The sequence below is a fragment of the Phyllostomus hastatus genome, unplaced genomic scaffold, assembly GCF_019186645.2.
Source record: "Phyllostomus hastatus isolate PE091 unplaced genomic scaffold, TTU_PhHast_1.1 phas_contig_196, whole genome shotgun sequence".
Lineage (NCBI taxonomy): Eukaryota > Metazoa > Chordata > Mammalia > Chiroptera > Phyllostomidae > Phyllostomus > Phyllostomus hastatus.
The window spans coordinates 34266083-34338171 of record NW_025333709.1 but is presented as its reverse complement, the minus strand read 5'-3'; positions in this window follow the sequence as shown (position 1 = coordinate 34338171).

The following is a 72089-nucleotide window of genomic DNA, read 5'->3' as shown; positions in this document are numbered from 1 at the left end:
CCTCTGGAAGATTATAGGCTTATTCCTAAATGTGCTAAGTACTGGGATGGGAACAACCTTAAAAAGTATGTACAAAGAACACTGGCATATTCAGCACAATATTTGAACCACATCAAAACCATATTCAGCCAGTCAAGTTGGCAGTGGAGGTAAACACGGCTCACTTTCTCACACAACCACATCAAAATTACAACTAACCTGTAGAACAACAATCACTCGGAACTATCAGAAATAGAGCTGAATGGAATTCCTACAACTACAGAATTAAAGAAGAAACTATGTTGTGAATGGCAGGAGGGGTGGAGACATAGAACAGCTGGTCCCACACACATGTGGTTAATAAAAATCAGGAGGGATACCTCAGGAGCAAACAGTCCCAGCCCCACACCAGGTTCCCCAAACCAGGGTCCCAGTGCCAGGAAGAGAAGCTACCATAACTTCTGGCTATAAAAACTAGTGGTGATTGAGGCTGTGAAAGACAGAAACTGCTGGACTCTCTGGCACAGACTACTCAGACTCATTGCCTCTGAGCTCCAACATGGGGGCAGCAGATTGAAAGGCACCAGAGACACATGGATAGGAACTGAATTGTCCAGCACCTGGGCAAGAGCTGGGGGGCAGCTTTCTCCCTAACAGAAATTCTGGCAGAGGCCACTGTTGCTTTTTGGAGCCATCCCCTCACAGAGCCACAGAACCAGCTAGTGTGGGACATATGTGAGACTCCATTAACTGGCTCACACTGTTTGCCCCACCCTGGTAATTCCCTGAGGCCCTGCCCCACCCAAATTTCAGGCCCAGGATGGGCCTGAAAGATGTTTCCAGGAGCTTTTTTATACAAATGGCTTTCTTAGCCCATGCCTTAGATTTTTTAAAACTCCCTCAAACAAGCAGCATCTGGCTTTGGCAAGCCCTGTACCTCTTGCTAAGTTGCCCCAGGCCCAGTACTAACAGGAGCTGGCCTTGGTTCACAACTTGGCCTCTCCTGGGCACTTCCAAGCCCAGCACAAGTAGCAACCATCTGCAGGTCCCTTTTTGGCTTATGCTGTGTGACCCTTGGATGTGCCAACAGCAATCAAGGCTCAACTACAACAGGAGGTTTGCACCTTGAGTACCCAGCTTGGGTAATAGGGAAAGCTGTGCCACTAGACCCTATAGGACACCTACTACATTAGGCCACTCTACCAAGCCTGGGAGACATAGAAGCTCTACCTAATACATAGACACAAACATAGGGAGACTAGCAAAATGAGGAGACAAAGAAACATGGCCCAAATAAAAGAACAGAACAAAACTCCAGAAAAAGGACTAAACAAAATGTAGACAAGCCTGCTACTAGATGCAGAGTTCAAAACACTGCTTATAAAGCTGCTCCATAAACTTAGTGAGAAGTTCAACAGCATAGTTCCACAGGTCATGGAAACCATAAATACTTACCTGTCAGAAGTGAAGAACACTAATTAAAGAACAATCATAGGGAATCAATAGTAGATTGTTTAAAGCTAAGAATCAAATCAGCAATTTGGAATATAAGGAAGCAAAAAAAAAATAGCCAGTCAGAAGAGAAAAAAAAATCCAAAAAAATGAAAATAGTGTAAGGACCCTCTGGGACAATTTCAAGTGTTCCAGCATTCACATCATGGAGGTGCCAGAAGGAGAAGAGAGAGAGCAAGAAACTGGAAACCTATGTGAAGAAATAATGACAGAAAATTTCTCTACTCTGGTGAAGGAAATAGACATACAAGTCCAGGAAGCACAGACAGTTCCAAACAAGATGAACCCAAAGAGGCCCACACAAGATACATCATAATTAAAATGCCAAAGGTTAAAGATAAAGAGAGAATCTTAAAAACAGTAAGAGAAAAACAGTTAGTTACCTACAAGGAACCCCCCCCCATAAGATTATCAGCTGATTTCTCAAAAGGAACTTTGCAGGCAAGAAGGGATTGTCAAGAAATATTCAAAGTGATAAAAAGCAAGAACCTATAACCAAGATTACTCTACCCAGCAAAGCTATCCTTTAGAATCAAAGGAAAGATAAAGAGCTTCCCAGACAAGAAAAAAACTAAAGGAATATGTTACCACTAAACTAGCATTATATGAAATGTTCAAGGGTCTTCTTTATGAAGATGAAGATCAAAAATACGAACAATAACCCTGGCTGGTGTAGCTCAGTGGATTGAGCGCGGGCTGCAAACCAAAGTGTTGCAGGTTCAATTCCCAGTCACGGCACATGCCTGGGTTGCAGGCCATGACCCCCAGCAACCGCACATTGATGTTTCTCTCTCTCTTTCTCCCTCCATTCCCTCTCTAAAAATAAATAAATAAAATCTTAAATATATTGTTTTATTGTTCATATTAAAAAATATATGAACAATAAAACAGCAACAAATTCATATCTATAAACAATGGAATCTAAAAAACAAAATAAATAAACAAGAGAATCATAGATATAGAAAACATTTTGATGGTTGCCAGATGGTAGGGGGTCCAGGGAATGGGTAAGAAAGGTAAAGGGACTAAGTACAAATTGGTCATTACAGAATAATGATGGGGATGTAAGTATAGCACAGGAAAGGGAGTAGCAAAAGAGCACAAATGCATGACCCATGGACATGGTCAATGGTGTAGAGATTGCCTGAGGGAGTCAAGGGGGATGGGCTGAGTGGAGAGATGCAAAGAGGGGGAAGTTGGGACAACTATAATAGCATAATCAATAAAACATAATTTTTAAAAATATTTGAATAAAATTATGGTATAAAAAATGGAATCTGATATTCCAAACCAGTCTAATTAGTTTCATCATAACCTCATTCTAACTGTTCCCCACTTAAAATGTCCTTCATAGGACTCTCCCCCTATGAAAATCTTACTCACCTATATCAAAGTCCAACTAAAAATGTTACTTTTTCCTCAAAGTCCTCTTTACCATCTGGTGCCATACCTTACCATTTAATGAATGTATTTATTAAACAAATAAGTATTAAGTTTCTACTGTGTTTTATAATAATCATTTACTCCTATGGCTCTAATTTGTTACTGATTCATTCAACAAGCATTTAATTCATAACTATCATGTGTAGCCACCATGGTAAATATACAAGGTACAAATATAAATTGTATATAATGACCTCAAGGTTTTAAATTTTAACTGGATCTAGTAGATTCTTAATTCTTAATCATACTATAATAGCTGAATTATAACATATGGGTTCATAGATACATGGGTTTGCAGAACATATATCTAACTCATAGGTGGTACACTAATTTGGCCTCAAGGTTGGGGACTAGGGAGTCTTGATTTACAGATTGCCTCACTTTGAGTTTACACAGTAATTTAAGCTGCTAGTTGTTTTCATATGTGGTTTCATATTACCCAAACAGACTGAAAGCTTATTGTAAGCTTAAACATGCCATTAATTCCTATAGGTTCCCTTAAGTATCCTGAATAATGTTTGACACACACATATACAAAGTACCCCCAAATTATTGCTGGTATATTGGTTAGTTTGTATATCTGATAACTAGAAGCAAGTTTCTGGAACTTATAAAGTCAGAAATTACAAGCTCACAGGACTTAAATCAGTCTATAAGAGTGTTTTGCTTGTTTACATATTTGTTGCACTGAGTTTTGAACTTTTAAAGCCATGGTCATTAATTCAAATTTCACATAGTTCACATAAAAATCCAGATTTCTGCACTGTGTTGAAATATCAGACAGCATGGTAGAACTCATACAAATTCTCTTATGGCAACAAAAGATTGGAGTTGACAAAGCTATTGTGTCAGCAGGTATTCATTCACTGTCTAGGTCACCAGTCTCTACCCAGCCACCTTTCTTCATTTGCATTAGCTGTGTGTCCTCCGTGTTGTATGGAGTTTGCAACCTGTTTTAAGCATTAAGCTGTTAGTAAAGGATCTGTCATCTCCTAATTCCCATGTGTCCCTTGTCAGACACATATTAGCATTCTGCCTGGCCTCCACCCTTTACACCAAATTTAAAGATACCACGATGGGCTTTATCATTTATGGGAAAATAAGGGAGAGGAGAGATGGCCTGTAAAGGCAGGCAGTAGGTTCTGAGGGCACTCATGACTTAGCAAGAATTGTTTCTTATTCTCCACCTGAGAACTGGTCCACCTCCGCTATGTTCTCAGGAGAGGAAAAAAATCCCTAATATAATTAGCAGGTGCTATTACATTGAAAGCTTGACCTCATCTTGGGGCTCAAATATTTTATAAACTTTGGTGAGCTTTCTCACAGGAAGAAAACAAAGCATATTAATCTGGCCTTTCATTATTAGCAAAAAGTGGTATTAATAAACAATATTCATCTTTCAATCCTCAAAGAATCCCATCACCTCTTAAACTATAATAACAGGAAGATGTTTCTTTAATAAAGCCACAGATATCTAATTTATCATTGATTATACAAAATTCCCCTTGCTGAATAACTACAAGGATAATAAACTGAAAGCTGGGAAACCTAAGAAGACATTCATTTCTCTGGGTCTCAAGTTCTTCATTTATTGAATAAAAAGGATAGAAGGATCTCTGAGGTTCCTTCCAACTCTAAGACTCAGGATTTTTTCAAAGTGCTTTCTTAGATGCTACAGATTTAAATAAATATACATATTTCCCTACCCTTCAGGAGTTTTGTGGGAAAGAAGAGTTATAGAGAAAAAGAATAAATCACACTACAAGTGGTATATATTCTACTCCCAGTGAGAGATCAGTCAGGAAGTGGAGAATTTCAAAGGCAGAGGCAGTTTCTGGGAATGATGAAGAGAGGGTCCACAAAAGGAGGTGGGATTTGGGCTGGGCACTGAAATATGGTTGTGCACCCACGGGCACAGATGCGGGGAGGCTCGTGGGCAGGCACTCCCATCAGGGGGATCTCTTCCCCACTGTGCCTGCCACTGAGGAAGAGATACAGCTTCTCCTGAAAGTCCTGTTCATTTCCATTCCATCACATCCCTTTCCCACACTGCTGATCCAACTAAATGGTAAAACCCTCTGGTTTTTCTTTTGAGACCCCTCAATGACTTTTACCTACAGGACAGATTGCATACCCCCCAAAATAGCACCTGAGAGCTCCTGGGATCAGAGGCGTGCCCAGCAGTCCTGCCCCAAGTCTTGTACCTCCCTGACTTGCTTTCACGGTCCAGTGACATGCAAACACCAAAGTCCCCAAAGGGATCACATGTATTTTTGCTGAACATATTCAGCATCAATGCACTTGATAAAGCTGCCCTCAACCCTTCGAATGCCTCCTCCACCCTCTTCACCTGGGTAATTTCCACTCATTCATTAAGGCTCAGCTCACTCCCTCCTGCTTTTACTGTACTTACTTGCAATTCCTTGCTCAGTGCCTGTTTTCCCCACTAGATGGTAAAGTCGGAGAGTACGCTGTTTATGCAGAGAAACAGTTTATGCTGTTTGCCTCTGTATCTCCAGCACCTATTTAAATGCTTAGCACTTATCTGTTTCTCAAGAAGTATTTATCCAAAGAATGAATGAATGGGTCAGGAAATAGCAAAAGGACTAATGGGACAGAAGTGCAGAGAGCACAAATGGTACTCAAACTCAGAGGTCAGGATAAATGTGAGCATCTTACGTTGTTGCTACCTAACTTTAAGGAGTTCGTTGGCATAAGGCAACTATACCTAAGCCCTGTGATAGTCTGAAGTACAGAAGTCAGGAAGGATCAGATGCTGCACAGCACCACACAGCATGCTCACTCTTACGATGGCATTAGAGTTGCAGTGCTTGGGCATTTAAATATAAATGCTTTCAAGTTCAGACTTCACTATAAAGCCCAAACATGTTGCTATGGAAAAACAAAATCCACTTTTGCTCTCACAACATAAAACTTGAATCTCTTGTTATGCTATTTTAGCTATAATGGAAAATCAGGCTTAGATGGATAACTCACAGTTACGGCAGGGGCACCGACAATGAGCTAAGAATTCAGTATTTTAAATGCCAGAGCATTTTTTTATCTTATAAATCATTGTCAATTCTGTTTTTAAAGGAAGATGGGGGCATATTCCAGGTGATGGGCACTTACAGAGAGAATGCAGATGGCCTTAAATATTTTAGACTGGTTGGCTTAAAATGTTTTTGACTTTTGTTTGTTCCTTCCCTTGGTAGAATAGGAATATAGGCTCAAAATTCCCTCTAATGCCAAACAGCTGCTATTTTGCTTTGTTTCAATTAAAACTGAATGTAGCTGCCCCAGATGCCCTGCCCATGAGGAGCTGCATAAGATGTCACTGAACATCACCAGAAGGCCCTGGAATAATGATGTTGTGCATGTATATTAATGAGCCCTTGGGTATTGGGGGAGAAGGAGGGAGAAGAGGGGGGATTCTGACATTTACTGTACTGCAGCAGCAATGTGCAGTAGTCCCCCCACCCTCACCTGGGTTTTGCTTTTCCCAGTTTCAGTTACCCGTTGTCAACCATGGTCCAAAAATATTACATGGAAAAGTTCAGAAATAAACAATTCATCAGTATTACATTACATGCCATTCTGAGTAACATGATGAAATTTCTTGTGTCCCTGGCCCTGCCCGACCCAGACACAAATCATGCTTTTGTCCAGTGTGTCCATGCTGTGTATGCCTGTTGGTCGCTTAGACGCCATCTCAGTTATCAGATGCAATGTGTTGATACTGTACTGCTTGGTTTCAAGTAAGCATTAATAATGCCACATCAATATAACTTTTATTACAGTATATTGTTATAACTGTTCTACTCTATTATTAGTTAATATGAATTGCTTACTATGCTTAATTTGTAAATTAAACTTTATCATAGGTACGTATGTATACAAGAAAGCATATATGCAGGGTTTGGTGCCATCCTCAGTTTCGGGCATCTCAGAATGTTTGCCTCTCTCCCCCGATCCACAGATAAAGGGAGGTGGGGTTACTGTAAGGCACATTAAATCCTCACTTTTATGACTTGGAATCAAATGTTTAGAGTTAAAATAACTTGAAAATCATCTGGTCAGATCCTTTCTCATGATTAAAAAACTGGAACCCAGAGAATCTTACTGACTTGCCAAGGTCACGTGTCTGACCTGTGACGAGGCTGTACTCTCCCCCTCGACAGTGCACCCCACACTCGCTATCACGGAAGCAGTTTTTTAATGCCTTGACTTCTCTTCAGTTGTTATTACCTTAGCAGAAGACAACAGTGAACTTTCACCAAATCTCTCTCCCTTTCTCTTCATTACTTTTCCCCTCAGCCAGAAATTCTACTTTGCTATTGGTAACTGTTCTTTATATCCTGAAAAATAGGCAAAAGCTACCACAATGGTAATTTTCACATATAGGAATAATTTTGTCAGTTCTGTACCAGGCACAAAGGGAAACAATCTGAATGAAACTGAAAATAAGTCTTAACATTATGAATAGTGTCAGCTGAGAAAACATGGTCATGAAGTATCTTAAATATCCTTTTATGTCTCTTTCCATCTTTCCTCAATCTTGATTTCTTCATGAAACTCAGTAGGCATCTTCTTATTGGCAGAGGCATAATATTTGGATAGATGAAACTTCAAGTCATTTCCATGGAAGTTCCAGTTCACAGTAATAGAATAGGTGTAATAATTAGGGTAGGCTAGCTGTTATAAAAGAGCCCAAAATTGCGTACTGGCTCTAATATAACAAAAGTTTATTTTTTGTTCTTTTAATAGTATCAGGCAATGTATAAATTAGTGAACTGGCCTTCTTCTAAACCACAGGTGGCAAACACAAGGCCCATGGGCCGAATCCAGCCCTCCACTTTGTTTTATCTGACCCGGCACCTTGTTTCTACCCGGCAGTAGTGCCAAGCTGTCGCTTAACTGTTAAGGAGTAGTTACATTTACACAGCCCTAAAATTGCATTCAGCCCTTTGAAGGCAACCTCAAGGCTGATGTGGCCCCTGGTGGAAATGAGTTTGACACTCCTGTTAAATAGTTCTTCAGAGAGCAGATTGATAGCTTTGACTTAATCTTATTTTTGCACAAATTCTTCCATGGTTATAAGGCTGGAAAATCAGAGAACCACAATGGTCTTTCAAGCCAACTAAGGACTTCTGAAATTAATGAGGTAGCTAATGACACAAGTTAATAAATGAGAAATATAACCCCTAACCAAGTATTTGTGGTGAACATTATACCTCATGGTGGCAAATCATTGCTTCGACTGACATTTTCCTCTAAAGTTGCATATCTATACATATCCAATCAGGCTTTTAATCAAACTTTCCAATTAGTTCAGCTTTAAAATTAAACATACTTGCATAGACCAAGAGCAGAGTGAACTTTTTTAATACTTTTCACAATCTGATATGGAGGCACTGCCAGCCGAGTGCTATGTCAAGTGAGGTGATGACTTATAGGAATGCCTTTAGGGAGGATCTGGAACACCCCAAACCACAAGTCTGGACACTTGAATAAAGACTCAACCTGGACATTGATGAACGTGGGACCTCAACACACTATGGGCTACAGGAACTCAGAAATCTGAACACCCACCGCTGGAACTCGGCTGTATCATGGGTCACGCTGGAGCCCTGCCAGACATCCACTCCACCTGCCACCTGCTGCCACCATAGCCACCTGGCTTAAGACCAATGCCCACCTCTCTACCTGCCGATGCTGCCAATGACCAGGACTTTCCACCAGATGCTTGTTCTGCTCGCCTCTGTCGTGAAAGCCCACCCGCCCACCGCCCACCATCTCTGTGTGTACTCTATTGGTTTATTGGGGGTAGTCTCCCCTAACAAACCTGGCATTATAGAAAAACACAAATGTGTATGAGTGACTCCTTTTGGGGATGCTACCTTGCTCACGATGATATTCAGTTAGTCATTGAAACCACCCTATTTGATTGAATTGATCACTTCCTTAAAATTTTCCATTTACCAAGCATCCATACTTTTAATCAGACATAGACCCTATGAAACATGTACTTCCTTCCTGATTATGTCTCCCATTTTGCAGATGAAAAAACAGAGGCTAAAAGGTTAATAATTTGTTCAAGGTAAGTTACAGGGCTCAGAGCAAACCCAGGTCCCCCTGTCTCCAAAGCTCCAGGATTTCCACTGTGATGAACTGCTTCCCACTCAGTCCTTTCAGATGTTTAAAGGAAATGCATGGAGATTGAGTCGCAGTATTGAAAGATTCCAAAAACGAGCTCAAAAGAGTGTGCCAGACTTAAGTGTAAAGAGCACAGTCACGACCAGATTTCCCTCTTTGCCCACCGACGACTTAGCAACAAGGGGAAGGACTAAGGCACAGGCGGGAATCTGACTTGAGGTGTTACTTCTGACAGTTTACTCTTTCAACCAATTTCATGTCTTTCCAGCCTCAGCTTTGGGGAAATACAGACTGGAAAAGAAGGATCAAGCCTATTCAGAAATACAAGCTGAGGTATTATCCCAGCAACTCCCTAAAGCAATTGTAAGCATTGTTTGCTTAAGTCTTAAGTGCTTCTGCCTGGCAGTGTACAATGCAAAGTTCAAAGGTTTGCTCATTACTATAATGGGATAAAGCCTTTCCCGTTGGCTGTAGAATAATGAAGATGATGATTCTTGGGGGTTGTTCTTTCAAGCTGTATTTATGAAAGTTAAAGAAGTTTGTTGTGTAGCTGTTTTCTTTTTTAATTTCTCTGGAAAACCTCTCCTTTCTATGATCAGTTCTAAGATTAATATTCAACAAGTTCCTTCAGAAAGGGTAAAAGACTATAAGTTGAGTTTTGTCCCCCCCACAAAAAAAAAATCTTATCCCTTAACTTTTCATGGTCAATAAAAATCACATTACTGTAGTATTTCCTTATTTGCCAATAATGAGAGAATTGCTAGCCTGACAAAGGCAGATGTAATTAAAACACACACAACAAATGTGTTCACAATATTGCAAAAAATTGGCAGGAAACAAATGAGAACATGTTGAAAAAAATAGAGCATCTCTCTCTCCTACATGATCACTAACTACAACTGTGATAACAATTACACAAAGCAAAATAATGATTTTCCAATAGCACACTTTTAGTGTTAACTTTTGAGCATATATCAAAGACAGACTCAGAACCTATAAAGCATCTACTATTAGTACCATTCATGCCACATACTCATTCGAGAGACGCACATTCCAAAAGTGGCAATGTTTTCCCTTTGGGAACACTGACCTAAAGAGAGATTAGGGGGTGTCACCACATTCTTCCTTGTGCTTTGGATTATTCGTGGCCACTCATAGTCCCTCCTATGCTAACAGCAAGGGCTTGCTCCAGAAACTGTTCTGGGTAATTTCTCCTAGGAATTCCCAGAGTTGGAGGGTGAGGGGAAAGGAAGAAGACAAGGGAGAGGGCAATTAGATGAAGCCAGCCCTTCAGCCCTGTCCCTCCTGACTTCCTACAAAATGACTGGGAAGCATTCCAGTAGCGTCACCTTCCTGAGCACCTTCCACCTCACCTACTCAGGTTCGCCTGGCTCCATGGAGATGCACAGAATCCATACTTGCTCTCTCTCCAAAGAGCAAGACAATTTGGGAGGATCTTTCCCTCATCCTAGTTTCATCTTTCCTGTGCCCCTAGAAAGAAGGCTTACGGTCTTGGACTTCTAAAAATAGACTATACAGTACAAGAAAGTTCTCCTTCTTTCAAACCCTTTTCTCTCTCAAGTAACCCCTCCCTTCATCAAGCCAGCCTGTGATCTCCTGACTTTCCTCAGGAAACTCCTCTGCCTCTCTGGGAAAAGGGGACTTTTTAGTAGTTTCTTGTCTGGCTTAAACACTATGGTCCTCAGCCCTTCACTAGGTGCCTAATGAGGTGTTCAGCTACAAACTTGGGAAAGGAGAGGGAAGGTGAGATTTAGTGCCACAAGTAAAAGCCAAGATTGTTGCTCCAATTATGTTTCCTTCACTCCATCAGGGAGGTCTGTAACTTCTTTTCTCACGATTTTATCTAAGAAATAAGCAATGTCAAGGGAAGCACTAATGTTTCTCTGAGGATAATCAAATCAATCAGTTATCAAGAAAAGACATTCCTCCTATTAACATGACTTGGGATGCTGCCCTTCTGAAACAAGAATCCTGCTATTTCACAACGAGGCAGTTTGGCTCTTTCCTGAGCCAAGTTACCCTTATAGAAGCCATTGTTGTACTGGGCTGGCCAAAGAGTCCTTTTAGTTTTCTCTATAAAATAAAAGAAACATTTTTCATTTTTACCAATAACTTTATTGATTTGGATATTTGGAGTATGTCAGCTATCTTCCACATGGTATAACATCAATTGTTCTCAATTAATGTCTTGATTTGATCGCTATCAACTTCAACTGGTCTCCCCAGTCATGGAGCATCATCCAGCAAGAAATCTCCAGCACAAAAGTTCAGAAACCACTTTTGACACATTCAGTCAGTCATAGTACCTTCTCCATATACCGCACAAATCCTTTTTAGTGTTTCAATTGCATTTTTACCTTTCTTTTTTTTTAAAGATTTCATTTATTTATTTTTAGTGAGGGAAGGAAGGGAGAAACAGAGAGAGAGAAACATCAATGTGCAGTTGCTGGGGGCCGTGGCCTGCAACCCCGGCATGTGCCCTGACTGGGAATCGAACCTGCAATGCTTTGGTTTGCAGCTTGCGCTCAATCCACTGAGCTATGCCAGCCAGGGCCATTTTTACCTTTCTTTAAATACTGAAGTATAATATGCTAAAAATGATGTGCATTTTCTTCCATCTTCAGTATTAAAATGGCTATACAGAAATTCACCAATTTTGATAATTTTTTAATGCATGCTGATATGACAGCTGTCACAATGCAATCTAACAAAACCATTTCAACTGAAGTTAAAGACAACTTAAGAGCTACTAGAGCCCTCTTACAAACCAAATGAACTTTTTGGCCAACCCAATAATTGTGACAAGCTCTTTGTTTGCAATCCAGGAGGAATGGTATCAATTCCAATAAGACCTTTTATTTATTCCAAATTCTCCTCACCAATACCTAAAACCTGAGAGAGGACTTTCCTCCTGCCACTGATGTAAAATGTCCTGCTTGATGATACAGATGAAAGACAAAAAAGAGGCCTGTTATCCAAGCAATTTATAGTCTAGTAGGACCATGTTGGTAATATTGATAATACATTATAATATATATTTTATAATATAATAAATATAATATAGCCCCAACATGCAGTGGCTTAAAACAACAAATATTTATTGCACTGACATTTTGGAGGTCAGGATCTGGGTACAGCTTAGCTGGGCACCTCTGCCTCAAAGTCTTTTGTAAGGTTGCAGTCAAGCTGTCAGCTGGGGCTACAGTCTCACCTGAAGTCTTGACTGAGGGGAATCCATTCACATGGGACTCACATGGACCTTGATCCATTCCCACATGGACCTCTCTACCTGGCAGCTTGCTTTCTCTGGAGCAAGAGAGTCAAAAGAGAGTAAAAGAGTATTTTAAAAAAAAGTCAAAACCTTTCATTAGCAGTATCAATAGTGACATCCCATCAGTTCTACCATATTCTGTTTATTAGAAGAGAATCAATAAATCCAACCCAAGTTCAAGGAGGGGTGACTATACAAAGGTATGAATAGTAGGAAGTAAAGACACTTGGGGGCCACCTTAGAGGCTGCCTGACACAAAGCCACAAAGACAAGCGCAAAAACAGACAACTTATATCAATTGAGAAGCCCAAGTTTTCAGGAAGGAGAAATCACTCCTGTTAGAAAAACAAGGGGTTTCATCATCACAAAAGAGACAGCAGTTAAACTATCCCTAGCAAATGGGCAGTGCCATAGTAAGTGGAAATGACTGGAAAGGCAAAGGAACATGGAATGTTCAGGGAATGAGAGACCAGTTTGACTATCACGTAGGTCTAAGAGGACCACTAGTGGATGTGGTTTGTTAATTCTGTTGTTACAGGTAGAAGATTAACCCATTGCAACAAAAAAGCAACCTCATGCAGAGGAAAGATGGACTTGGACCCCATGATACCTGAGTTCAAATCCCAGTTCCTCCATTTAACTTCCTATGTGATCTTAAGCACATTATATAAATTCTCTGAAAGTCGTTATCTGAGAAATGATAAGAATGCTGCTTTGCAGAGTGGGTATGAGAATTAAATGCATAGGACTTACCTAGCATAGACCTTGGCACATTAGTAGACATTCAATTGTTTTATTCTCTGCATCCATTCTATTTCTCCCTTACAACAGGGCCTCAGAAAACATTTATTAAAATCAATAAATAATTAATTAATGCAAACATGCATTAGTAAACAGATACAGCGCTCACCAAATGATGAGTTTCAGCAGTACAGTGTTATTCCTTGGACACCCATTCCCTGCTAAAATAACAATGCACATTTCATCTACCTGACAGGAAAAAAAAGAATGGGGATCAATGAGTGATATTCAAATAAGTGATCTGTACATATTAGTGTTATTACTTGCTAAGAGTATCTAATACTGAAAAATGACAAATAGTAAGAAACTGGGTTCTTAGGGCAACTCTATTTTATTTATCTATCAATATCCTTACTTCAGACTTCAGGTATATTACAAAAATAAGAATAACACTTCAAGGCTGCTCAAGAGATAAATAAATCAGGGCTAAGCACAAACAAGTGCCCAGAAAAGTGAGCAGAATGAGTGCACAGAAACACAGGCTGTAGGATTCTGCATTCTTAGGAACATGACATAGCATTGAAATATAGAGAAAATCTTTCTTTTTCCTCCTCTTTCATCATCCTTTGTCTTTTCTCTCCTTCCATTTTCTGAGTTTTCTCCCTCTCAGACTTTTCATCTACACGTTCTTTTCTTTCTCAAAGCCCTTCCCCTTCCAAATAAAAATCCATCGGTTCTATTCCTCTTCTTCTCAACCTCATCATATATTTGCCACCAGTGAGAGGAACAAAAGGTCATTCATTATCTTCTAGGATCAATGAAAGATAGTAAGGACACTGTCTCACCCAGATCAAACATTTCCTGCATGGCCAGTCCGACTCAGGTATGTTCTTACTGGCTCTCAGTAAGAGAACTAGGAATGTCAGAGCCTGTGCATCTGAAATACTCTCCTAAAATATACCCCAATATCCTGACTCCTGGGACCACTTTAGATGAGGAAATATGTGAGACTTTGTCTTGTCCCCAGAAAAATCCACTTTGTTAAAGCAGACAGAAACTCTGTAAAAAATAATCTACGCCACTGAAAGCAGGAGACGCCACTATCTATAATTATCAAGGTTTTAAAAATTGGCTTGAGTCTCAAGAGAGAGTCAGATCATCAGTCATCAGAATTGTGCACCAGCACTACCACTTGAAGAGTATTCCTGCAAATGTGCTTCATTATCAACGGAGGAGATGTGGTGAGGACTCTAGCCGCTCACCAAAATCCTTTGTTTCTGCTACTCAGACACAACTGGACTGTATCCCCCAGCTTCCAATGCAACCTTTACTTTTGAGTAACTGAGCTCATTTGAATGTGGGAGTAGGTAATATGTACCATTTTCGGGTTCCATTCTTAAAAGCATCTTCATGCACTGGCACTCTTCCATTTCTGGCTGTGATGCTGACCTCCAAGATGACACTGAAAGCCGTACATTGAAGGTGGCAGAGACACAGAAGTCCTGGTCCCTCAATGACTGCCACAGACCAGGAACACTGACTTGGATTATTATTTGAGCAAGGGATAATCTTCTATTGCATATGACATCTATTTGAACCAAAGTACATTTCTGAGGTCAATTCATTACAATAACTGGTACTGTGCTAACTAACAGAGGAGGCAGCTGTTTGATGGGGGACCCAGAAACTTGTATAGAGTTCGGATCATAGCAATTGAAAAGCTGTAGCCAGAACAGTGGCTAAATTGTGTAGGGGCCACTAATCCTCTTTAGAAAAATCTGTTGAAAGCTAAAGTCCCTCCTCCCTGAAAAATTAACATGAGCCCAGACATAAACACCCACACAACACACACAGCAACTAAATAAAATCTTGGACGTTTTCCATAAATGACAGTACCTTTGGTTGAAAGTGATTGAAATATCTTTACTAACCACTTACCATAGGTAGCTGACTTGTTACTAGGCACCTGGGTTAAACAATGAACTAGGCCAGCACTCCTTGCACTTCTGGAGCTCACTGTCTACTGGATCTAGACAATGAGTTACTTTCGTCTACACTCAGTCCACATAACTTAATCTGTTTAAGAACTACAAGTAGCTTAACCACAAATTCCCATTAAGCCCTATTGCCCTCCAAAAATCACCAAGGGTATTCCTCTTCTCCCACAGATCTCCTCTTTCCTCTTTCACCCCTGGCACACCCTCCCACTATTGCCAGCACCCTCCCTTACCCCACCCTGATCCCTGGCTTCTCTCCTGCATTACAGCCCCAGAAGTAGAGGAGGCTGAGCACTGTGAGGCTGGATCTCTGTTGCCCCCTGGTGTTGGGAACTGCCCTGACTGGTATCAGCAGCTGAAACCCCCGCCTAGCTAAGGCTAAGGGAACGCCCTTGGAACTGTAAGCCAGCAAGGAGACAAAAGCTTATCTTCCTGGCAGGAATGCTGCTTCTGCTGCTTTATTCATGACTGAACCCCAAAAAGCTTGGTCGGTTAGCCAAAGACAGGTAAGATTCCCCACGGGGGGAACGACCTAAGACAGGCACGATCACTTTTGGGAGGCCCCCCCAAAAGAAGGACTTGGGGGGGCTGCAGCAAAAAGGGGGTGATGGACCCTCGCTCCTCGGCTTTGACATAGCCTGAGTTCTCAGCGTCTGGGAGAAAACCTCCTTGTCTCTCGGTTGCCTTAGTTCCCTTGCTCCACCTAAGCCTGAAACAATGACAGGGTGGTGCAGCTCTGTACTGAGAGGTGCGGATTCCCCGGGGTGATCAGGCCTAAGAAAGAACAGGTAAATTACTGTGAAACCTTCTTTGTTTAGAATGCTCTCAGTTGAATGAGAAGGGTCTTAGGAGGAAGTTATTTTGTTCCTCAGTCTTACAGCTCTTTGACCCCCCAACTCAATAGACTGGCAGAGTTCTTTGTTTTCTATGGTTCCTTACTTCCCCCTAATGAGTACTGTACTTTACCTGAATTATTATGCAGAATGAGCCCAATAAAAGCAGGTATGGACGGTAAATCAGCGCACTGCCCCTAGGGGGGGTGGCCATTCCGTCCCTACTTCCCCACAGAAACTAGTTTGTCTCTGTGCATGTGTGTTTTTTCTCGCGTGTTTATCGTCGAGCCATCCACAGCGTTCCGTGGTCACTGCTGGCCGGTGACCCACGCGCAACACCCTGGTAGGCACACCCAGCACTGGCCTGAAGAGCATGCCATCCTGGAAGCCCTGCAGCCTCCATGTTGCATCACATTCACCCCACAGGGGCCTGCCCTGCCCCAGAAGAAGGTTGGAGCGGGTCGTGATCTACATTGCAGAATATTGGCAGGCGAGGAAACACTCTGACATGATCCTGCTCTTTTCAGGTCTGCATCCTTCTTCCATCCTTTTCCTGCATATTTTCCTCCCTTTGACCCCTTCTTTTGTCTTGAATTGCTTTACTTGTTACATACTCCTACCTGTGTGTTGAGCCTACCTCCTGGATTCTATTTAAAGACACAAATTCAGCTTACAGCTATATCTATAAACTGAGTGAGCCACTGCCGAGAGGGTGTGATTTCAGGGGTTTGAGAAAACAATACACCCAGTTATGCATTCCTCTAGCTCTGAAAATTTCTCCCAAACTACTTCAGATGACTGAAACTGCTTTAACTGATTCAATAAAGACATACTGATTATGAACTACAGGAAAAGCACAGGTCTAGGCACTGGGGATAGAGTAATGAACGAAACATAAAAATATGTAACAAATATTGTTATTCCACAATTAGTACTCCCTTTAAATGCAAACATTGCAGAGCAGTAACACACAGATTTATAAAAACATTGAATTATTCATGCATGTCATCAAATTTCTCTGTCAAAGTCATGCATCAATAGGCAGAGAGGAGGGAACTATTTAAGGAGTAGGGGCCTCTTTCTGTTTCTCCTATGATCAAACCACAAAAGCTTTTATGACAACATAATTTTATAGAAAGAAGACACCCTTTGCAGTTACATAGACACAGATTTCATTATGGCTCCATTATTTGCAAGCTGCGTGTTCATCAGTCCCATTATTAACCTCTCTCAATCTATATTCTTCCATCCACAAAAGTAGAGGAATCTGTCAGTGTACCATGATTGTGGTGCAAGATCACGTGAGTAACACCCAGAGCAAGATCTGGCATAGAATGAACCCCACAAACATTAGCTCCCTTGCCATTCCCAAAGTGGCCCAGTACATAGCCCGAGACCAGTGAGCTGGGGTGACGCTAATGGCATCACAGAGTCTGGCATAGCACATAACGGCTGAAATAGCTTCAATAAAGGATCAAGTCTTTGATTTCACACTTGGGGTTGTTACTGTAATTAGCAAAATTGCTGCCCCTCATTTGAGATCTGACTGTACCTACTCCTTTTAGGCTCACAGGTTGCCCTGGCAATCATGGCACCAGACCTAGGAGGACAGGCTCCCACGGAGCCCTGGAATCTGCTCAGGGTATGGGCCTTTCATGAATGGCCCGGCACAAAGGCCTCCCCGGGGGTATGTGAGAGGGAAGTGTTGTCAGGTCTCAGGGAATCCAGGGAGGGGAAGAAGAAAAACACCTACCTAGTGTCATTTCCCCCTCTTTGATGGCATTTTGTGTCATTTTATTGACTGCCTCTAGGGAATCCATTAAAACAGCGCTAATTTATGGGTCTTAATGAACAAGGTATTATGCAAACTGTTTGTAAACTTGGCAGGCTTCTTGAATGGAGAACTCTCAAAGCACAATTGCCTGATGTGACATTCTCTTACAGCCCTCCCTTCCAGGTTCCAAAACAGCACAGGAATGAACTTGAGTACCTTCATGTGTGTTGGATGCACATTACATATAGCAATGTACTTACTACCCACCCCCACCCATGCCCCTCCTTCTCTCCTCTCTAAGAATGGCAGGATATTGACTGAAAACCACGAAGATTGTCTTCGTAATCCAAATGGTGCTTTGGTTTACGTAATCACTTTTGGACTAACCAACACACCTATTCCTTAATCAATTCATGTAATAATTACTTGTATTTTGAAGTCCCTAATACCAGAGAGACACCATCCCAGGCTCTGGAAATGTTAAGGTGAATAAAATCCAGTCATCTGCTTTAGAATTCACAGGCTAGCTAAGGAGACAGACACAGTAACTGAGGTACCTTATTGTACCACAGAGAACAGATCCTTACCTTGGGGAGCAGGGGGCATAAGGAAGTCAGGATGAGCTTCACTGGATCATTGGGGGGGGGGGTCCCTTCCCTCATCCCCTGTGCTGATCAGCCTGCTGGTGCCTTAGAGCCCAGCTCTTGAGTCCAGCGCTGTGTGGCTCTGTGAGCTCCGAGCTCCTATTCTAAATCCCATTCCCTATCTGCACAGAGGCTCCTGGTAGGATCTGTGTGTGAGCCCTTTATGTCCTAGACTCCCCTGGCCTGAAACAGGAGTTGTCCCAGTCTGATGTGCTTAAAGCCATTAGACCTGGTCACAGCCAAGTCCCACTCACCTAGGATCCAAGAATACCTGCCTGCTTCCCAACCAGCTGGCCACCCCAGCATTTGGTCAAATTTGAAGCTGGACATTGAAGCAGCAGACCAAATCATTATCCACTGCCTTCACAAAAATGTTCTCCTGAAGAACATTCCACGTCACTGCACAGAGTAATGTTTTACTTCCAGAGGCAGGGTGGTGTGAGGCTAGGAGCACACTCTACAGCCAGGGCTGCTGGGGCCAAGTCCTAGTTTTGCTACCTGCTATATGTGACCCTGGAAAAATCACTTAGCCACTCTGTGCCTCAGTTTGCTCATCTTTGAGGTGAGGATGATCACAGTTTCCCCCTTCCGGGCTTGCTGTAAACGGAGCATGAGGCTTCAGAGCAGCTCGGGGGCAGAGTCCCACGAGGTCAGTTTCCATCACAGTTCCTCGTGCGACTCCACCTTCTCTCCCAGTGTCCTCACTTTGACCTCCATGTTCAAATCCAGTGGTGCTGTCTTTTCTTTCCTTCTCTTCCTTCTTTTTGGCATATTTGAGCTGTGATAGAACAATGAGGTGCACGTTCCTCAAAATGTCACAACTCCGAACTGGGGAAAAGATTTCTACTTACAAGATGGGGCTAATGGCACTTCAATGTAGCAGGAATATTTTGTGGAGACACTTTCTGGGTAGTGTTAATGAACGAGCAGTGGGTGATGCTTCTGAAATTAAAGCTCCACCTATCTGGTCTAGGCATGGGTCATAGGTCGCTCTCCTCACTCAGTCAGGGGTTTACAGTGAGGTGGAGTTTGCTATGTCCCAGGTGGCTTCCTCACAGAGAGCGGTAGTTCCTCTAGTCTAGAAGTTAGGGTCCTGCTTACTAAGATTCTGGGTCACACCCCAGTTATGAGAAACCTGCAGAGGGCCCTTGCATCCACCTCCCTCAGTGTGGCTGTAGGGTGGGGAGACGGGCTTCACGGCATTGCTGACTTATCTGTTCCCCTCCAGACAGTGAGATACCAGATGGCAAAACTATGTCTTATGAATCCTCATACCCCCAGAACTGAGCTAGTGCTGGCATGTAGTAGACACACAATCAGTCTTTGAGTATTTAATTAACTTAAAGGTAAGGACTTGGCTCTTTGAAGCACTGTGGCAGCCCCCAGGGACGGCTGAGTATGCACATTTTTGTTTCCGATGATGAACCGATGACACAATGTACGTGGCGGTCATTGGCACGCACTGAGACTCCCCCAGGAAGTCGAGGGGGTCCTGCTGAAAGAGGCAGCTGACAACTCCGGTGTGGATGGTGACCTGCAGCAGTTAATCCACTTTGCCTCCCATACAGATCATGTTGGAGAAACTGAGGCAGCACAACATTCTCATACTTTCTCAAAGGTAAATTGTCCTCTCTGCTCATAAAACGTGAGCTCACTGCTCTCTCTCTGGAAAAACAGGGAAGGAAGCCAGACAGCCTGGGTTGGCAGCACAGCCCCACTCTGCCAATTGCTAGGCACATGACCTTGAATGAGGTATTTAACCTTTCTGTGTCTCCATATCCTGATCCCTCAAAAGAGTGCAGGGAGATGAGGAGTAAAGGAACTAATACGTGTACAGCACATAGGGCAGGCTAGGCACTTAGGATATGCTAGCTGAGTGTTTGATAACAGTATTATCCGGGTATGATGCTGGATGAGAAGAAAAAAACAGCTATGAATACCACTCTTACTGATGAAGAAAGTTCCCTGTACCTCTGGTCATTGTGAGAGAGGCCTGGGCAGGAACAGTAATGACCATAATTAACAGCAAGTTTGTAGCCCTGAAGGGTGTGGCTCAGTGGGTTGGGCATCATCCCAAAAAGCAAAAGGTCACCAGTTCAATTCCCCGGTCAGGGTACAAGCCTGAGTTACAGGCTCAGCCCTGGTTGGGGTGCATATAAGAGCAAACTGATTGATATTTCTGTCTCACACCAATGTTTCTCTCTCTCTCTATCTATCTATCTATCTATCTCTCCCTCTCTCTCTCTTTCTCCCTCCCCTTCTCTCTAAAAATCAATAAATAAAATCTTTTTTTTTTTAAGTAAGTTTCCATGTCTCAGAGACCCTGGTAAATAGAACCACCTGTTAGTTTGCGCCTTGAGAAAAAGCAGCACTGTAAAAGGCCATAAAATTGTTCTAACCTCCCTTCCCTGAGTTGTCGTGTGCTGCCAGATCAATGCCTCCCTGGCAGCGCTGGTCATTTGGGAGCACTGTCAGCCACACCTCTTGGCCGCTGCATCTGAGCCAAAAACAGCTCAGGGGACTGAAAAAGAGACCTAAGTGCCAGAGGCACCGCAAAGGGGCCGAAAGGAAGGCAGTGGAAGGCACAGTGGCAGGCAGGGGCCAAAGGAGAAATGGAAGAAGAAACATCAGCCTGCCCGGGAGAGCACCAATCTTAAGAGAAATGACAGTGGGAAAAACTTGTTAATAGCACAGGACACAAAGCCAATTCTTTCTTTTCCTCTAATTTCCACAAGACCCAGGTGACACGGAAACCTGATTTGTGTTCTCTCTGCTGCCTGGTATTTAGCCTACAGGTCTCTGCATTTTCTCTTTAATCTTTTCAAGTATTATAACTGCCCTTGCCTTCCTGCAGCATGTGTTGGAGACAAAGAACACAGGAATATGTCATCGTCTATAAAGGCCAGAAAGGGTGTAGTGACCAGCGAAGTGCTAAAATGACATTTGCACTTCAGTGACAAACAAGCCCATTCCATTCCATGCAAAGGCCAAGGATATTTCCTGCAACAGTAAAACACGGGAAAGTAAAGGCTGCCCTCTGCAGGACACTGTGGGAATGACAACTGCTCAAGGACCACTCAGGAGGGAGAATCAGAGTTGGAAAGTCACATCTGCTTTGAGGTAGACGTCACCTGAGAGCTTGGCCTTGACCAATATCCTACCAGCCCCGGCATGATAGGAAATAAGCACCCAATCAGGAGAGAGCATCCTTGTTCTTGCTAGTCAATTCGGCTACCTTCTCATATAAACGAGGGCTTTTTTAAAATATGATTTCAAACAAACTGAACTTGAGGGACAAGCTTTTTAACACCAAAAGAATTTTAAAATACATGAATTCAACCAATGCACAAACTGTAGCTACTTCTACTGCACTACTGGACGAGAGAGAGAGCAGCCTGTCTTCACAACACTAGAGAAGAAAAACAAGAGTGACCATCGAGAGCCCTGAGGACACTCCTAGCTCCACCACATGACTCGCTGCCAGGAATTGAGCAGTGCTCTTTCCACCACTGGACTCAGCTTCTTCAACCGTAAAAGGAGGTGTGTGCAGGGAAGGGTACCTGAGATTCCTCCCAGCTGAGACATGTTATGATCCATGACTTCTATTTTGTACCCTGAGCCAGCAGTGGAAGTGCGCCCAAAGAAATAAATGGAGCAAAGGAAAAAATAAGGATGTCGTGCCAGCCCATCCATTTTCTACAGCTCACGGCTTCGCCCCCAGAGGGTCCTTAGACTTAGGACAAAAGAGTCTGCAATCCTGCCTCACGCATCTTTGCGCCATTTTTAACTGCTGGCATGATCTTTTGAAATTATTTACCAACATAGTGAAATCTTGATGCCGTGACTTTGTATTTTCTTAGTTAACAGAAAAGTAATTGTTAGCAGGTTATGATTGAAGGAAAGTTTCGGTTGTAAAAAAAGAAAAATCCTTAGCTGAACAACGAATTCTACAGTGCAGGAAGGTGCGCGTGTGGGGGCGCAGCAGCGGGGCTGCCTGAGGAGGGCAGACCAGCACGCAGCACCAGTGGGCAGGGGTAGCTCGTGCGTCTTTTGCCACCGGCAGCAGCACTGGGCAGCCCAAAGTGACACGTGTCAAGGAGTCGGTCATCCTTCAGACTCGGGCTGGTGCTGCCTCTTCTCAAACCTTTAGCCCATTTCCACTGGGTTGTTTTGTCCTTACTGAATTGTGAGCATTTTTTACATATTTTAAATGTCTTTGGATACATTCTTTGTCAATATTTTTCTCTGAGTCCTTGGTTTGTCTTTTCATTTTCTTAATAGTGTCTTTGAAGAGCAGAAGCTCCTAAGTTTGTGGAATCCAATTTAGGATTTTTTTTTCATTTTATGGTTAGTGCTTTTTAATCCTAAGAATACTCTGTTTAACCCATCATCGCAGAGATGGTCTCCTCTGTTTTCTTCTTGTATTTGCCTAGTTTAAGTTTCATGCTTTAGGTCTGTGAACCATTTTGAACTGATTTTTGTATGTGGTGTTAGGTACGAGTCTAAGGGCATGTACATGCCGACGTTCAATTCCCTCAGCACCATTTGTTGAAAATGGTACACTTTCCCCACTGAATTACCTTGGCACCTTTGTAGAAAATCAATTGACCATGTAAGTGTGCGCTATTTCTGGACTCTCTCTTCTACTCCATTGATCTTTATGCCTATTCTTTCACCAATGCCAGAGATGCTTCGCCAAAAAAAAAAAAATATGGGTGAAAATAACCACAAGAAAATATGCCCAACATCATTACTCATTAGGGAAACAAATCTACAATGTGATATTACAACACACCTATTGTAATGACTGCAATAAAAACATTGAAAACACAGAGTGCTGGTTAGAACGAGAAGCACGTGGAACCCTTGCACATTGCTGGTTGCAGTGCCACCACTTACGAAAGGAAGTTGGAAGTTTCTTAGGGAGTTAAACGTGCACTGGTCCATATGACTCCCCAATCCCACTTCTAGACCATCAAGAAAAACAGATGCATATGTCCTGACAAAAAAATCTGCAGGTACCTTTTTAGAGCAACTGTCATAATCAGATGCAAGGAACAGCCCAAATGTTGATTAGATAGTGACTGGATAAATAAATCCAAGCTCATCCACACAATGGAAACCACTCAGCAATACAGGAACAAAAGGGTACATTCAATAACATAGACGAACCTGGGAAGCAGATTATGCCCAGTGGAAGAAGCCACATGCACGGGGCGCTGAGGAAACAGCAAAAGAGCAGAAAGTCAAAACTGCAGAAACAGAAACAGTGGCTGCCAGGGGCCGGCGTGAGGGGCAGAGTTGACTAGAAGGGGACACACGGAGATTTGGGGGCAACAGAAATACTCCCCATCCTGACTGTGGTAATTGCATAACTTTATACATGTTATAGACTCATAGACACTCATAGGAAAAGGGAGAGATTTCACCATATGTAAATTACACCTGGATAAACCTGACTTTTAAAAAAAAACACTACTTGGCAGATGCAAGATTGGCAGTTTGGTGGCGTGAGAGAGGCAAAGGCTCTCTAGCCTCAGGTGCCAGGCATTGGATTAATGTTGCTTTATGTTAATTAAATTTATTAATATAACTCTATGATAAGAGTATCTGTCTTCCAGTTTCCACAGTCCCAGGAGTGATGGGAGCAAGGGAAATATGCCAACCTAGCAATATTCTATGAAATTAATTACCTCCGGAATTTGTGTAAGAATGAACCAACACAGGTGTTACACTCAAATAACAAATTAAAAACACCAGTCTACAGAGAGATTTTATAATATACCCACAAGAGTTTGTTGCTTTGCTTCAATCTCATAGATAAGCCGGGTTTGAGGTTATTCTGAGATTTTTACCACCTCTATTCACTATCCAGTATGGGAACCGAGCCCTTGTTTTCAGCTGCATTTCCTTGGGTCTAAGTCTTCCTGTGGGGGTTTTCCCCCCCTTTTTGATCCTCAGGCCATGGTCCCTGAGTGGTGGCTCCGGTCCTTAGCACACGGGACAATGTCCAGGAGAGCCTGCCAGGTTACCCCAGTGGAACCCGGGAGCGGCACAGACCTGAAGATCCCAGGCCACGTGGAGGCTCCAGAGAATCGCAAGTTCTCAACCTTTCAGTTCTGCCCCAGTCACGGCCCACCATCCTAGGCAGCGCTGGTCGGCTGTGCTGGCTTTGTGTTTCAATTTCCCCAGACCACAGTGTTTTAAATTACAAGCATTTAGAGTTCCTCAGCTCCGCTCCGGCTCCAGCCTTCCTTTCTGATATGATCTCCTGCCCGCCCCTCCCCGTGCCATCGCACCTCGCCCCACCCTGCGTCCATTCCTCCACCTCCGCTGGAGTCCACCTAGTCCATCCTAGGACCGTGGGGCTGCTGCGCTGCCCGTCAACCCAGAGCCTTTCCTCACTTTTGCTCCTTTATCCTCATGTCCTTCCCATGCCCTTGCTCAAATGCCCTTCCCATGAAAAATCTCCATGAATGGAAAATGTCCATGTATGGAAAATCATGGTCTTTCTTTGAGTCCAGGGCAAAGGCTGGCTCCTGTAGAAAACCCTCCTCACTCCTCCAACCAAACTCTTCTCGATGTCTCCTGCTTCCTCACGCACTGCTCCTCGCCCCACGCCTCTTCCCACCCTCAGGGGAAGCCCACTGAGTGCCCTCCATGCCGTAAGGGCACAGTAGACCTTCGTTAAGCTGGACTGGAGGTACCCCTATCACATGGTGTCCCTTGCTTAAACATCCCCTTGGATGTTTCCACATAAATAATGCCTTAAAGCTGACTCGCAAGACTATGGAGAGTTTCTGTGAGAAAATTTTCACCCTCATATTGAGACTGTGAACAGATCTCCAAAATAAAGGGCAAAAGAAATTCGGTCAATCCAAACAGTAAGTCTTGTTGAACAGACAAATAATTTCCTTGCTGAAGTCAACTGCTTTTAAAAAAAAAAATTATATGCTAGAGGGCATTACCGTATTTTGGGACCATAAGACACACCTAGGTTTTACAGGAAGAAAATAGGGGAAAAATTTTTGAAGCAAAAAATGTGGTATAATATTTAATAACATAAATAACATAATATTTCACCAATGTAAATGTAAACAGAACTCAACAGCAGCTTTAACAACCATTATTCCTCCCAAATTTTAGCACAGGAAAGTGCATCTTATAGTCTAAAAAATACAGTTAAATGAAAGAAGTCAGAGGAAGACAAATGCTGTATGATTTCACATATAATGTGAACTCTAAAAAACATGAACAAACAGACTCATAGACACCAAGAACCATTGGTTTTCATGGGGACAGGGGGGAGGGGTGGGTGAAAGGGGTGAACGGGAAGAAGAGGCGCCAACTCTCAGTTACACAATAAATAAGCCACGGGGATGTGGTGTCCGGCACAGGGGACATAGCAAAAGTGTTGTGAGTGCTCAGCACAGTGACACTTGGTGACTAGACTCACCGGGTGGTCACAACATAACGTCCATACACTTCCAGTCACCATGTTGTACACCCGAAACTAAGATAATGTTGTAGGTCAGCAATATTTTACTTTTAAAAATGTAAAAAAGACTTCCCAAACAGGTTTCTCTTTCTTCGTGTGAAGCAAGCCTACACTCAGCAGCCACGCTGAGCTGCACGCGGAGACCGGCACGTGTTCCTGTCTTCAGGGCGTCACGTCAGCTTTGGGGGCATTTCTGTGTGCCCTAAAAAGCCAACAGGCTATGGAGATGATGAGAGACAGTTTTTTATCGGAGAACATATAGGGCCTTTATTTTGTCTATAATCTTGTCTTCCTCCAAACCTCCACCTGCTGGTTAGAGAAAAATAAATTAACTAAACGTCTAACCTGGTTTAAATTTAGTCTGATCCAATAATTTAAACAGTCGCTTTGGGGAATACCCAGTCTCTCCCGAATAAAATTTCTCCGTCTTTCAAACAGCCTTGCTCTCCCGCTACTTCTCTCCCTGTAGTGGGGATGAGGGTGATGAGTGGGGGTGGGCAGCTGGCGTGGGGGCAGGGGGTGAGCAGCGGCACCACATCAGGCCTCTGGGCTACAGAGAACCATGCATCCTTACGAACAGAAAATGAGAGACCCTCACCAGTGCCAACAGATCTCTCTTCTCCTAACTACGGCCCTCCCACATTGGTGTTGGCCCCTCCCAGAGTCTCAAAATAGAAAGCATGATTTTTTACAGGGAGTCATATATGCCTTCCTATTCCCAAGCCGAGTGAGAGAGAAAGAGGGGGCGAGGGAGAGAAATGCATGATTGATCCCCTCACTTCTTTCTCTCTTCTGTCCTGCCTCTTCCTCTCTGGGAATGACAAGACTTAAGTGAACTGCTAAACCAGCCCCCCCTTTAACCCCCTCCCTAACCTACCATGCCTTTATTAACTTTCACTCATCCTCCTATCAATATAGAAGCCATGTAGTGATATTGTGAAAATTTGGGGCTTCGTGAACCCCGGGAGGCTGTGGCCATCGTTTCAGATCCCTGATTAGAAGCAGCTCTTCCTTGTTTTAATTTGCTGTCGGTCCAGGCTGATGGGCAAACGCCTCGGCCACGTCTACTGAATATGAATGCGCCACAACAGAACCCCAAGGTCCAGTGACAAGCTGTCAATTTCCCCAAGAGAAGCTTCAGTTATATGGACACTTTGTTAAAATGCATTTGAGTCAAATGCACATCTAACCTTTCGTCTCCTGTCTATCACAAATTCTTCCAGAACTGTCTCCCAATCTGCTCTTTCTGACCACTGGCTGGCTTCATCCAAGCACAATCCTCCTTGACCTTCACCTTTACCCTCTGCACTATGGTACTTAAAGCACTTAAAGTTTGTACTTCTTATGCCCCTTCACCTTTTTCACCCATCTCCCCACACCCTCTTCCTATGGCAACCATCACATTGTTCTCTGCACTATGAGTCTATTTCTGTTTTGTTTGTTCATTTGTTTTTTTTTTCTTTTCAGGTTCCACATATACATGAAATCACATGGCATTTGTCTTTCTTGGACTTATTTCACTTAACGTAATATTCTCTAGAATATAGTGTTTTCAAAGCAGTTGAATTCAGCAAAGCAATTGTTTTATTGTTCAATAAGACAAACATTTAGTGTGAGTTTGTAAATTTAATATTTTATATTTTTAATAGGTGGAGCTTTTAAAAATTCCTTTTTTTACAATTCTTTTATCTCCAAAAACAACAATTCTCATACCCTACTTTGCGACTGGCTCCACTATCAATGCAAATTCCAAGCCCAGAAGTTTGTTTCAATGTTCCCCTCTCTGTTCCTGGGTGTCTCTCCCTCTCAGGTCAGTCACAGGCACCTCCAGGACCAATTACTCTCAGGGACACTGGGAGGCCCATTCAGATGGTGCTTTACAGATGGTTGTGACATTAACTCCTGCAGCCTGAAAAGGGCACTCTGAGCTGGCCTCAACCCTCATAGGTTTCAGTATGAGCCCTTCACTCTACTATTCAAATGCAGTTCTTCAATGAACTCATTCCTTTTCTTCTAACTTGTAAAAAATTCACCCTGCTAGTTTATCTGTGACACACACAAAGCATTCCTTGACCTGAGAGTCAGGAAATCTGGAAGCTTTTTCTGCCTCCAGCACAAACCAGCCACCTGACCTTGAATGGGTGTTCTAGCCTTCAGCAGCCTCAGTGGATTCATCTGTAAGTTAAGAAGGTGGTTGGAGTAACTGATCCCCAGGGCTCATTTCTGCCCATGGTGCCATTAGTTTCAATAAATGTGTATCTTCCTTAACCATGATTCTTCGCATTCCACTGAGGCAAATAACAATGAGAACTTTCCTTTTCTCTTCGCACACCTGCTGCACCTTTAAATTAGGACAAATAAGAAGCAAAGCTCCCTAAAATATAACTTAATTTCTTCCCTTTCCAAATGTTAATGTACTCTTTAACAGGTATGTTTCACCCAATTCCCCACTCCAAAATTTTAAAGAACAATAGTTTCCATCACATTAGCCAGAGCCTGCCAGCATTATGAAAAGAAAGCAATCAAAGTTAACAGAAATAAATGAATACAGAAACTATTTTTATTCAATGTTCAATTGTATTAGGCCAGTGTATACATCTCTATACCAGCCAAGAGCAGATATTTTTTCTTGAATCTCCTTTTTTTTTCTTTTACTTGCACACCTGTTTTCCAAAGTCAACACTGACCCTTCCAGCTCTCCAAACATGCTTCCAAATTCCTCATTTGTTCACTACTTGCACTGGACTCTGAAACTTCTTCCATCTCCATGGGAACTACGTTACTTTGTTGTTGTCACTATTGTTGCCAATGTTCTTCTCTTTTTCTTTATACTATATATACTCTGTAGTCATTGTATTCTGGTGAACTTCAGATTCCTGTCTCTCTTTTTTTTAAGATTTTATTTATTTATTTTTAGAGAAGGAAGGGAGGGAGACAGAGAGAGACAGAGAGAAACATCAGTGTGTGGTTGCTGGGCATCATGGCCTGCAACCCAGGCATGTACCCTGACTGGAAATCGAACCTGCAACACTTTGGTTCGCAGCCTGCACTCAATCCACTGAGCTACGCCAGCCAGGGCCCCCTCTGTCTCTTTTTCCCAAAAATGAATTAATTACTTAAAAGAGGCCCTTTGCATTACTTGTCATGATATTAAAAGTACTACCTACATTTTGAAACAAAGGTTTTGTCCAAACCAGCCAAAGTGTGGAATAATTCTAACTTTCTTACGTAGATACTGCAGTTGAATCCTTGCTTATATGTATCTATAGGGATGGCAGAAGGGTTGATATGGAAATGCTTTGCAACATCACATAAAGAGTCAGTACACACTCTGGTTGTATCAAACAACTGGTTAATTCAATAAAGATGCCAAAAAATAGCAATCAATTCAGCGAAAAGAAAATCAATCCCAGAGGTTGTTTGGTTGTTTTGTAGATAAAACAGTCAGTGAAGTGATTGAGTTTTTCACTTTTCAATGAGTTGTTTTGGCCTTGTGTGGCTGCCGCCATTAACTCATTAATCACCCAGAACTCCTGAGCAGCTGAGAGAGGGAAATCATTATTTTCCAAGTATAGATCGAATATTAACAATATGCAAAAGGCCTGCCAGGGTAAATGTGCTCAATGACCCCATGTGAGAAAAATGAGTTTCCCAAATATTTTATAGCATATGGAGGTACACTGACTTATCATTTCACTTTCGAATGGTAAAACTCTGTCCTTTAGTATAAGTTTACGGAGAAATTAATGGATTTTAAATGTATTAATTTCATCCATAAATTGAAGTGAATTTTAATTCATAGAGTGCTATAAAATGATCCTTGCCACACACTGGGATTCCCCACCTCGATTTCATGCAGGATCAACATGAAGGAACTTCGCACACACCGCAGTGAGCTCCCATCCATGCTGTATACATGTATACACCAGTCTGATAAATATGTATGTTTTCCCATATGGTGTTGAATGCTGGCTTCTAATTTACCTCTTAATTTTTAATTAATTTCAAATTACATTCTAAATGAAGCCGACAGGAATCTAATTCATATGCTCATTTGCATATCTGTAAACACACTGTTTGCATTGTTTATTCAGCCCCTGTCCCTGTGACATACAGAGGCTTTCCTCACCCCATGCGTGCAGTGAGCTGAGGCCACAGAAACACCAAGGTGCCCTCTAAGGCTTACAGAGATGCTTCTGATGCAGAATGGACGATGCTGGCTCTCTTTTCCCCACAGTGGCCACAGAGGATTCTGAGAGGCCAAGGTCAATGATAGTAGTTAAGCCCTGTTCTCTCAGAGGGCTAGCAGTAGATGTGCTACATCTTTAAAAAAATAAAACTATACACTTTTTTCACACTTCAGGTTTTGAAACATATAATGCCCAGAACCCCTGAAATATTAATACCAAATCAGACACGTCCTACTTATGTCTCTGGATGGATGGGTTCCTAACCCAACCAGAAGATGGCAGCACAGAGTGAAGGCAGTTTCCCCTGCCACAAGCACTGAATAATGATTTTCTTGGTCTGATAGGCTGTCCTCTGGCACCTCTAACAGCAGCTGTGCTCTCTTGGTGCCTTGCCTTTTATCACAAAACACCACCCATGCAACTCCATTGGATCAAAAACCCATCGGAGGCTGGCAAACAGTTCGGGATTCAAAGAGATTTGTTGCCTTCCTGCACATGAGCTGCACCACCACACAGGACTTCAGGGGGATCCCTCCCACCTTCTCCCACCTGGAAGTATGTGAGTTTCCTCCTTATTAGCAACTTCAATATGCCATGGTATTGTAAGAATCTTAACAATCATGTCCTGCTAGTAGAAAAGCAAGCACCATACTGAACACTGATAGGAGCTTGGTGATCATGGGTTTAGGGTTAAACCCAGCCATTCCTAATCCCAGCTTTTCTACAGTACAGCTGTGTGGCTTTTGGGCAAGTTCCTCAACCTCTCTGAAGTTCTACTATCTATCTCCATATGACAAATAAACATAATAAAAATGATTATCTTTTAGGGTAGTTATAAAGACTAAACAAGATAAAATCTCCTGAAACATTTTCTTCCTTTTTTCCTTTCCTCTCTAGTGGAAATAGATATCAAGTCCCACCCTGACAGATGTTAAATGTGGTACCTCACAGCACAGACTAGACCTGTGGGAAGCATATGCAGTTCACCTGATCTTTACTCCATGAAGACCACCTGCTTTCTTGTTTCTATAAACTTCCACAACTGCCCTATCAAGAGACAGACTTTCCCTTTCAGCTAAGTGTTTATCAAAATCAACCCAGCCCTCAGTGGACCAAATGTAACATTAAATGTGTCAGGATGATGGGCTTTCAGCTGGACTGTCACCATACAACCAATCAATCAGCCACGGAACAGCAACATTTCCCTGGAAAAGAGCAGAAAAATATTCTTCCTTCTGAAATAGTCAGGGCTCATTTACATTGAACATCGCCTGGGGCTCGGAGAATTTCCCTTCCTCCTGGGTTCTGGGGTTTACCGCTGATCAAGCCCATGAGGTACTTTACATTGAAAATTTTTTTAAGGTATCACAATTGCTTTATTCATTTAAAGAAAGACTTTCTCCCTAATATGTCTGTCTCTACCATCAAGATAGAAGATGTGCAAGTAAATACTATGTTTATCTGAGCATCACTGTACCCGTGTTGTAAAATCTAATACCTACAGGGTCAGGGGAAATGTAAAGATTGTGCAATAAAGACAAAACCTGGGGTAATAGAATAAGTATCGACTCAGAAACCAAATATAAGTGGGCTTTACTCCAGCTCTGCACACCTCTGTGTCCACCGCTTCACCTCACCTTTGTCGTCTATAAAACTGAAGCAATAACCAGCCTGAAAATCCAAGACATGGGGTTGCCGTGCACAGAGTGCCTGCCCTACCCAGGTGCTCCATAAATTATCTGTTCCCCCATTACCCCAACCCCGTGATTTTCTTGCTTACGCACCCCTTTGGGAGTGCTGGGTCATGAAGAGTGACCGATGGCTGAAGGACAATACTTTCTCCGAAGGTGCTGACGGCCTCCTATATGGAGCCCAGTGCTCACCCACGAGGATGCAGAAGAGAACAAACTCCACGAGGTTCCCGTTTGCAGAGCCTCCATTCCAGGTGGGAAGACATAGATAAACAAGTAGACTAATGAGGTGGTAGGATTACAAATTGTTATTAGTACTCTGAAATAATAAATGCATACAAGATATTAGGAATAGAGAATGGGAAGTCCATAAAGTGTTTTAAGCACAGGAGTCATTACCTAACTGGAACTTCTAACAGATCACTGCAACCGTTTGGAGGAACCAGATTAGATGGTTGCAAATGTGAACATAGGCAAGCAAAAGTCACTTTGCTCTGCTACAAGGGGACAACAGTAGCCTTCAAGATAGTCTTCAAAATGATAAATTGACAACTTCTGTGTGTAAGGGGTGTGTCTTTCAGATGCTTTGGGGACAAAAACAGTTCTGGATGATGGGAACTGATAAGCTAATGAAACTGTTCTCATCTCCAGCCTGCACCACCAAGTAATACAACAGAAGACTCCAAAGTTGCAGATGAAGGCAGGCCGTGCCAAATTAGGAATAAAGAGCTTCAGAAAGCTGCCAGCAGGCTCAGAGAACAAATTTCAGATGGCACAGGAGGGGAAGATAGCGAACGACGCCAGCTAGGTTTTTTGTAAGGAAGGAGCCAGGACAAGCTCTAACCAGAGCACTGAGTGTGGCCACTGGATTTCTGTGTGTGGAGCACATCAGTCTCTCCACCTCAGAGGCAATTTGACACAGTCTGAGAAGGTCCCTGCTGTCTGTGAGTTGGGCTTTTGTGGAAGAGATGTGGCAGAGAGAAAAACTGTGTTAGCCCTGGGAATGTGTGTGCGCACATATATTGATAAATATGCGATACATAGACCTGATCAAATTACTTTGGTTCATTAGTTTTATTCCTGCCCTCCAGTCTTATGGGGATGTAACTGACATATGACATAGTATAAGTTTCAGGTGTACAACATAATGATTTGATATATCATATATTGCTAACTGAACACCACAGTAACTTTACTTAATATCCATCACCTCACCTAGTTGTACGTTTCTCTTTCTTGTGATGAGAACTTTTAAGATCTGCTCTCTTAGCAGTTTTTAAGTTCATTAGTTCTATAAAGGATTTTTCTACGACACAAATTTCTTGCAAAAATAATATCATATGCCATGACGAAGTTAACAGATGAGAGTCTTTTCACAGAGAGCCCCATCTCTCAATTTCTGGGATTATCAGTGCTTTGAATGCAAATTCAGTGTGTTCCTTTGTCAGGATATTTCTGCACAATAATGTTAAAAGACTGAATTCTTTCACCAGACTAGTTTTAGTGAATTAGAAGGGCCCTAAAGGGATGTATCTAGGATGAGTTCAGCTCTGATGAGAGGACAACAAGGAGCAGGCGAGGGCAGGTGACACTGAGGTCTGAGCACTGATGTCCAAGCAGCACAGGCCCAGTTGGTGCCAGAAGGTCACAGAAAGAGACCGCCACCAAGAGAGAAAGGGCAGGGGACACTGAGAATGAAACTCACCTCCATAACATTTTGTTCAGAGGCAGTCCCACCCCTTTTCTTGTTTTCTGTGGTGTCTCTTTGTTGTTTTTGTTTTGTTTTGTTTTTTTGTCTGTTTCCAGTCAGAGAGTTAGCCTAGACAGGCAGCAGACAGGCTCTATCTCATTTTTCACTCTAATGCCCTCCTTCAGATGTAAGGAGCCACAGGCAAAATATGTCCTTGAAGGGTCAAATTTAGACTGGAATAAAATGTGGGGAGAAATTAAAAGCTAAAGTGACTAGCTTTTCTGTAGCTTCTATGAAGTCACAAGCAAGAACTAGGGACATACACGTACTGGACAGAACATGAAGTCTTGGACTCTGTGCTCTCTGCAGGGAGAGCTGAGGGGAGCCCTCCAGGGTGATCCAAGTTCCCCACCTCCCTGAGGGTAGCAAGACATGGGAACCAAAGGAATGCTGCGCCCTCTTGTGGGAAAATGAGGGACAGCAGCATTCATTTGCACAGGTTTCCCCCACAAACGTGCGCACGCGCGCACACACACACACCCTGGCTTTTTCAAGGAAGACTTAAGAATAAAATCCAATGCTGAATTGACAACAAAAAAAGTACTGTCGGTCAAAATATTCTCCAGGACATTTTACAATAATGATTTATAAGGTAAAAGGACTAAAATGTGATGTCTCCTAATGCCTTAATTTTTCAGAAAGAAATATAATACTAATGGCTGATGGTTCTTGAATGTGCACTTTGTGCCAGGCAGGCAGCGATCCAGGAGCTTTATGTGGACATGCCATCCTCACAACCACTCCAGGACACATGCCCTTACCATCCTCTTGCACAGGTGAGGAAGGGGAACACAGCGGACCGAGGACTCGCCCCCAGTAACACAGCGGGGAGGGAGGTGGCAGAGCAGGAGTACAACCGCGTTGTCGAGCTCTCAAGCACAATGTTAGGCTGCTTCCTGACACGCTCATGCAGCGCAACAAGACTGATGCCATTAAGTAAGGTCAGGGACACAGGACTTTGAAAAACATGTTCCTAGAGCATAAGACTTGGATTCCAAATTGCTTCCCAAGAAGAGAAAATACAACTCTCCAAGGTTCCTATGAGACATAACTTTACAAGAAATAACTTTCTGAAAATCACTTTTATAACAAATAAAGTCCCCTTGTCAGAGTCACAGAACCCGGAACCAAAGGGCAGGCTCCCTTGATAATCATAATCACTGTACCACCATCTCCATTGCCACCGTCGTCACCGCTGCCACTGTCAAAACCGTCCTCGTCAGCGTGACTAGCATGTACTGTTTACTCTGTGTCGGGTACTGGGTTCACTGTTTTGAGGTTATGTGGGTACAAACTGTTACTTTACAGGTGAGTGAACGGAGGCGCAGCACACTCTGGAGACTTGCCTACGACTCCGCCAACGGTCTCGGGGGCACAGCGCATGGCGTGGCCGCACCCAGCCCGGGCACTCCCCACCCCTAGAGGAAACAGCCACCAGCAAGCAACATTTGGAGGAACAATGTTATGTTTTTTCCATTTGCAACTATCTTATTAACACTAATTTTCTCCTAAAATGCTCTGTCGTTCCTTTGAAAACCATTATCTTTGTTCTTTTCCGGATGACATGTTGTCATTTCAGCTTGGTTACTTTTGATGCAATTTAATCTGATTTTGCCAGAAACCAGTTATTCTTCTTACATCTGTTTAATCATTCAGCAGCTAATAGGCACTTTCCACAACTGCTGATATGGGAAAGATGAGAAGAAGTACAGCTCACCTCACATACCCTAATTCGAGTGAGCTAGGCATGATTCATGTACTATGAATTTGGAACATGTGTAGGTCTCCAGAAATATCCCCAGTCCTTCTGGGGGGGACCTGGGGACTCAGGCACCGGGAGATAAGCCAGGGCACAAAGCAGCTGAGGTGGTGCGCAGGCAGAACTGGCTGCCAGGGACACAGAAGGTGAGAGGCCAGCACAGCTCCTAGCTCCCCACAACTTCCAAAGCAAAAGCCAACACTCAGGAACCCAACTGCTCTATTAAAACACATGAAGCAGCTTAACTTGTGAAATTCAAATGATGGTTTTCTTTGAACAGGAGTAAACCTCTTTTTACCCAGAAACCTACAAAGCTATAGCTAAGTGATCTGTGCCGTACCCACCCCTGAACCCCAACGTGTTCACCGGACTTGTGGTCCCAGCAGCAGAACCACTTGGTCCACGATGAGGTCAGACCTTGGACAGACCGCTTTGAAGAGATGAGCCCTCTGGGATGATAAGAGAACTTGCAGGAAATGCCAGATAAATAAAAGTAGATTGTAGACTCTCTGCCAGGAACCATAATATTTCCCCAGCCATTTTCAGGAAGAGCTGGAGAAGGAGGTCGCTGGGCCATTACAGGTCATTTTCTCTCCTGAGTTGCACCACCCCATGCTCCTTTTTCATTCCAATTGCTGCATTTCTAGAGAATCATATGGCCATTTTTCTCCTCCTTGTCTAACACCAATCGCACTTCTGGGCTGCTGTTCTCAACACTGACGGTGTTAATCTCCACAGGAACCAATGTGACTCGGAGGGTCAGTGTGTGCTTGGCAAGTCTTGTTACAATCATTGCCAGCATGTTGCTAGCAAGGCAACATAATCCACGGTGATCACATTTTTGTTTTGTGAATTTGCAGGTGAGTCATACAGCTTAAAGGCGGCAGACTCAAAGGAAATCTTAGCTTAGCACTTTGGAATAAATCTTATCACAGCCACCTTCTATGCAAGCCACAATCCAGCATCACTCATTTTGAAAGTCATGGAGTGCACACTACTTGCTAAGGATAAGGCTTTCCTGGATGTTTTCTCTGTATCCATTACCCTGGATGGGGTCATGCATTCTAGCTGCAGATGATAAGAGCCATTTAATGAGATAGCGATGGTGATGGAAATAATGGCTCTCTTTTTCATTAGAGCCATCTCATTTTTCTGCAGTGTTTTCATTTGATAACATGAAATCTTCCCTGTGTATTCCTGTTAGATGACTCCAACGAAAGAAAGCTGTTTGGTCAATTGAGAAATGTATCACAAAGTCTGGATGGCTAAAGGCAAGTTAGAGATTACATAATCCAACCCCCCAGCTGGTGCTGGTATCCAACAGATATGTCCAGAGTCATTTGGATTAGTACACAGCACACAGGACCTCCCTCTCCTTCCTGAGGTGCACCATTCAATGGTGGAGTGCTCTAATCATAAGAAAGCCTTTTCTCGTATATTGAGCCCAATCAACCCTCTGTGCCATTTACCAACATATTATTGTTCTCCTCTCTGGGGAAGCACAAAACACGTTCTTCCCTTTGTACTTCCACTATGTCTTTGCCAGGGTCCTCTAGTACACAACGCTTCTTGCCTCAACATTAGGACTCTTCACATGTTTTCAGTGTGCCTGGCTCCTCCGCCAGGCGAGTTTCTTAAAGACAAAAAGCATGTCTCATTCTTCTTGTATTGTGACTGCCTACATTTGATGGCACCCATCCAACACTCCACACTGGCTTTTATTTCTCCCATGGTGGGGCTACTCCACACTAAGCATTTTTGATTCCTTCAAGTATTCCTCAAATCAGCAAGTAGATATTGTCCTCTTCTCGCCTTCTCCCTCCAACTGAAGTACTAATGGGGTGAAAGAAAGCAGATTAGATCATATAATGTCTCTGTGACAAAAACTATACTTTAAACTCGCATGCTGTGTGGTAAGGGTAATGAAGTAGTTCAAAAATTCTACAAAGGATGCTCTGGGTCCTTCACACAGCCTTGAAATCCTACAGTAAATGAGAATTTTACAACAGGAAGAGACCATAGACATCACCTCATTCAATCAGGACCAAGGAGGGACCCAAGAATCAAAGTGAATTGCCCAAGGTCACAGCCTATTATTGGCAGAGCTAAGACGAAAAATATGTCTTCTTTTTCTCTATATCATGTTCTTTACAACATACTACACTAGCTGAAAGGAAATAGCATACAAAGCACTTTGTATCCTCCTGAATAGTTAGCTGGTGATTTTGAACATGAAAAGTGCCTTCTTAAATCTTGGGACCTAAATTTCAGCACTCTCTCTCCTCCTGATAGCATTTATGTGGTACTAAATATTCCAGCAGAGTTTTAAGGCTTACAGTTACTGTCCTTGGCCATTAGATCATGTCAACAGAATTTCTAGAATCTGATAGAGTCTTTCTTCTTTGTGCTGATCATCCTGCAGTGCTTAGCACAGTGCCTGGCAAATGCTAGACATTTAAACAATAGTTGCTGAATAATTAATAACTCTCTAATTATTCATTGATGAATTCATGGCAAAAATTCAAACCCAGACTAAATTCTCTCACCATTGGACCTTTTTCCTATTTCTGGATCACATGCCCAATAATCAATTGATTTATATTCAGGGAACTTAAACACTAATGTTCATCCAAACAAAATATAATTTGAAACTCAAATATGCAAAAAATATATATATACATACATACAAGACTATTGCAACTTGAAAATGGGTAGCATTTTGAAAAAGGATATGTAAACTAGGAATTAGAACCTGAAACATAATCTCAAGAAAAAATAAAAGGAAGTAGAAAAGGAGAAGAAAAGAGAAAAAATAAAATCTAGGAGAGGTGGTCTGGGATGGGGGTAAAAGGCAAAAGATTGTACTTGAACAACGATTAAAATAACATAAAAGGAAAGAAAAGAAAAAAGAAAAGAAAAGAAAAGAAAATTTAAAAAAAATCTTGTTTCCACTAAAAAGTAACTGGCATAATATTCCCTATGTGTCAGTGAGGCACATTGTGAAGAACATGATATAGAGTAAAAGCAGCACCTACTTCTATTTCTGACTCTACTGTAATGGCATCTATGACCTTGAATTAAATAGATTCCCAGGCCTGAGAAATAAGACATCATTTATGAGATTATTTATATAGGGACCATCAGTCCCACTTCAAAATGCAGGGCATCAGGAACTCAAATTCCAGTTCCTAAACCAGCCATTTGCCAGGTTAAAAGGAAATTATCTCTGTACTCATTGTGATTGAAAGAAAGCTCTTGGTGACCCTGAAGCCAGCACCTGCTGGCATGTCCAAGTCACGTTGCCAATGTGCAGTAGGAACTTTCTTAGCCAATGTGATCAGGAAAATTAGGTATAAAAGTTGGTTCAAGCAGAAAACTAATATCTTCAATATTTTAACTTAAGCTTCAAACACACAAGTGTATCATGTGTCCATCTCTGATATATAAACACTACCTGAATTTGAGTCAAAGTTCTTTTTCTATAAACCACTCCCAAAATGCCACCTCTACAACTGGTAGCTTTGGTTGTTTAACATGTACAACATTAAGGTACTTGAAAAGCAATCTGACTGCATAAGTCCTCTTCATTTTTACCATGTTTTCAATCTTTCCAAAACATATCATTGTTTTTCAAAGAAACAATAACTCTCCTTCCATATTTATAATTTACTCACTATATATACATAACAATATTGTTGCATAATTACAAGTACAATGGACAGAAATGGACTTGGAAACAAATGAACTGAGTTTTGGTAAGCATACTGCTCAACTCTTGAGAGCAGAAGGAACTGGGTAAACTACAGAGGAACCTTCTAACCCGAAGTGCCCAGCCAAGCATCCTGTGCAGGGGGTGTGGAGAGTGCCAGCCCATCTGGCGAAACAGTTTTTGAAAGTTCCTTCCATATATGTATCAGTGAAGCCTTTGTGAGTCTCATGATTGCTGACCCTTCTCCCCAACTCTCCTGACTGTACTTTGATAAGGCCCCTTTATATTAGTGTCCTAGGAAAGTCATAACCAATTATCACAAAATGGGCTGCTTAAACCAACATAGATTTATCCTCTCTCTGTTCTAGAGATTACAAGTCCAAAATCAAAGTGTCAATAGGACCATGCTCCCTCTGAAAACTCAAGGACAAAATCCTTCCTTGACTCTTTTAACTTCTGGATTCCCGGCAGCCTTGAGTTCCTTAGCTCATGACACCACGACTCCAAGCTCTGCCTCTGTCTTCACGTGGTCATCTTCCCTCTGTGTATGTGTGTATGTCTTCCCACAGCCTTCTTATACAGACACTAATCAGTGGGTTTAGGGACCACCTTAATGCCATATGACTTCATTTTAACCTAACAAATTACTTCTGCAAAGACCCTATTTCCAAAAAAATTCACATTCTTAGGTTCCTGGAAGACACGAATTTTTGGTGGACACTGTTCAACCTGGTACACCATACTCTGACAATTCCCCTCACTGCTAGGCCTGAAACATGTCCTTCCTCTAGAAATCCCCCTCCCCCATTCTCTAACACAGTACATTCTCACATCCTTCAATACTCAGCTCAGATGCCACCTCTTCTCAACTCTCTTCCTGGGCTGGGTTAGGTGCCCTCCTGGCTGCTCCCTCAGAGCCCAGTCACTGCCTCCTTGATATGCCATCCATGTCACTGTGCCAACGATGCCTTTTTCATCTTCTGTCTCCACCATCACACCTACTCATTCAGCAACCACCAACCAAGCACTTGCTAAGTGCCTGCACTACACTAACTGCTGGGGACACAATAAAGGCTAAGACAAGTTCCTGATTTCTGAAGGGCAGAATGCTTTGAGGGTTTAAAGGCAAGGAGAACGAATGCATTTGATCTTGAATCTCCAGAGCCCAGCACACTATCAGATGTACCTTAGATACTCAATAAACATCTCTTGAGTGAATTAATTAGTAAAAACTTCAGAAGGCAGAGAAAATACTAATGGGTAGAATGGGACAGCTGGAAATCTGAGCATATGGATTTTTACCTGGAATAGAGATTTTCAGGTAACTCGAGATATAATGAGGAAATGCAGTGCCTCCTTTTCACTTAGTCATCAAACACTTCACCTAAAGAGCCCACCTCCCAACTGATAATGTCTTTGCATCCAACTCTAAGATTCTTTTAATCTCTGATGGATTAAATAATGAAGTGACTACTGATCTCTTAATTTTTCTTCTTTTAACAGAATCAAAAGCACTTAAATATTCAACGTGGTAGTATTTTCTAGCTAGATTACATTTCCTCCTCCCTTCCCGTATGATTAGGAGTGACCACATGCATAACTGAGTTCTAGCCCATGGACTAGAAATGGATGTGATGTGTGGCATTTCCAGGCCTGGCCCAGAAAAGTCTCCCAAGGCTGCCCCTGCATTCTCCTTTCCCCTTCTCGCATACAGTATTGCTCCCAGGAAGGGGAAAAAAAGCATTGCTTGGGGTAGCGAACCACTCTTAGACATAATAATTGGTGGTTCTTCAAAGAACAAACCTTACCCAATAAAAATCTTATTTCTCAGTATTTAATTCCTCTTGTTAGGGGGAAGTTACATTTAATTAAATTAGTTTTAGTTAATTGGGTTTAATTAATTTCATTTTTCTCCTGAGGGGGGAAATGAAAAAACACTTGAGGAAACAGTGCTCTGAAGCAACCTTGGAAGCTGCATTTTGAAGACAGCAGAACTTCTCAGACTAGGTCTCTGAATGACTGCCTGGAAGAGAGGTGCCCTGGTCACTAGCAAGAACCACTGATGAACAAAAGTCATACTTTAATTTTGTCTGAACCATTAAACATTCGCAATCTAACTGATACAGCCATTAGCCCATCCTGATACTGTACTACCACTTTACCCACTTTACACCTGGGGGAAACTGAGCTCAAAGAACACAAGTCCAAGGTCAAGACTACTGGTAAATGTTAGAGCAGAGACTTGAAACTTGTCTGAATCCAATGCCTAAATTATTGATCCTCATGCTCTGTTGCTACCCTAACTGTCAAAAGCTACTTGTTTCCACTGTATTTGATGATTTCCAGTCTGACTTACTGCTGTATGCAACCTCTAGTTTGGGGGTTAAAGTTACAGTGGTGAAAAATGCCTTCAGAAAAGCCAATAATGATTTCAGAAAAGTTGAAAAATTGCTTTCAGAAATCTTAGCTTTAATTCAGGGTTACAAAGCTGCCCTACAGCAAGTCCCTTACAATCAAATGCGGGCAGTAATGCGATATGAAAGGCAACATGCAGAAATAAATTAATATTTCTTTTGATAGACACCAAAAACAAGATGCATCAAATCAGGATAAAACCCACACAAGATTCAAGCACAGATGAGCCATTCTCAAAGGGCTGTGGAATTTGGTTTCACGTGTACTAGGAAACATCAGAGTTTCCCCAGCTGACCATGCAAAGTCAGGCTGAAATTTTCATGAAAAATCTTATCAGAATTATTTCAGAGCTTATGCTCTTCTAAATGTTTTACCAGGTGAGATCACATTCCAGACAGTGATAGCCTGTGTCCCAAATCTGTGAATCTGTTGTTCTCCCATAGAAATTGCGTATGATGTGCCCATGTAGAAACTATTTAACTTGCATCATCTGAACACAAAGTATTATCAATTCACATAGAAGGTTTAAGAAAACTTTCATTATCTATATAAGTTCACGCATCTTTAATGTAGTATAAGTCTTAGAATTGCTGAATAAAAAAAGACAGTAATAAAAAAAGTTGGCTACACAGCCTACCGTGGTGATAAATGGGAAGAGCATTGCTCAAACCCTTTTAATTTTCTATATGAGTTTTATTATGCACCCTTTTCTGATGGCCTAGATACACAATTGAACAGAGGTCTCCAGAGAATTTTCCTCCTTTTTGCTGCATTTTATTCCATTGCTACTAAAATAAGTTAATTCACTGCTCTGGGACTTAAATGCATCACATTCCAACCTGAAATATAGTAAATGGGGAGAAAAAAACAGAGTTATTGAATGCTAGATGGAGATTATAGGCTCTTTTAGATGAGCTTTGGGGAGGAATTGTCTTTTATTCTTATGTATGTAAAAGGGTGCTACCACTTTGGAACACATTTCCAGATGCAAAATTAACATCACAGAGAAACAACAGGCTCACAACTTTTATATTTAATGCCAACTCTTCTGCATGCCGTGAGTAGCCCTGCCTTTTAGCATTTAAGAGATAAAGCTCTGTGTTAAATTTTCCAATTATTACCTGTCTGGTACAGTTGCAACAGGACCATATCAAGTATTTGAATTTTACTAGGGAAACGTAATTACAGTTTGAAAAATAGTAGAAAATGCATTCCCATCACATCCTTAGTGGCAGTTTATATGCTAAAAAGAAAAACGCTTGGGGTCTAATTCATAAGAGCTTTAAGCTTCATTTACATTTTTTCTGTGCAGTTTACTTGGAAAAGAGCACAATGCATGGTTTTCAAGTAAAATATGCCATTTTGGGATTCATTCAACCTGCCCTCCATTGTCCTCATGGAGGGTGCAGCGTTCTTTTCTATGACCCTAAAGGATGCAGGTAAATGAAGTGGGTGGAAAGCCCTCAATATTAACTATAAGAAATGCCAAAAACCATTGTGCAGATTATTTAGAAAATTTACAGCAGTCTCTGGCAGTCAAATCTGTGGAAAGCCTATTGTGTCTTTACTGTGCAGACTGTTTTCCAAGCCTTTGTACAGAATATTGAACAAATTACACGACAATACAGATATTTGTGAGGGCTGCTCAGAATTCACAAGATTCTGACCATTTCCCAGCCAATCCACATTCTTTTACTGAGTTCGGTGTTTCTCAAAACATGGCCTGTATGTTAGCAAGCATCAGAATCGACTGAGATTTCTGTTAAAAATATAATTTCTTAGGCTCTGCAACACTGACTCAAAAGTTTTGAGAGTGAAGACCTGGAAGTTGAATTTTACAAGTTCCGCGGGTGGTTCTCACACACACCTTGCAGTGATAAGCACCAGATATAAAACCCTATCCCTGTGTTTTGGACTAAGGCACCCAAACAGTTCAGATTTAGGTAAGGCCATACACAATGTTGCTTAGTGGCCAGTAATTTGTTAAACCAAGTTAACTAGCTGGTATAAGATCAACACAGGAGAGGAAGAAAATCATATGTGCAGGAGACCACAATCTGGTCCTAAGCACAAAGTGGTGACCTGTGACAGTACAATGTGATCCTCAGTCTTTACTGCCTCTACTGTTTTCTAGGAGCTCCAAAACAGCATAAAGAAAAGGCCGGGACCAAAAAACACTTCTCACAGTGCTCACTGACATATTAGAAATTATACTGCAGACAATCAACCAGTTATTAATTCTACACACTATCAAAGCTACCAGGTCCACTGACTTTCCCCACTGAATTCGTTGAACTCATTGGGTGGTTTGGCATCATGTTGAGCCTGTCCCAGCCTGATGGCAGGGACGCTCTGGGGCCCGATTTAAGTATTCTAAGAAGCAGCTGTTGCTGTCACTAGCGTCGCAGCTGTAATACATTTAGTGGAAGAAGGCCACAGGCCTTGATGGGTTTGGCTAAATATACTCCAGGTTAGAACTGGAAACTCTACTTCTTTTACCTAGGTACTTCCTTGTTGATTGGTAAAAGAAAAATCTTATGTAGTAGAAACTCCTAATCACATCCGGTTTTCCTCTCTTTCTGCACACAGGTGAAGGTCACAGGGAAACAGAAGTGATATATGTCACTTTTAGAGCAAAACATTTGTTTGCCAGTATGACTGCGCTAGCAGAGTCTGTCCCTGCCACAATGACCATGAAGGTGCATAATTCCAATGGTGCAATCACAGGATGGTGACCGCTGTCATCTTCCTGGACCACTGGGTCATCCCAGAGAGTGACCTGGAATGCAGTCATCTTTGTAAGCACTGAGGTATGGGAGCTCTTTGTTACCACATCCTAACTTATCCTATCCTGATTAACATAACACCGTGTAGTATAACATTCCACATGTCAGCCTTAGCAAATAGAACATTCTAGACTGATACCTAGCAGAAAAGTTACAATGACCAAAGAGCTCCCTCTTAAAGAACATTTCATCTTCATGTTCTGAAATAGTATCAGTCTCTGGGTGGCAAGAAATACTTTGAAAACTTTTCTGGGCCTGGAAAGGCTTGGGGGATCTAATTCAGGAGAGACCATTTTGAGGATCAAATAAGATAATGTATGCCAAAGTGTTCTGTTTACTGCACAGAGCTATACAAACAGGAATCAGGCTTGACAAAGAGCCCATTTAGAGTATACTTAAATTCACACCGATTCTAAAGTAAGCAGTCCATCATTTTGCTTTGCCTTGTAGGGATTTATTTTTAGTATTTTATTTATTTATTTTTAGAGAGAGGGGAAGGGAGGGAGAAAGAGAGGAAGACAAATATCAATGTGTGGTTGCCTCTTACACAGCCCCCAAGTGGGGTCCTGGCCCACAACCCAGGCATGTGCCCTGACTGGGAATCGAACTGGCAACCCCTTGGTTCACAGTCTGGCACTCAATCCACTGAGCCACACCAGCCAGGAGCCTTGTAGGGATTTTTAATTTAATATTTAAAACAGAGTAAAATTTGTTGGATAAAAGAGGTCCATATGTTATGAAATCAATTACATTTTCTATTTTGCCACTATTGTCCTCATTTATAGTGATGTCTTTTTTTTGAAGCTATGTGAATTGAAGCACTTGCTTGAAGCCTGGTAGGTGTGCTGTGAGAAGTGGAAAAGTAGAGAAAGTGTTCTTAATGGGTCTCCAATGTCATCATCTGCACAATACAATTAAAAGCTTCTAACCTACTTTATGTTTCCACCCAGAAATACTCTAAGTAAGAGTGCTATCATTTCTATTAAGTGCTATGGATGGGAAAAGGTCTCAGTAACAATGGTTGGTCTCTTTAAAATTCAATTTTTATGCATGTAAATTTGTTTGAATAAAGTTGTTTTTCTTCTAGGAAGTAGTAGGGATTAATTAAGCACAGGCATCTGGATAAGAAAAGGTTAATAGAAATATTAGAACCCTTAACTCACTCCTAGAGCTTGAAGACAAAGAGAAAAAGGAGAGAGAAGACTCTTTTTTTAGGCATTTCTAAGAGAAATGCCTAAGAGAGAGAAACCATTACACTGTTTTCTTCTATGTCAGTTTGCCCTAAAGGGATGCTGTTTCCTGAGCTTAATGAGGGCCCTATTTCTTCTTAGCCCTTCCAGTCTATTAATTACTGTGGCAGGTGCTTAGAGACATTTCAGCAATCATTTGTAAAGTGATAGGAGCCCTCGTCATTCTGAGATGTGGATTTTAGCCATGTAAAATTAGCCAAATGAAACAGATGTTGCAAATATGAGACCTTATTAGAATGTTTTCTTCTCATTACCCAGCAGAAAGCTGTGTTCCTCACACCCCAGCCACGTATGGAGGGGGTGTCTAAGAAAGCCAGGGCTGAGCCTGCTGCCTGTGCTCCTTTCTGCCACATCTGCGGGCACCCAAGGAGCTCTGGTTTGCATAACCAACACAACACAAAAAGCCAGACAGAAGCAGCCCACCAGGACACAAGAATAAGACTGCCCAGAACTACCCCTCCTACACGTTACTCAGAATAAATTCCCTGACCTCTCTTTGCAAGGAGGAGGCCAGTGACACACAAGGCCATTTAATGAAGACTTAGGGAGGGAAACTGACTTTTTAAGAATGCTGTAAGCACTCTCTGATTGGTGTTTGTACAGTGGAAATGTCTTCTGTTTGTGGTGAGTAGGTCTTTTTATAATACAAAAGACAGAAAGAAGAAGAAAGCTATCGAGATATATTCTGATAAATGATACATACCATTTCCCTTCCTTCTTTCTCTATCCTTCTGGAATGTACACTTCATGTTCCAGAATTAATTCGCTCAGTAAATACTGAATGCTTACTGTGGGCATTATTGTGGTTACTGAGGAAACAGCAATGAAAAAGACAAAGTCCCAGTTCCCATGGAGCTAACACTCTAGTGGGAGACAGACAATCGTGAAAACAGATAATATAACATAATGTTGGGTATATACATACTTAGAAGAAAATAAAGCAGGGTAAAGGGAAAGAAAATGAAAATGTCTCCAGTTTTCCACAGGATAGTCAGGAAAAAGTCTCACTAAAGAAGTGATCGGAAAGAGACAAAGAAATAAGTGAAGTGAGGGAATGAGCCATGGGGAAATCGAAAGTGAGAATTCCAGGCAGCAGGAAGAGCATGTGTGAAGATGTAACATAGGGAGCAAGGCCGGTACATCTGAAGGACAGCAAGGTGTGAGGATGGAGAAGAATGAGGTAGAGAGTCACAGGAGTGGAAGTTAGGGCGGTGTTTTCACATTGACCTGTAGGCCACAAGAGGACTTTGGGTTTTGTTCTACATGTAATTGAAAACTATTAGAAGGTTTGAGCATCATCTATTAGAATAGATGATCTGATTTCTTTTTAAAGATCATTCTGGCTGCTATTGGCTGACTAGGCAAAGCTAAGGAAACTAGTTGGGGGAGGGGAAAGAAATCAGAGTTCTGCTTTGGAAAGTGCATTGCATCACTCACCTTGTGCATCTTCTCAGATTCCTGTCACTGCCTATTTCTTTCTTTCTCTAGGTTGGACCCACCTGTGTCAGGTGGCCCCCTACTCTAGAATGCAAGTAAAATTCCACATCGAAGGTCATGGAACCTGTCTTCCCAGGCAGCACAAATGGAGCCACACAATAACCCAGAAGGGCAGGGTAAGTTCTCCATGGGGTCAACCTTGATCAACCTTGACCAATGAAAAACACAAGATGGGAGGAAAAGAGGCAAATCAAATTTTGTCTTTGCTCTCTCTTGTAGACCACTCCAAGGTACAGTACTTTCTTACAACCCTTCAGGAGACCTAAGTACCGAGTAAGCAAGCCTGTAGGTAACCTGCTGTGTTCCTTCATAGCTCAGTGCACAGCCATGGCCCGGGCAGTAATGCACCTCACTCATAGCATAGCATCTCCCTGTGCTTCACTTCCCCTTTTTCCTCACCTCCAGAACCAGAACTTGCACTTTTAAAATAAATTGATAGTATCACATGGTTACCTCAAGCTCTGTGCTCTAGAGGGCCTGCCTTAAGATATGAATGTGAGGTTGAAGATGTTCTTATTATATAACCAAGTAAAAGTTGGGTATACAAATCAGTGTTTCAAGAAAATGATTAAGACTAGAGATATACATTTTGGAGCTAGGTATAGATGATATTTAGAGCCACAACACTGGATAGGCTCACCAAAGGACAGTCAATAGTGAAGAGAACTGAGGGGCACTCCAGCACTTAGGAGTAGAAATGAGAGGTCCAAAAAGAAGTCTTGGAATCAGGTAGAAAGATAAGGAGGAAAAGGTGGAATTCTGAAAACCAACAAGAAAAACATGCTTCAAAAAGGATTGTCAGTAGTAGCTGGTACATGAAAACAAAGACTCAAAACTGACCATAGAGTTTAGCAACATGGAGGTCACTGGTGACTAGACAAGAGCAGTTGGGGTGCTAAGGGTACAAGCTTGATGGAGAGGGTCCAAGGGAGGAGCAGCAGGAGAGAATGGGCAGACAACTCCTCTGAGCAATTTTGTAATGGCAGAAAGGAGAGAGACTGGGAAGGTGTGCTTGCCTGGGTGATTCACAAAGCACACTCCAAACCTGTATTAAACATGTAAATATTTTCTTAGGGGGAAGGCCTCTGTGAAAGGGGGCAGAGAGGGACCTGGAGGAGACGGATACAGCTGACAGACAAGGCAAATCTAACACTGAGTGAAGAAGAAAGGATGAAAGGGTTGAGTGGCAGTATTCTAAACTGTTTAAGGAAAGTTCAACCAAGCCATCAGTTCTTGAGCCAGAGTTGGCCAGCAAAGGAGTTCTGTGTCGACCAAGAAGGAAACTGGATTAGTAAGTATTCCTGCCACACTCAGTCATTGGTGGGGAGCAGTCTACAGGAAGCAGTGTCTCAGCACAAAGACAGGATAGATTCCAAATCTCAGCAGCTGGGGCCTTCGGTCAAGAACACTTACTTCAGTTGGATATCTGCAGACACATTCTCAAGGCTGCCAGAAAAAGTTAATAGAGAAAATGAAGGGTCAAGGGAGAGTTTTGGGGGGAATGGTAGATAACCGAGTAGAGAGAATCCACAGAAGCTAAAGAGAGAAGGCAGAGGCAGAAGCAAGTCCCTGAAATGACAGAGAGGGCAGAGGCTGTGGCCTTAGCTGGGATGGTACCAAAGGAAGGAAAACAGAGTCTGCAGCAAGAATTCAGGAACCAATAAACTGCCTGGTGAGAAAGTGAGGAAGTCCTTTCCTGATCCCTGTACTTTCTCAGGGGAGTCGGAAGCAAGGTCATCAGCCAAGAGTGAGGAGTTGGGAGTGGGTAATGAAAGTCTGAGGAGAAAAAAAAATGTGGAGAAATAGTCATCAGGAACTGTGGAGAGTGAATCAATCAGGAAATGTGGTAGAATTGTGGGCTTCACTGTTAGTATGCAAACAAAAGAAAAACAAAAGGATTTATTACAACATAAAAAAGTGCTAACAAACAATAAAATAACTGTAGGGTTATTAAATTACAGATGGTGAACAACAAAACACTGTAGCAAGAACTTTCAGACTAATGTCCACAGGCTTTACGGCAGGACTGCTCAGTTTCTGCATGTCACGCACATTTCCCCGTAGATTCCTGTTTCCCGCTCGTCCCACTGACTGGTGGCCGGAGGTGTCATGCACCGCACAGATAGCTCACGACACAAGCCATGCTCACCTGGCTGTTGCAGCAGAGGCAGGTACGGGCAGCTGCACTGAAGACTCCTCTCACCACCACCAGATCAAAGGGACTGAGTGGCTCCCATTCACACACATCTGAACCTACTCTGCACATCCACAGGTGTCTTCATGTTTCCCTCAAAAGGAGATATTAGCCACAAATGTCTAAAGGGTGAGGAAGGAGCAAAAGATTATTGCTAGTCACCAGAATTTGGTACACAGAATGGAGGTGTGAAGGAATACCCAGGTATCAGTATATTTTTTAATTCTATTTATTGATTTGACAGAAAAAAAAGGGAAACATCAATTTGTTGTTCCACTTATTTATGCATCCATTGGGTGCTTATTGTATGTGCCCTGACTAGAGATCAAACCTGCAATCTTGATGTATCAGCATGATGCTCTAACCAACTGAGCTACCCAGCCAGGGTCAGACATCACAATTTTTTTTAACTCTCCCATGATTCTAATGTGTAGCCAGAACACAGAGCCAGCATGCTAAAAGAGTGCAGGAGAGGAAACAATTCATTCCAAGTAGAAAAATAGATCATATTTTTAGTGATAGACTTGAGTTGGGTTTTAAAGAAGGATTTTAGAAGGAGAAATGGAGCAAAAGGAGCTTCTAAGGATGAAGGAAAAACATGAAAAAATTTTTAAATGCACACTCTAAGAGAGGAACGTGAATAGTAAGCTTAGAAAATGCTGTGTCCCTTGAGGTTAAGATGCCAAGTGCAAAAAGCAGTATAATAACGGGTAACTAGAGAGAGGGTCAGATGAACAATGGGAGGTTCACCTGTTCCAGGCAATGGGGAGCCATTACAGGTATCTGAGCAGAGAAATGACATATAAGGACAAATGACATTTTACAAAGCCACAAAATGAAACACCAACTAGAATTCTGATCCTATGAAATCATGAGGAGTCTTGTCTAAATAATCTTTCATCTCGTAAAAACACATTTTGTCCTGCCTCACTGTCTCACTAATTCAGCACATGAAGAGATTTCTTAACTCTTCACTTTGAGTCATTTCCCTAAGATAATTAATTGAATTGGAATAACACATTGGGAGTAAATGGGGTCAATAATCTTGTATGCCAAGAGTCTCTAGGTGCAACAGACTGTTAACTATCATTAGAAAGTGTGCTTCTGGTTCATCTTTACCAAATTAGTTGAGATCATTGAAGAAAAAACATGAAATACCCAATTTTAAAATATACAGGGGTTAGCAAAAGTAGGTTTCCAGTTGGGAGCACATGAAACACAGTGTGCCTGAGTAGAGCAAGCAGACTACAAGAATGGATCAGTGATGAAGGCCAGCAATCTGAACACTTACAAGATTGTGCCTAGGGTATGCTGGGCCACTGTGACATTCTTTTGAGTTAATCATAACCATAATCTGCATGCCTTTTTCCACACAAATAACTGCAAGCCTACTTTTGCCCACCCCTGTATAAATTTCTGGGTCCTCATATGCTTTTTAACATCATTGAAGAGCAATCCAAGTTCAGGTAACCCTAACCTTGGAAAAGCTTATATATATACACACACACAGATACATACATATATACAGACACACACATATACACATTCATAACCCTTCAGGAATGATTTTCAGTTTTTGCATAGAATTTATCTGTCTGCTTATAACTTTTCTGCAATTAATATTAAAGTCAGTTTGCATTTTCCTTGAATATATAGCATAATGATGGGGAGATTGCAGACTGATGGTACCCCCATGGAAAATGAAGGGCAATCTGGCTTATCTTTGCCCCAGTTAATCCATGAAGTGAATATTTCACAGGTGACTATAATGGAGCTGAATATATGTGGTGGACCATGAGGACTGTGTTCTAACATCGTAAGACAGAATAAGAAACAAAAGAATGGGCTCAGATTTCTTTGCAAAGAACCAGTGGAATTTTTTTTTCAGCTTAATGTATGGCAGGAACACTCAGAAGGCACTTCACATTTCCACATCAGTGGTGAGTGAAAGAGAGTCTCACTCTGAGCTCAGTTAGTCATGGACATTATGAAAATAGAAGCTCATTTAAATGATGCCTACCTATTGTTAATGTACGGTTCTCGTGGTGTGTATAAATGCATTATGATTATTTTCCTAAGGGTGTCTTTAATATTACTCATTGACCAAGAAAACATAAAGAGTAATTCAATGGCATCTCTTGGAAATGGATTTGCTGTACAGAAGGCAATGGAAATGCACTCGGAAAAAAAACACTGATAGCTCAGGACTTCTTAGCAATAACACCTGAAGGAAGAAAATCACTGTGGGTTTCCAGGTTGATTCTACTGGACATTAACAGGCCTCTCCTGCCTGCTGCCTCCCATCGTTATCCCACGTGTGTTCTACATCCTTCCCCAGGTTCTGAATCTGGCCTGCCTAGTAGCGAGCAGGGCTACCGGACAGGGAATGTGAAATTCTGCCTCAACATGCACCGAAGATGGTGCTGACAGCTCCAAATGGGATGAAGCTTCAGAATCCCCAGAGAAAGACGACTAAGGAGGGCAGACCTGGGGAAGCTCCTCTGAGAAAACCATTTCTGTCTCTTTCCTGAGGCTCCCCACTGTGGAAGCCGCTTATCCTGCAACACCTGGAGCCATGTCTAATGTGTTCTGTTGCTTGTGTTTCTCAAAAGGCAAATTTAGCCCTCTGCCTCCAGTTCCCTTCCACTGTCCTCTCCCTAGGTAAGATGGAGGTCAAAAATGTTTCTCTCTCTCTCTCTTTCTCTCCCTCTCTCTGTCTCTCTCCCTCCTTCCTTCCCTCTCTCTATTTCTCCTCCTCCTCCTCCTCTACCTCTCCCCACCCCCATCTCCCTCGCTCTCAATTTTCCTTTTTAAATCGAGAAGGAGGAACCCACAGGGCTTAGAGGTCCATTAAGATCTCCAGCAGCCCATTGAGTCAATAACACACAAAGCAATTTTGATTTATGCATGCCCAGAGATGTCGCATTGAGAAAACACTGTGTTCAGAAAATTTAAAAAATTACAAAAATACGTACTGGCAAATATATCTTCACCATCTTTGCTGATGTCTCGAAACACACACACGCCAAAAGAGATAGGAAAGTGGAGAAGAACAACCAAGTGAAAGAGGTGCTTTGCAGTCCTGGAATGGATATGGCACTTGGTAACCAAACGTCATAATTTAGACTTTATGAGCATTCCCTTGATTAGACTTTTTTCATGTTTAGAATAACAAATGCTTTGTCTCATCCAAATCTCTTTTTAATTAACTTGAAACTATGTTACAAAAGCTTTGAATTCTGTCAATTTATCTTAGAAGTGTTCCGCTCTTTCATTAACTGCACCCGAGCAAACTGTTTTTTACATGTATTAGGCCATATAAGGCGACCTGTTGGTTGCTGAGTCCCTTGGAACAAAAGGGAGTGGAAAATGCTGGGGACAATGGAAGGGCATGCATTAAGATTGCTGGAGCATCGACTCATAGCACCCAGGAGACCCAAAAGAATACAGTTGCCTACCAGAGATCCTGCCTGATGGCTCCCAAGGCATAGCTCACATGCCCCAGGATTTATTTTAGAGGAAGCCCGCAGCCCAGTGCCTGTCCTCATGGGCTCCTGGGAGCCTGTGCACGTGTTTATGGGAGCTGTGATCCTGTAGTGCACATTTTCATTTCCATGATCTTTCTTACGCAATGTAAGCGCACTCTGCATTGTCTGGATGACCCTTACGTTTGAGTACTGTCAAGTGAGGATAACCTGACGTGGCAGCAGGGAATTTTCCGTGCAGTGCTTCTGAAACCCAGTGTCCACATGTGTGTGGAGGAATCTGAGCTCAGGCGTGGGGTTGCTCCTCTGGTCAAAAGCTAAGGATCGAAGGACAGCCTTTTTCTTCTTACTCCCCAATCTTGGTATGTTCCAAACTACTATATTTCCTCTTCTAAACATTATTCCAAGGCCAATGAGAATTTCTCTCGAGGGTCTATGTTCACGAATTCATTTGCCTCTATACTGCATTTGAAGCCCAGATCAACATCCCTTCACACTTCTTCCCTGGTTCTTCTACTCCTCATTTCAGGTGGGCTCTGTCATCTGTATTAACAGGCCGGAGCTTCTGGACTGGCAGAACCACATGCTGTGACTTGGAAGGTACTGAGAATCTTTGCTAGTGCCCAGAAAAAAACTCACAGGAGTCCCAGGCTATCAGATATGTCCCAGCAACCCCTACTGGTCATCAGTATTCAGGGAATATGGGATGAAATTCCAGTCAGAGAAAATTCTTCCTGATTTATGGACTTTCTGGAGCTGATTAGGATGAACCAAAATGAGAAGAGGTGATTAGGAAAAAAACTTCTAATATTCCCCCCACAAGAATAAAACGTGTAGGCCAAGTGAAAACACGGAGTTGATTTCCCAGACGATTCCTTGGATTGATTTAGATGCAGCCATCCCAAAGCTCATACAGTTCTGATTAATACCCACTTTATCTCCTCTGTTGCTCACTTTCTCACAGATGAGTTAATAATGCCTCCCTGGGCCACCCCAAGTCCTGCAGGAGCATGGCGTTGTTGCTCAGAAGTGGTCTATTATGGTAAGTATGGAAAGCAATCATAATAAATTACCACTTCTCTCTTTCTCTCTCCCTCCTGCCCCCTTCCCACCTCCCCCCCAACACACACGCACCTTCCCCTTTCCCACTGTTGTCTTACAGCAGTCCTCACACTTCAATAGGTTGATTAAGTTACACGATATAACATGCAGGTTGAAAATGAGCCATCTTCTTAGAGCCTGAGCAAATAGAACACAATTTTATTTCACGTGGTGTGAGGGCAGTTAACACAGGTACTGTTGATACCTGACACCTTCCTAACCTTCAACACGGCAGGTAAAACCACTCTTTCCTGACCCTTCTCCCTCTGGCATCTCTTCCTGTGTTAGCTGTCCTGCATTCCCTCCAGGTATTTCTCTTTAACCAAATCAGTCCTTTGATGCATATCTCTCATTGCTCTCTCTGTTTCTGACTCTCGTGAGGCAGGAGAGAGGAGGCAACGCTGTTTCCAAGAAAGGAAGAGAAAAGGAGGGGCTGCATTGTCTTCTAATCACCAGCTCAATCAGAAACTTGGCAGCCTGGAAATGTCATGCATAATATATGGAGCAAGCACTTTTAAAAGTGGATTATGGGATTTTTTTCTGATATAAAGCCAGGTGATTTTTCACTGATGCAGCGAAATGAAATAATCCTTTCTTTGGTCCTTCCCTGATAGCCATTTACATATTATTTTATGTTATGTGTTCTTTTTTCACCCTGGGTTTATTTCTCCCCTATTTATTTAACAGATACACATCCTTGAAATGTTCCTTGTAACTTTTTTGTGTATTGTCCTGCCACTTTCATGAATACACTGAATATTCATTCATTTTCTTTCACCAGCTTCTGTTTTGTTGGACAAATGAAGTTGTTATTAAAAATATGCCTGGATCTAAAGAAGAGATGCTAAGCTTTAGATACAGAAAGAATAAAGTTTAACTGCTGCTGATAAAATAGGTGAGCATTGTTATATCTCAGAAAGCGTGTAGTAAATGTGATTAAAATCACTATGTTAAAGAAATAGAACATGGGTACCATGAAGCCAATCCACTCTTTTGTACGCAAGTCTGCTAAGTAATAAGATCATTTGTACAGCAGATTAATATTGAAACAGACTTGGCTCATACCACACAGTGAATCCATCAACAAGGCTCCCTCACTGCTAACTTCAAAATATAAACCAGATCCAAAAATTCTCACCAGCTGTGCTGCTACCCAGCCTGCCCAAGCCAACATCACTTCTCACCTGGATGGCTGTAATAGCTTCAGATTTACTCTCCCTGCTTCCACACTTGCTCCCAAGTGACAGTTCTCTTACAGCAGCCAAGGCGGTCCTGTAACATGTGAGGCAACCCATGTTATTCTCCCACTCAAAACACTCCAAGGTCTTCCCATCACAAAATCCAAAGTCATTAACCAAAGAAAGACCCTAGGTCACCTGTCCCTGGCTGTGACTGATTTCGCAACCCTCCTTTCTGCACCCTGCTCACTTCATTCCACCACGCTGTTCCTTAAGCACACAGAGCACACTCCCAACTCAGGGCTTTGATTCATATGGTTCCTACCTAGAAGGTTCTCTCCACAGATCATCTCGGGGCTCACTCCCTTACTGTACACAAGTCTGTGCTTACATGTCACCTGCTCGAGAGAAGCTTTCTCTGATTACTGATGTTAATAGTCACCTCAGTCACATCTTTCCTGTCTCCTTCCTTTTCCCAACTCAAATGTGGTCACAGAATTTTGATCTCTAAATGACATTCCATCATATATTTGTATATTCACTTATGTCTGTACGGACCATAGCCCTTGGTGTAAAATAGGTGAGCAGAGTCTTTGTCTCTCACTCAGAGTTGTGCTCCCAGAGTCGCAGAGTCAGGCAGGGGGCCCCAGCCTTCAGGCCCGCGGCACAGCGACAGCTCTCTGTGCACAGGGATGTAGACAGAAACAGTAAAGAATGTCTGTCTTCCTTTCCGTGGTTTGTAGAATATCCGACTTGGAATATTTGAGGTTTGATATGAGCCAACCAAGCATCTGGTTTTGGGCCAGTTTGAAATATTAAAGGACAAAAATAAGATCTCCTGGGAAGAAGATCTTACCCTGTAATAGCAAACCTTTTCTTAGTAAGGGCTCCTTAGAGGGTGGCATGTGGTTTGCAGTAAGAAGCTGGGTATTTGTAATTTTTAAATTATAAAACCCTTGTGAAAGCCAAAGCAGGGGCATTGCTGGAATGTCATGTTCAGTAGGTGACAGTAAACATCACTGAGGCCCTGATAAGGGGTGACAAGCAGAGGCCAAAAGTATGTGCTCTGGACCCAAATCTTGGCTCAGTCTCTTGCATGCTGTGATGGTTTGTTTTATGCGTCAACTTGACTGAGCCACCAGATCTTCAGCCATTGGTCAAACATTATTCTAGGTGTGCCTAAAAAGGTGTTGGGTCACATTACCATTGGAATCAGACCAAGTAAAGCAGATTGCTCTCCCTAATGTCGGGGGCCTCATCCAATCAGTTGAAGATCTAAACAGAACAAAAAGGCTGCTCCTCCCATCAGTAGGAAGGAAATCCTCCTGCCATATCCCTTCAAGCTGGGACATCAGTTTTTTCCAGCCTTTGGAGGAGAACTTAAACAGAAGCTCCTTCTGGGTCTTGAGCCTGTCAGCCTTCGGACTGGAGCTCCATTGTCGGCTCCCCAGGCCTGCAGATCTTGAGACTTGTCAGCCTTCATAATCACATAAGTCAAGTCCTTCCACTGAACACGTGCATGTCCTTGCTGTTCTTTTTCTCTGGAGAGCCCTGACTACTAACACACATGCCATTGGTATCCTTGTCAAATTACTTAAGTTTTCTATCCCTGTCTATAAAATGGGACTAATAAAATTCCTAGCATCCACCATAGGGAATTGCTGTGAGCCATAAATAATTACTGTATCAGTTGTTTAAGTAGTCACTGGCACATAGTAAGCATTCTGGCACAATCAGCTACTATAATCATTCTTCCAGCCAGGAGATTTTTTTTAAAATAGTGTTTTTGTATTGAATGATTTACCCTAGGCACAATTATGGAAGGGGCATAGCAACTTCTGTCTTAATGTACTTTAATTTACCTTACACCAGGACCCTAGAAGATAGGATGGGATATGGGTTACCCTTAACAAAATAATCACTCTCATCTTTACCTAAATAGATGCAACAACTGAAGTATCCCCAGTATGGTTATTTAACATTTATAACCAAAGAAAAAAATATGGGGCAGGGCATGGTGGTCAAGGTTTAAAAAGTCATTTTCTAAACAATGACAGAATTTAAGGTTTGTATTCAAAATCCACTCTACAGATAAGAAAATGGGCAGAAAAGATAGTACCATTGCCAAGGTCACACAAAAGAGAGGACTGTAAACTTTCCAGCCCACCACTGACCTCACTGAATTCATGCATCCAGCAACAAGGCAAATCTCTCTTCTAATGCACTTGGTCTCTGACACCTTGAAGCCACGAGAATCCCAGGCTCATTCTGAACAATGATACATCTCATACTACTTCAGCCTCCCTGGACTAGTCTGGGACTTAAGCTTTAATTAAATCCTGTAGAGTTGCATTTTTGAAGGAGGTATTATCTTCAAGTGATTTTGGTTTATGAGTGTCTAGGAAAAGAGGAGGGAGAGGGATGGAAGAAGGAGAGCGAGAGGTGACAGCGATGAGGAAGAATGAGTACAAATCAAGTATCTTTGATCTAAGTTGATTAGTTATGCGTTTTTGCCAATGGTAATTGAAAGACACAAGGAGAATGTGAATTACTGGCAGAGAGCAATCGTGTGTGGTAGATGCTCTTTCTCCTTCACCTATGTCAGTGGCAGAACCCAAGTGCTGACAGTGCATCACGGTTTTCCAAAGGCGATTTTGGATGTCACATAACACCGTTCTTCACCCTTACAATTTACATTTAGATGCTGCTGGAATAAGTTACGGAAGCAAATCTAAGTTGAGTTTCCAGTTTCAATCAAAATTTCTCTTTTTTGTGATGTTTATTTTTCATCCTGTACAATGTCATTACACAGTGAGGGAATTTTCAAGGACAGTGTTTTTGCACTTCCCAGTTTGCTCTGAGGTGTGGTTAAGACAGGGGTACAGCTCCTTCTAGAAAATAAAAATTAACTATTCTTTGACTTTCAAAGAGCAATTTTGGGTGGACAGTTATTTGGGGGGTTCAGAAAATGGTCCAAGCTATCAAAAATGGTGCTCCTACCCGGATATTTTTATTCCTGCAGTACAGAAACAAGGAAACAGCACCTTTCTATACAAATACAATGGACCCAGGCTTTTCTTTGCAATATTTATGATCATATTATATTCTTAATGTCTTTGGAACTCTAGAAACAATTGGAACTACATAATTAGCTGACAGTGCTATGTTTTTAATACACACAATAAATCCAGGTGTAAACTACATTTCAATATTGTAGCCTCTGAGGTTGCTAGCCGATTGATGTTTAAATGTCCACATGTGGTGCGATCTCATTCAACAAATGGTGATTGCCTGCTGCAGATGGGGCACTGTGTTAGGCACTGTGGCGGTTAAAAATGAGACCACAGTTCTTGCACCTAATGAACTCAGAGTGTAGTGAGGAGATGGAGCTTGTAAAACAGAATAAATGCACAGACTGAAACAAAACGTGGAAATAAGATAGTATTGTGAAGCTATATACAAGGTGCCCTGTGAGGTTCAAATGTTTCTCACTCAGCCCATGAATCCCTTTGAGGTCATGCTGTCAGCCTCCCATCATCCTGCTCCTCCTCCCTGGTAGACTTACCTTCAGATCCACAGGCCACTCCTCTTCACTCCTTAAAGATGCAGCACCTGACTCACTGTCACTCTCTACCGCCGCTCTTGGTGATTTCGGCATCTACTTAGAATCCCTTCCAAAATCTTGGCTTTTTAGTTCCATTGCCCTCTCAGCTAGGATGACCTAATCTTCCACCCACCTCGGCTTCCCTCTTTGCTATACACACTGTCATTACAGATGACTGCACCGCTGCCATTGGCTCAATTTCAAGCATCCGCTTCTCCAAGCTCCATCTGCTATCCTGGCTCACTCCCTCTGGTACCCCAACTCCAACAATTCATTGAATCCATCCATGTTTACACTGGCCCTCAGTCTAAATCCCACAACCCATCCTTATTGCTCACTGCATTGCACATGTTCTAACCTCCCTCAGACCCAACCCTGATTAATTACAGACCACACTCTGCACCTGCACCTGCATCACAGGCACCCAAGCCACTGGGTAGGGGAACACATAATTATCCTGATTAGTCACACTTCAAATTTACAACTACAAACTCCAAGAGGGACCCTGCTGCTTCCTCGCACACATGTTACATTTCCCTGACCCACTCACAGCCTCCCACTCACCAAACGAATGTTCCATATCTTCTCTCTCCCAAACTCCCAACACTTCCCCTGCTATCCTTTCTCTAAGTTATGAGCTCAGACAACAGAGGCAGTCAGAAGAGATCCCACATCTTCCCACAGCTATAAATTTGCCCGCATCTATACCTGTATACTGTTGCTTCCCTCCTATTAAAATGGATGAACTGTTTATGCTCTTACAGAAGCCCACCCCTTAACTCGTAAATTGGATCTCTTCTGCTCTTGCCTCCCCAAAGATTTTGTGCATCCTCACTCCTACATCATTGAATTTTCCCTCTGGATCATTCCCATCAGTATACAAACACATATGATAAGATCACCTATTTTTTTAAAATATCAGCCCTGGCTGGCATAGCTCAGTGGATTGAGCGCAGGCTGTGAACCAAAGTGTCACAGGTTCGATTCCCAGTCAGGGTACATGCCTGGGTTGCAGGCCATAACCCCCAACAACCGTACATTGATGTTTCTCTCTCTCTCTATCTCCCTCCCTTTCCTCTCTAAAAATAAATAAATAAAATCTTAAAAAATAAATAAAAAATAAATAAAATATCCCTCCCAGATCTCATATTCCATCCCCCATTACCATTTTGTTGCTCTGTTTTCTAGCAAGCCCACTTTTTGTTATGTATACCTGCAATGTCAGATTCCTTTCTGTCAATCCTCTGTTGACCCGGGCTTTTGTCCCCACCTTTCCACTGCAATTGCTCTTAATCTCCAGCATGGCAATGGTCACTCCTCAGCTCTCATCTAAGCTCTCATACTGGCAGGATAAGATGGGGTTTATTATTCTTTTCTCCCTAAAATACTTTCTTTACTTGGCCTCCAGGACAAGGATCTATAAACTGACAACTTCAAAGTTGATATTGCCAGCCATGACCTCTCCCCAAGTCTTGCTCTGTGACTCCAACTGCTGACTCGACACTCCCCTTGCACACCTAACAGGCACCTCCAACCTCACATATACAGAAACTACACTGAAACTGTCCCTTCTAATCCATTTCTCCTATAGTCAAGCCCCTCTCCAAAAAGGTATCCATGCCATCTGTCCAGTTCTTACATAGAAAGTTCGAAATCATCTTAGTCCTCTTTCTTCTTGCATCCAACCCAACAGTACATCTTCTTGGTTGCTGCCTTCAAAATATAGCTGAATCCAGCCACCTCCTACCACCTCCACTGTTACCCTAGCCCAAGCCACTATCAAACCTCATCTGGATTTTTGCAATGGCCTTCTAATGAGACTCCCCTCACAGAGCCACTAGAGTAGGTTTTTTTTTAATGTTAATTATTTTGTGTCATTAGCTACTCAAAATATTCCAGGAGATCCATATTTCATTCAAAATAAAAGCCACAGTTTTTTACAGACCCACATGAATCGGACCTTGCAGCCTCTCCGAGATCACCTCCCACCACTCACTCGCCCCTGGCTCCCTCTGCTCCAACAACCCTGTCTCCCTTGCTCTCCCAGAAATGTGCCACACGCAGGCCTGCTTTGGGACCTTCGCCCCTGCTGTTTCCTTTTCCTTGGCCTGGAACACTCTTGCCCTGGATATCTAGAAGGTAGACTTCCTCCCTTAATTCAGGTCTCTGCTTGAATGTCACTGAGTCAGATTTCCCCAAATACTTTACAAGTTATCTTGTGCCTTGTCACACACTGTCACTTTACTGTGCTTCCTTTCCCATTTTAGTACTTACCATCACCTGAAATATTACATATTTATTTGTTTGTCTGAAATGACAATGAGTGCCTTGAGAACCAGATTTTTTTTTGTTCCCTGCTATATTCTGTGTCTATAAAGATGCCTGGTGCACAGCACAGGTACCAAATAAATATGCATTAAATGAATAAAAAATGCCTGCCATATTTCTGCACCTAGTAGCAGCACCAAGAGAAGCAGGAGTGAAGGATAAGCCCTTCTCCACGATTTTCATCAGTTCCCTCAACTCTGATTGACATGCAGGTCAATAAAAGCACTGTGTTTTCTCTGTGGCTGCAATCCAGGTAAAAGCTTCTGGCTCCTTTACAGCTGTATTGCAGCCCTGAAGCCTTGCCTGCTAAAGAAACTTCCGTGTGCCCACTGCCGTACTGTCCCACCCTTTCCACCCCTCCAAACTCATAACCCTCTCCAACATTTCTGTTATCTCTCTGGCCACTCCTTTTTTATCTTTTTTGTGGGTTTCTCTTTCTCTTCTCCTCACCTTAAATGTTATTTCTTCTTGGATTTTGTTTTCTGCTTTCACTGCTCATTCACCTTGGTTGACCTCATTCATTCACATCAACCACCACACATGTGTGAGTGGCTCACTGATCTATGTCCGCATTCCAGACCTGTCCTGTTCTCCAGCCCTACTGAGCAACTCCACCTGAGCAACTCCACCCAGTGATCCCAGGGACATAAAGCCTAACATGCATATATTCACCAGAGTAGACTAGTTTATGTTGTAGTAATACACAACTCCAAAATCTCCGAGGTTTAACATACAGAAGTTTATTTCTAGCTCACTCAAAATCCACCTCAAACCCAGGTATCTCCACAGAGTAACTTCTTCCATATCCATAAACTCGGGGTGCTTGAATCTTTTTAGGTCCACCACTTCAACACAAAGCTTCCCCCATGGTCCATATAGCAAGATAAGAGACTGAGCAAAAGATCTCACATTAATAATTAAGTGCCTTAGCCCTGACTGGTGTGGCTCAGTGGGTTGGGTGTTGTCCCACAAAGCGGAAGTTTGCCAGTTTGATTCCCAGTCAGATGTCTGAGTTGTGGACCAGGTTCCCAGGCAGGGGCATGCAGGAGGCAACCGATCCTTGTTTCTCTCGCACATCAATGTTTCTCTCCCTCTCTTTCTTCCTCCCTTCTCCTTACTCTAAAAATAAATAAAAATAAAATCTTAAAGGAAGTAATTAAGTGCCTTCACCAGAAACAACATGTGTCACTTCCACTCACAACTTATTAGCCAAAACGATTTACATGACTCCATGCAACCAGGAGAGGGCTAGGAAATGCAGTCTTCCAAGTGCCTTGAAGGAAAGAACAACCACCCATGAGCACCACTATGCTTTCCAAAATGTTCAAGACTGACAGGCCCCTGCTGAGCACCAAATTATTATGAAGAATGTGGTCATGAAGCAGAAGACAGGGCTCAGTATGGAGGCCAGCACCATCACCATTGGAACCCCCAAGACCCTGACGGGGCAAGTGGCCATGACGTTGACCGGGGCCTTCAGTGAGTGAACCATACTCATAGCTAGCTGAGGCACAGATGGCACCACACAGGCCACCATGACAATGGTGTAATCAGAGGACACTGAGATTCTGGAGCACTTGGTTGAGGTGGTCATCACCTCTCCAGAAAGCCAGTTCAAGGTGCAGTCATCATCCAGCATGGGTTACCACAGGGTCCCACTGGGCTGGACTGGCACAGTGGTAAGAACCCAGAGTGCCTGCCTATACCTGCCTGACCTGGTACAAAGAAAATGGGGCACAGAATTTAGGCATTCACAGAATATGTGGGAATGTAAATATACCATTTTTGTTTTATAATAAAACATGAACTCCCCCCCTTAAAAAAATGTCCCAGGCTGATCTCATCAATCTATCAAGCTATCCTCCTTTTCTACTCACGCTGGCTCTTCTGCTTCTCTCTCAGTAAATGGTATCAATATCCACCCAGGTATTCAAGCCAAAAACATATCAGATCCTAACATTTGTCTGTCATCTTTCATATCTAATTATTCTTCACATCTTATAGGTTCTACCTCCATAAATATTGCTGTAATTGCAACCCTCTTCTCCACTGCTGCCATCACTACCTTACGTTAGCTTCTTGTCACCTCCCATTTGCAAGCCTATAGACTCCTGACTGGTTTCCACACTCTCAGTCTTCTAATAGGTATCACATCCCAGGGAGGCATTTTCTGATCTTTCAGTTCAGGTATTCCCCTGACCCCGGCCTCCTTCTACTGCCCTGTTCTATGTTTTTTCCAGATCCCTCATCACTATCTGATGTTACAAGTATGTAGGCTTGTCCCAACCTGCTGCTGCCACCATACACATAAACGTACCCTGGAATGTGAACTCCTTGAGAAGAGGGACTTGGACTATCCAGACCTTTCGATCCAGCTCCAGGAAGACTGTCTAGCACAATGCAGATCCTCAGTGTATATTTGTGGAATGAATAAATCTTCCATCATGAAGCCTATGGGATCTTTCTAAAATGAATCTGACCATGTAATTTCCCAGCTTAAAACACTCCAATGACTCTTTATTGTATTTCCAGGTAAAGTTCCTGCTCCTTAGCAAATTTCTCAGAAATCCCATTAACTGTATTTATTTCTCTGGTATCATCTTAAACTACAATCCTCTAATTCTCAAGGGGTGTTCCTCCCCTTGTGGAGTTTGTCACTGATTTTTTTCTCTGGGTAAAGTACTTCTCAGGCAACTGCTTTCTTTGCCTGGTTAACTCCAAATTGTTCTTCAGGATTCAGGTCAAACAATGACTCCCCTTGGGGTCAGAGCCCCTCCTATGTACAGTGCACTGTACTAGTCCCTAGGTTACAAATAGGGACCATGACAGACAGGCCCTAGGCTAGATCCATCGACATAACTATGAACATGACCTTGCACATACTGGTAGTACTACTAGTTCTAAAATCTAACTCCCAAATCTAACTTAAAGTATTGTTCATGTAAAATATTGTTACTAATATTATTATTTTATTAATACCCCCACTATTGTTATGCTTCTTTTATCCAATAACTTTAATTATCCAGAATGACCTGAAACTCTAAAATAAGCAAACAAGGTCTCTGAGTAGCCAAACTGATGTCACAAATATGATACACTTTATTTATAACCTGGCCCCCTGGGGCCTCCCTCAGAACTTAGTTATTATACAATATATTCTGATTAAAACGCATTTCAAACAACCTTCACTCTTTGGTTCCTCAGCCCACAATATGATAAAACCAACCAAATACTCTTTTATTAAGGGTCTACAAACAAAAGACACTCTGCTAAATTGTGGAAGATATAAGAACATATAAAAAGTCCCCACTCCAAAGGGTACATGGGAACTCTCTATACTTCCCACTCCACTTTGCTGTGAACCTAAAACTGCTCTAAAAGAGTTTATTGATTTTTTAAAAAATTAGGCCTCCACTCCTGCCACCATCAACATCCACTTTAAAGAGGCATCCCAAATAAGAAGACAGGATCGAGGTGAATACATCATGAAAGCAAGAAATGAAAACTGACTTTTTCAACTAGAGAGAATACAAGAAAAAAAAATATGAACATCAGGAATAACAACTTAAAAATACAGAAGTTTAGAACTACTCATTAAAGAGATGAAAAGCCCTAAAGAACTTCTGATCCAGGACAGTGGGAAAGGTGAGCAGCTGAGAGGTGAAGTCTGAATTTTCATCTAGGTTGCTCTTTGCCGTGCTGTGCAGTCTTCCAAAGGTCCTAGCAGCTCTCTGGGCTGCATTTGCTTCTGCCTGCTGTGAGGGAGCTGCACCAGACAGCCTTCGTCAAGGCCCACCAAGCTCTAAAATCCCATGATCTGTGTTCAAAGTTCTGACCTTGAACCACCAAAGTAAAAGTGAACTATACTCACTGTACTCTGATTTTAAAGGTAGGCAGGGAAGGGTACTCATGTATTTTAGAAGGCTTTATATAAATGGTAATTTCTGTTAAGTTTGTTATTTAGCAGGAATAGTTTCAGTTATCTGGAAAATCTACTTATGCGGAACACCACAATCCCCTATAGCGCCCAGTAAGTGAGGATTTCACAGTGTTATTTACACAGCCCCACATGGGCTGACCAAAATAGTACAAGGCCAGAGAAACAGAGAAAACTTGCAGAGGATTCTTCTCTCTCTGCAGTTTCTATAGAAAGGACTGACCAGTGGGGGTAAATTTGTCATTCCCAAAGAGGACCCCATTAAGAAGGTAGTGTGTCAAGGTGTAGCAGTCAGCTCCTAAGGCTGGACAGGCACCACTGCTCTCTCTGTAATCACATCCCCCCATACCTCGCACCACTCTGAGCAAGGCACAGACATGCTCTGCTGAGAGCCAGGCTTGTGCTGTCTCCTAGGGCCTTCTACCAGGAAGTTATCAGTAGCCAGCAGAGGGTGTCCAGATGAACCCCTGTCCAAGTGACTGCTGTTTTGCTGTCTTAAAACTTAAATACGGCTTTCCCTTCATGTGGATGCATCACAGGAGAAGACTGCCAACGTGAGAAAGGCTGCTCACATCAGTGCCCTGCTGAGGTACAGGAGGGCTGACTCCTCAGGAAGCTCATACTTTCCTTTATTTGTTCATTTACCGAACAGTTTCAGGCCCGCCCCTGTTATGTGTCAGGTAATCTGTTGGATCCAGAAATTCAATGGTGGGAGAAAAACACTAGACATCATCTTTGCCTTTACATAATTTACTGTTTGCAAAATTACAACAGTCTTGTGAGCTATTGAGGATGAGAAATATTTAAGAAAAATAATATATTGGAATAATCCCTATTAAACTGACATTTTCATTCTTTTTTGCTACTATAAGTAATGCTGCATCTAATAACCTTGCAATAGGTCATATTGCACATTAGTAAATTACTGTAAGATGAAATTTTAACTTAGAATTACTAGGTCAAAAGATTTGTGTGTTATTATTTTTGTTGGTACATTGCTGTCTACAAAGACTGTGCCAATTTACAGTCCCACCAGCAACATGTGAGAATCAAATATTTTTATCTTTGCTGAACTGTTGGTCAAATAATGGTATTTTAATCTCTGTGGAGATTAAATCACAGTGGAATTTTCTATTTTCACTTAAGAATGAGGTTGTGTATCTGCTTGAGCCATTTGTATATCTTTCTCTGTGAATTATGTCATTTAAACATTAAAACAAATAAAAAGAAGAAAAAGTGGGTTCTGTGGAGGGAAGCAAGGAATGGGGGGATTGATCTTGTTGTGGGAACAAGGGACAGCAGGAAAGCCTTTCTTTTACAGAGATGGCATTTGAACTGAGAACTCAAGGTTGAGCTGGCATTAACTTCTAGCCCATTGTTTATGGCATCCAGTCAGTTATTTGCCATTGGGTATCAATATTTCTCAACTAGTACGCCTAAACTCACACACCCAAGTACACCGGGAACGCACAGACTCACTAGATCACTGCACACTGCTCCATTCTGTCCATTCCACTCAAAATCTATTAGAGAAAATGTTTATTACATTAAAACCAACACAGTTTTACTAAGGTAGAAAAACCAGTATCTTATGGTATTTTTTACCAAAAAAAAATCTAGAGAATTCTAATCTCTTGTAGAGTTATCTTGGGCCACACCCAGCTCCTCTATTCACTTTCATCTGTCATGAGGGCTCCTCTTAGAAAGGTATGAGAAGTTTCTGATGTATCATTAACAGAGCTTCAGATATGATTCAGAATTATTTTTCTCACTGAACTTGGAGTGATGTGATGGATATGTGTTTATTTCTAGCAGGAGCAGAAGTAGTAATACAATAGTAGTAGCTCTTGCTGTTGTAACTATTGCAGTAGTAGTAGCTGCCGTTGTAGTTACAGTAATAGAAATAAGTAGTAGTGGTTGTTAACATACTCCTAGTAGTAGTGGCAGAGGCTGCAGTTAAGAGCTGAGTTGGATCTGAACTCTACCATTTACTAGCTAATAAGATTGGACAAGTTATTTAAATTCCCTACATCAATAGAATGGGTTAATCAAAAACATCCAACTCTTAAGAGTGTTGCAAGAAATAAATGAAATTTATAAAAAGGCAGGTACTAGCATAAAACAAGCACTCCACAAGTCTGAGCCAGTTTAATGTGTTATCTTTATTATTATTGTTATTAACATTATCACATATCTCTCCATCCTGCAAGAGGAAGTTGGAGGAAAGGGAAAGCAAGGCCAAGTAGGTCTGGGGTTGAGGAGCAGGACTAATAAAATACTCCCCCTCCAATCTGAATCAAACCCACAACATCAATTTCGTAAGGGAAGGAACACTTTCCATACAGGGTTGTCTTCATAATTTCCTTTTGAAGTACCTTTTAATCTCACTTTATGCACTAATACAAGTCAAACTCATTCATGTTGTGTTTTAAAAGAAAATATTATACCAAACCCCAAACAGGGAAGAGGGTACTTCGTGTCTTTGAGGAGGTGGACCTAGCATGGCTTTTGTGTTCATAGTTACCTGCTTCTGATTTTTTTTTTCACCTCTCTGGAGTAGATAGATTACCACAGAGGTAATTACTCCCTGGTTTCTACAACCCATTCTTTCAGAGAAAAGCAAATCATCCTTAGCCATTGAATTCTCACTGCAGAACCCAAAGGACCAATGTACGCCTTAGAGCTGCTTAGAGCTGCTGTCGCTTAGGGTTTCCTATAGCCTTGCTGTATAAGGGCCTTTTTCCTCTTTAAAGACTAGTTAGAACCCCATGATTTAAGGACCCAAGCAGCTGGACACTTATCTTCCTAGCCGGAAGCACCATAGCTTATTCACAGACCTGATAGAAAAAAAATATATAAACATTTTGCCCTAAAGACAAACTTAGCATTTAGTTCAACTGCATGCAAATAACTTAATCCTTTCTTTTATTTTTCTTAGCTGCTCAAAAGGCAGTCACATTCTCTTTGGAGATTAGGCAGAATGTGATGACTTAATTCACATTTACTTACATGCCTGGCTTAACATTCTTGTGAATGTGCTTTTGAACATTCTTCCTAAAAGCACTGCTGTCACTTTTGCTGAGAAAAGTGCCTGCAAGTCCATTCATTATAGCAGAGGCCCAGTGTACTAAAATGTGTGCAGGTGAAAGGCTGGGTTCCTGGTCCCAACCCCACTCAAGGAGTAGCAACAGAGATCATTGCGGACTCCGGCTTTGACGGACACCATGAATCGCAGCCCAGTGGTTTGTTGGCATTTTCTTGATGGATGGTGATAAACTTTAGCAGAAAGTCTGGGAGTAGCAGGGGTTTGGGGTTCAGGGTCACTGTTCTATAAATTTGGGGGGTTGGGGAGGTTAGTCCTGATGCTCCCTCTATGCATGAAGTCCTGCCCTAAAACCAGTGAATTCAGTATAGCATGCCTTCCTTTCTTTCTTTCTTGTTCCTCAATTTTTTAAACTCACACTTATCGAGCACTTGCTAGGTGTCAAGCACTTTGCAGGTACTAATAATATCCAACATATTTTGAGTGCTTCTATGGGCCAGGCACTATTCTAAATGTTTTGAATAGATCGACTCATTCATTGCTCACAACAGCCCAGCACAGTAGGGATTGTTATTATCCTCATTTACAGATGGAATGGGAGCCCAGAAGGTTAAGTACCTGGTTATGAAACTACACAGCCAGGGAGCACAATCTGCATAATTTTGGAAAATGCTATCTGTAAGTATCTATGGGACTTATTTTAATATCAGTAGTGGATAGGAGGGACAAGCAAGACCTTCTAAACCATCACTATCTTTTTAAAAACTACAAAGGTTTACAATAACAAAGAGAATATGCTTTAAATACATCATCCAAGAGTTAATGATAGAAAAAAAGCACCATTACCAAGGGGGTGGATGGGAGAGGAATAAAGTGCTATTTGGGGACACGTGAGCCTATCAGTGACCCTGCCCCTGAAAGCTTATCTTATAGGTGGTCACAAATATGCAGCCACAGCACTTCAGTGTTCAGAAGATCTGATTTTGGAATCATAGGACCTGAGTTCTGTGTCTGAATATGTAACCCTGGACAAGCCATACTTTGTACATCTCCATTTTCTCACCAGGTAATGGGACTCATGCTAATACCTGCCATACCTACCTAAACGGACTGCTGTCGAGCTCAGGGGCAGACTCTACAAGACAATGTTTCACAAACTGAAGAGTTTTGAGCGAATGTGCTATTATTGTGTTAGGTGGAAATGCACTTATTTGGTGGGAACATTTTTCTATACAGATACAGGATTCATCGCTGTCACTTCCTAAGAAACAGAAGCTTTAGCTACTTTTTTCACGTTGCTTCTGTTACACTTTAAGACACCTTAGAGTAGTGATGGTGTCAGCTATTCACTCTGTCCTTGGCTAGAGACCTCTAGCAATTTTAATCTTTGATATCCCACAGAAATTTTTAGTCTGACTCTCTAATCCAGACCTTGACACCTCTGTATCGTCAAAATGGCTTGAAAGGGCCCACCTTTCCCAGGAAAGTAAATAAACCTCCAGTAAGTGAGTGGACTAAGCTAAATAAACCTGGGAAGAAGAAAAACTATTTTTCTAAACTTCACATGGTTCAAAAATATATAACCAATGCAAATCATGGATAGCAAGAAATAAAACTGGATTTGAAATTTGAGATATTACAGATGGCATTGTAAAGTAACAGATGACCCAAAATGGATTTTACAGAAGGCAAAGCAAACCTGAAGCTGCCCACAGGCTCATCAGAAAGCAGAGTGACCCCAGAGGTCCAACAATGTTTTTCCTCAGATCAAAAGTACTGTATGTCTATAGACTTAGAGCAACAAGGTCAAAAGATAAAGCTTTGAAGGTCCTTGGAAAATGACAGGAAAGTATATTAAGATACTAGCACTTACTAAAATCTTGATTCTATTTCTCCATTATTCCATCTTTTCCCCTCTCTTAACCAAGTGATCCAAGGAGGTCTTACTTACCTCCCCCCATAGGTCAGCTTTAAAGATGAGCTATATTTTAGTTTATCTCTGAAGCCCCTATAAATTTAGGAATCATAAATTTGGTGAACATATTTCAATTCATTTATGATTTCCAACAGAGTCATCCCTTTGTGAAATGAATGCTATAAAGGTAGAACTTTCTAGAGGAGTAGTAATGACAGATATTATCAACATATTCCCCTGCTTTCATTTAATTTTCAGAATTGTTTTAAACATGATCAGTTAAACCTTTCCACACTTAACTCATTTATTTGTGTGTTTTGTTGTGGTTGTTACCATTTACTTGCCTTGTCTATGCAGTGTTACCACAAAAAGGGACAAACATGATGTTAACAGTCACATGTTGAAAGAAACAGACAAAAATAGCCAAAAAAATGAAAAAGAAAAATGAGGAAGATTAACCCTCAGATATTATAAAAAGCCAGTAAGCACAGAAATTTTAAAATCTTGTGAATTCACTTAACCCTTTCCTGTTTTCAGAAAAGATGAGAGTGCAACAGATCCAATGTTAAGAGTCACAGGCAAGCAAGTCACTTTGCTCAGGAAGGTGCTTTGCTGTAGAATAAATGTTACTGCTGTCCCTTGCAATCACAGCGGCGGTGGGGGCGGGGGGAGAACAAGCAAGAGAACAGGCATAAACATCTCTTCCCATAATAGGTCTGCAAAAAGCTATCTTTATTGTTTGATATGAAATATCATGAATCACACCACCAGCACAGTTATTTGAATATATGTTGCAATAGTAGGTCTAAAGCCAAATTATCATCCTCACTGGAAATCTTCTCACTGAGTCTCATCCAAAAGAAGCAAGGGCATCTGTATGTTCCTACACAAGAGGATGAGCACTTGGAATAGTCATTAATGCTGTTTGTCATTCATTTCCAGCTCTGGGTAGCACTGCACCTGGTACATTTGCACTTCCTAATTGGGTGAGGCCCTGTGATTCTCTGGAGCTTAAGTTATAGTGGAAGTTACTTGGCATTTCTAGGCTGAACATCTAATTGCCAGTGTGATTAGAAATGCTTGGGTACCCTTTTCTCTCCAAAAGAAAGCAGCAGCAGCAGCAGAGATGGAGAAAGATGTGTCACCCTGGTCGCTGCATGACTCCATGATTCCAGTGAGCAGAGGCTCTCTGCCAACCCATGGTGATGCTTAGCATATTCTCCCTGAGCTCTAACTTTTTGATCTCCCCTACCAGGTTGTAAGCTCCCTGAAGATAAGAGCCATGACTAATTCACTTTTATATTCTTCATTAAGTATAGCACCCACACATACAGCAGAAACTCAATACTGTTTGCTAAATGTATTTACAACTGATTCATCCTACAAAGTAATGAAATATATTTTTATATTCTGCAAAATACACAGTCTGCTCTTATTAAACTATTATCTCTGTGTAAGATAATCACTAAACTTGTCATTCTATGCAAACCAAGTATTTTCATCATGGGCGGAAAGTATGCAAATTTTTCCACTATAAAAAGGGCAAAACTAAAAAGATAAATATCATATAGATGATATTTCCCATGTTAGGAAAGACATACTAACTTCCCATGATGCAAATTATTTTCCAATATTAGTAAAAGGCCTAAAGTCAAGCCTGCTACTTGTGATAATGATAATATATATTTATTCTGACACAGGGTAAGCTAGCTAGCCAAAATGATAATAATATCAAATGATGACCTGGACAAAAACAATTATTTCCAACAGCTATTGGTTCATTTTCCTTAATGGCTGTTTTTGTTTTGACAAACACTGTCTCTTTATGTTGTGAGGGAAACCTCTAAACGTGAATGTTGCTTTCAAAGACACACATCTTTATTCCCTAGTCTGCTTGTGTTTACTGTTTCATAATGTTAATAGATTCAGCAACTCCTCAGGGTTAAATCTCTTCTAAAGACTTGGATCTGTAAAACATACTCCTTGTATTCTTAATTGAGCATTAGACTGAAATATCTTTGGTTAAGATACCCTTTCCAAGTAATTTGTTGATGTGTTTGATTAGCTGTCTCCCCTCCTCCCACAGAATTTCTATAGCAAACACAGATGCAGGAGTCATTTTATTTCCCCAAACATGATACTAATTCTAGTACAGTTGGTCAATATTTATAAACAAACTCTTCCAAAACATTTTTGTGCATTTATTTTTATAGCCTCTTAATTATTCATCATTATTACTTTCCATAACTACTATTTTATTATATTTAGCTCATAAAAATTTACATAATAAAAACCATGCAAAACCATTTTTCAAATATGTATGATTCCTCAAAGTTCACTTAAATATTGCCTACAATGATAGTTAAAATAACTGACTACAACATATAC